The sequence below is a fragment of the Zingiber officinale genome, chromosome 8B (assembly GCF_018446385.1).
Source record: "Zingiber officinale cultivar Zhangliang chromosome 8B, Zo_v1.1, whole genome shotgun sequence".
Taxonomy (NCBI): domain Eukaryota; kingdom Viridiplantae; phylum Streptophyta; class Magnoliopsida; order Zingiberales; family Zingiberaceae; genus Zingiber; species Zingiber officinale.
In genome coordinates this window covers 101,282,811-101,354,899 of record NC_056001.1, presented here as the reverse complement: position 1 = coordinate 101,354,899, position 72,089 = coordinate 101,282,811, and the positions used below count along the sequence as shown (strand labels likewise).

Genomic DNA, 72,089 nt, shown 5'->3' with positions numbered 1-72,089 from the left:
ACATATCCCAAATGAAAAAAATGGGGTATCGAGCTCGGATAGTATCCTCGAGCTCCCAAGTAACCTCCTCGTCCAAATGATACTGTCATCCGACTTTTAACCAGTCGGATAGTCTTGTTCCGCAACTGACGCTCTTCCCGGTCTAGAATCCGTACCGGAACCTCCTCATAGGTGACGTCAGGCTGAATAGGAACTGAGATATCTGCCAACAAATCTGTTTAGTCGGATATATACCACACATGGAATACATCGTGAACACCTGACAGGAACGATGGTAGTATCAAACGATAAGCTACCGCTCCAATCCTCTCCAAGATCTGGAAAGGTCCAATGTATCGCGGAGCTAGCTTACCTCGGGTCAAATCTCTTTACTCCTTTCGTGGGTGAATCTCGCAGAAATACATGATCGCCAATAGAGAACGCTAGGGGTCTGCGTCTCCGATCAACATAACACTTCTGGCGATCCTGCGCCTCTAACATTCTCCGTCTGATAATACAGACCAACTCTTCGTTCTGCTGAGCTCTATGAGGTCCCAACAACTGGGCCTCCCCAACCTCATCCTAGAGGTTGAGTGTCCGACAAGGTCTACCATACAACGCTTCAACGGTGGCATTTGAATAGCCGAATGCAAACCGTTGTTGTAGACGAACTCTACCAATGGCAAATGGTCCTCCCAACTGCCCCTAAAATCCAATACACAAGACTTCAGCAAACCCTCTAGAGTCTGAATGGTCCGCTGTGACTATCCATCTGGCTGAGAATGGAAAACTATACTGAAACAGAGCTGCGTGCCAAGGTCTGCTGCAGACTCTGTAAAAAAACGAGACGTGAATCGGGGTCTCTATCCGAAATAATAATCAACGGGACACCACGTGATCTGATGATCTCCCGGCAAAACAGATCTACCAATCGATCCAGGAAATCTGTTCTTCGATTATCCAAAACGTGCGCGGATTTGGGTAATTGATCAACGATTACCCAAATCGCGTCTTGGTCTCGTCATGTCCTCGATAAACTCACCATAAAATCCATAGTAATATGTTCTCATTTCCACTCAGGAATAGAAAACTGCTGAAATAAGCCGACAGATCTCTAATGCTCGGCCTTCACTTGCTGACAGACAAGACATCTAGCTACAAAATCCGCGATGTCTTCCATCATGTCATTCCACCAATAGAAACTCCTCAAATCTCGGTACATATGGGTACCGCCTGGGTGGATAGCCAATCATGAGTGATGCCTCCTGAAGTAACTCTTATAAAACCGGATGAGACTGAGGTACGGATAATCTACCTCGGAAGTATATAATACTCTCCTCGTCTCGTGTGAACTCGGTCTGCTACCCGGAAGCTATCTGGCTGCAAATAACCCGCAAATACAGCCTAGGGCTCTCGGATCCTCGTCCTGATCGACGACTGAGCAACCATGGTAACCAGTCTGTGACCACAACTCGGTGGCAAGCCAAAGTCACTCTAGACTTCCAGCTAAGTGCGTCGACAACCACATTAGCTTTCTCTAGGTGATAGCTAATGATACAATCAAAATCCTTCAGGAACTCCATCCATCTCCTCTGTCGGAGATTAGGTTCCTTCTAAGTAAAACAGATATTTGAGACTCTTACGGTCAGTGAGAATCTCAAATGTAACGTCATATAAATAATGTCGCCAAATCTTCATGGCAAAAATAATGGCGACTAGCTCCAGATCATGTACAGGGTAGTTCTTCTCATGCTTCTTCAACCGACGAGAAGCATAGGAGACTACTCTATCGTGCTGCATCAGAATAGCGTCCAAACCCGGTAGAGATGCGTCGGTATAGAGCACGAATTCGTCCTCTCTAGAAGGTACAACCAAAAATCGGAGTCAACACTAAACTCCGCTTCAGCTCCTATAAGCTGGTCTTGCCATCCTTAGTCCAAGTGAACTTCACACCTTTCCAGGTCAGGCGTGTCAGTGACATAGCTATCCGAGAGAAACCCTCAACGTATCTCAGGAAATATCGAGCCAAACAAAGAAAGTTGCGAGCCTCTTCTATAGACTCCGTCTACTCCCAACAGTAACATCCTCTATCTCCTGTGTAACCACGGTATACTCCTACTGGTGACCGTGTCTCAAATATCTCACAGAAGACACCCAAAACACGCACTACTGATCTTCGCATATAGATGTTCTCGTCGAAACATCTCTAGATCTATGCAAAGGTGATGCACGTGTCTCACCTCGGATCCGTAATAAATCACAACATCGTCATCAAAGACAATGGGCACAGATCCAAACATCCTGGGAATACTAAAATCATCGAGTCCATGATAACATCTAGGGCTCTGTAAGCTCTAATGGTAAAACCAAGACACATCATGTCTGTATCACAGACATTCCTAACCATAAGATCCTCAACAATAAACAGATCTGATCACCCACTAATAACATAAATCACCAAGGAAAAGATCCTCTAGTGTGAGAGCAACGCTCCATCACACGAAATACCACAAATGTGGGAGCAACGCTCTACCACAAGAAATCCTCCATATATGGGAGTAACACTCCACTACAAATAATCCGAAATATGTATCTATAATCAATACGGGAGAATACTCCGCTACAAGCGATCCGTAATATGTGGAAGCTATAACGATCCATAACATGTGGGAGCTACACTCTACCACAACAATACATAAGTGCCCCAAGCACCTAACTATCTAGCTAGAGACTGCACAAGATCTCTCTACCACAGATCACTGTGGGTACGCCTAGGGTATAACCACCCAGTAAGCAAATCAAATCTATAGTCAACTCTATCATCCTCCTAGTGGGTCGGTCACCCACTAATGAGAGAATTAGTTGACAAGGTAATACAACCAATATCATAATGTAGACATTTAATATTCTACATTTTACATAGGTAGAATCGTCATGATGCTACCAACCATACATCTGACACACGTGCACACACAACATATGTATGATCGACATAATCCTCCAATTAGTGCACACCAAAAATACTCACATCATAGGTATAAATCTCCGTGATACCTCCAACAATGTATACCGAACCCGTGTGCATATATCATCGTAGGTAAAATCAACAATACCCCTCAAACAATACTCACATGACAAATATACACATATGCCAAGAGTATAATCAACATATAGTTCCAATAAGACATACTAAACCCAGGTGCATTCACAAATCACACATAATCAACAAGATACCTCCAATATGTCAATCAGACACGTACAGCTAACTAAGAAGCTATAATCCATAAGGAACATACAATAACCATATCTAGATGTGAATACTCACACTTCCTGCAAATGAACTAACCATCAGAGAACTCCTATAACTCATTACAATCATATGTACACGAAACAAAGCTAGGGATAATCAACATATTTGACCCAATCAACCTGACATTCTGAAACGGTAGGGTCACCTTCTAAGTTATCCCACTAGGTACATACAGTCAAAAATTAAAGTCCACATGGAATAGGATACATCGATCCTCTATAGACTGACACAAATCGACAATGGTATACTACTAATTCAGTCTTTTCCCACGTCAGTAACAGTCATGTACTCCAATGTGCTCATAATATCCAACTAAGTACGAAAAATCAAAAGATTCGAGCCTCTAAAAATAGAGTATCAAACCAACAAAACTAAATCAATCATCTTCTAACTAATCAAGAATACCTTAATCCTCCACAAGCAACTAAGGTATATCAATATACGACTACCCAAATCAATAAGTGTAAATCAGACTCCTACTGACTGATCTAACAAGAGTAAATCAATATTTACTGATGAAATTACTAAGATAACATGATATACTACTGGCTATGTCAACATAAATAGGTAAATACTATCCACTACATAACTAATAAAGAGGCTGGTATTTGCCTCAATCTGCTAACCAAATAGTAGTAACAGAAGCTAAAGCTACTAGGGTATAATATGTAAAATCACCAAAGCCTATAATCCTTAATCTCTATTAAGGTCAATCAAGATCAGTGGATAACCCATCACATATAATATATGCTACAACAACCAGACAAGCACTAGTAAAGAGTGCTAATACATGCCATAGACTGTAATAATGAACAGGGCATAAACTAACCAAAAAGATAGGATAACATATACCAACATACCTCCTACAGCTTGGAGATGTCCTGCCGCTGCCAGGTCCCAAAATCCGAAAAGTCACATCGAGAAGACCAAAACACGAAATCCGAAACACCGGAAATAAAACTCGTAAGTCGATCTCTGATACCAAATAAATTGATATCAGATACATCTCGAAAATCCAAAACATATAGCAAGTATCGTATACATTCCGATACCACTAAATTGTCACGCCCGAGTCTCTGTCCGAAGAAATTTTGGCAACATCTCCTGTGCGGCGGACAATCCGAAACTATTCTACAAGCACTATATACCTCGGCCACATGCGGTGGAATAATAACAATAAAGAAAACAAACACCATGCGGTTAATATCAAATTCACCTCTGGTGACTCAACCTTGATTAAAATAAAGCGACCCACTTGGTGTGCAAAACAAAACATAAAGCGCTGGCTAGGCTTACACAACCAACAACAAATACAAAATACCACATAACAACATCAACACTCCAAAAACAAAATCGGAGTACAGAGCTAAACAAACTGATACATAAACAAACAAAACATACGTGAAACCGATAAGTCTTCTGATGTGACGTAGGGACCAGCAGACAGGCTCCAAGCGACTCCATAAAACCTGGTACCTGAAAAAGATAGTGTCAACGGGGGTGAGTTCAACAACTCAGTGAATACCAATGGACATGAGTAGTTAGATATATCTAACAGCAATAAACATGGTCTACAGCTTCCTAATCATATATAGGGAATATACAAAACTGAAAGATAACTGAGGAAGCTGTACTCACCAGGAACTCCTATCCAGACAAAAGGGTCGTCAAACTGAAAGTGTCAATAATCCTGTATGCAGGTCAAAGGTATGCATCCAACCAAAATGCAGCAACCAAATGCAGCAAACATAATCACAATAATACAAAATACATCAATGCATATGATGCTAATGATGCGTCCTGGTCACCCCTGACGTCAGTCAGTCCTCTCACACACAAATGGCGAGACCGAGTGGGTAGGGCTATGACAACCGTGCACTCTGTTGTCACTGCTTCTGATGAGTGGTGAGTGGACGGGATGCTGTCGGAGTACTCCTGTCCTGTGACCCCAAATCATAAATGGGGGAGCTCAATGCTCTCATCTCCCGGTACACGATGACGGGGAGGAAATCTCTGCCGGCTACCACGCTGAGTCACCTGACCAACGGAGCCAAACAGAGTCCACCGTCTGCCGGCTACTACGCTGCTACACTAAATGCCAGCGGAGCCAAACAGAGCGGAACTGACTGCCGGCTACCACGCTGAGTCCTCAGACCAACGGAGCCAAACAGCAGAACCGCCACACACCTGTCTGATATACCACTAATCCATGAGTGGTGGTGTGTGCAGTACATGTAACTGGCGATGTGCTCAACCATAGTAGAGCCGACAATCGCGCAGCATGCAATCATGATGCATGACACTAAGCATAGTCATAAACTGATCAACATAACCATATCCATATGTATAAAATGAGTACGGTAAAATCAATGGTCACATACCAAGATCTAGAGTACACAGGTCGATAGAATATAAAACCTATGTCCTGAACCTAATAAGTATGGAATATCCTGATCAGCATAGAAAAATCCATATATACATAATATGGGTACCACAGTATCAGTAAGCCAAATCCACGGATCTAGGGTATACAAGTCCTCTAAGGTATAACAACCTAGACCCAAATCATATCCCTCTTCCATAGCATATGAACCAACAATATACACAGATCAAAGAATCAGGGTCTAAACACCCGAATCGGATATGATATACAAATAGAGGTATACAAATCTGATATGGCACAAAAACCTAAGTATCAGATAATCTAGATACACAGGCCAGAAACAACAATCCAAATCCTAGTCCTAACCTCAGTAAGCATGGTATGTCACTCTAGAAACTAAGATACTCATGGTAACAAGATAATCATGGCAACAAATCACGAGATATAAGCATAGATACATCACAAGTGACAAACCTAACATGCTACGGATATCAAACAGTGACATACCAAAGGCAAACATGTTCATTGCATGTAGTTATAAAATACTATGCATATCCAATGACAATATCATAAAAGATAAGTCAAGAGGTACCCGCCTCAAATCGCAGGTCCAATCCAGTCAAATCCAACGTCTCGTCTCAAACCAAAGTCCTGTATCAATCACAGGATTATAATTTAGCTAATTATATATGCAAACAACTAGCTAAATCTCAACTTAACCTAATTAGGAAAAACCCTAATCGATCCATCATTAATTTACACAAATCCACAACTAACCAAGCAATTGCATATTACAACATCTCCAACATAATCCGATACCAATGCATATCCTCCAAATACTCATAGAAATACAACCAAAACCCCTCACATAGCTTTACACCAAAAGCATTTATTTGGAATGAGTGGTTACCTCCAATGATAGTCGGTAGCAGGATACTCCGCTGTTGGAAATTGCTAGCCGAAATTCCTTTCTGTCGTAGATTCTTGACTGAATCTACATTGAAATTGCAACCAGAAGCATCCACCCGGTGAACACAACATCCCATACCAAGTATGAAACCCAGATCCAACAGACTTACAATATCTTAGTGCTGGCAATATCCCTCTCCAACAGAAACCTCAACAACAAGCTGTAGGAACTAGCAAAGAAGGAATCAACATGAGCAACTCGGAATTAGGGCTCGGAAGGTGACCACAGTGAGGAAGAAAGTATAGAGGCAGTAGCGCAAGGGAAGAAAAACTCACCGCTGGATGGCTAGTCGACTGGTGGTGAACCCAACCTAGGGCACGGCTCAATGAAGGAGGTGCTGAAATGGTGCCGGCGTTAGGGATGAGGAGGGGCCGCATCCCGCGATCTACACAGTGGAGGACAGGGTTGCGCGATCCAAGCAAGGGCAGAGGCAAATGGCCGCCCGTCGGTGCTCGGAATAAGAGAGGAAGAGAGGAGAAGAGACGTGGGCGTGAGCGCGATGGAGAGGGGTCGGCGCAGAGGCTCTAGGGCAAAGATCGGAAGAAAGGAAAAACACAAGGCTTCCCCACAGCCACCTACCTTTGTACCGGAGACGAGAGAAACAACCGCTAGGGTGGCGGCGGCACGGCGTGGGTTCGGGGAAGAAGAAGAGAAACGGCACCGAGGGCGCAAGGGTCGGCTCGCGGAAGGAAAAGAAAATGGGAAAAAGAAAAGAAAAATGGGAAAAGGAAATATAAATTAAAACTTTTCCTCATTAAAACAGGGTCGCCTAAACAGGCCTTTCCGGATCCCATTTTTGTCCCTGTTAACTCGTTTATACGAGCTCCGAAAAATTCCCAGAAAATTCCTAAAAATTCCGAAAAATTCCCCTATCGTTGTTCGCCATTTTTAGGTATTTTACATTCTTCCCCACTAATAAAAATTTGGTCCCCAAATTTCGTTATCTACCATCAGCAAATACTAACAACAAGTAACGAGTATAAATGCTGAACGGTAAATAAAATCACATATCCCAAATGAAAAATGGGGTATCGAGCTCGGATAGTATCCTCGAGCTCCCAAGTAACCTCCTCGTCCAAATGATACTGTCATCCGACTTTTAACCAGTCGGATAGTCTTGTTCCGCAACTGACGCTCTTCCCGGTCTAGAATCCGTACCGGAACCTCCTCATAGGTGACGTCAGGCTGAATAGGAACTGAGATATCTGCCAACAAATCTGTTGAGTCGGATATATACCACACATGGAATACATCGTGAACACCTGACAGGAACGATGGTAGTATCAAACGATAAGCTACCGCTCCAATCCTCTCCAAGATCTGGAAAGGTCCAATGTATCGCGGAGCTAGCTTACCTCGGGTCAAATCTCTTTACTCCTTTCGTGGGTGAATCTCGCAGAAATACATGATCGCCAATAGAGAACGCTAGGGGTCTGCGTCTCCGATCAACATAACACTTCTGGCGATCCTGCGCCTTTAACATTCTCCGTCTGATAATACAGACCAACTCTTCGTTCTGCTGAGCTCTATGAGGTCCCAACAACTGGGCCTCCCCAACCTCATCCTAGAGGTTGAGTGTCCGACAAGGTCTACCATACAACGCTTCAACGGTGGCATTTGAATAGCCGAATGCAAACCGTTGTTGTAGACGAACTCTACCAATGGCAAATGGTCCTCCCAACTGCCCCTAAAATCCAATACACAAGACTTCAGCAAACCCTCTAGAGTCTGAATGGTCCGCTGTGACTATCCATCTGGCTGAGAATGGAAAACTATACTGAAACAGAGTTGCGTGCCAAGGTCTGCTGCAGACTCTGTAAAAAAACGAGACGTGAATCGGGGTCTCTATCCGAAATAATAATCAACGGGACACCACGTGATCTGATGATCTCCCGGCAAAACAGATCTACCAATCGATCCAGGAAATCTGTTCTTCGATTATCCAAAACGTGCGTGGATTTGGGTAATTGATCAACGATTACCCAAATCGCGTCTTGGTCTCGTCATGTCCTCGATAAACTCACCATAAAATCCATAGTAATATGTTCTCATTTCCACTCAGGAATAGAAAACTGCTGAAATAAGCCGACAGATCTCTAATGCTCGGCCTTCACTTGCTGACAGACAAGACATCTAGCTACAAAATCCGCGATGTCTTCCATCATGTCATTCCACCAATAGAAACTCCTCAAATCTCGGTACATATGGGTACCGCCTGGGTGGATAGCCAATCATGAGTGATGCCTCCTGAAGTAACTCTTATAAAACCGGATGAGACTGAGGTACGGATAATCTACCTCGGAAGTATATAATACTCTCCTCGTCTCGTGTGAACTCGGTCTGCTACCCGGAAGCTATCTGGCTGCAAATAACCCGCAAATACAGCCTAGGGCTCTCGGATCCTCGTCCTGATCGACGACTGAGCAACCATGGTAACCAGTCTGTGACCACAACTCGGTGGCAAGCCAAAGTCACTCTAGACTTCCAGCTAAGTGCGTCGACAACCACATTAGCTTTCTCTAGGTGATAGCTAATGATACAATCAAAATCCTTCAGGAACTCTATCCATCTCCTCTGTCGGAGATTAGGTTCCTTCTAAGTAAAACAGATATTTGAGACTCTTACGGTCAGTGAGAATCTCAAATGTAACGTCATATAAATAATGTCGCCAAATCTTCATGGCAAAAATAATGGCGACTAGCTCCAGATCATGTACAGGGTAGTTCTTCTCATGCTTCTTCAACCGACGAGAAGCATAGGAGACTACTCTATCGTGCTGCATCAGAATAGCGTCCAAACCCGGTAGAGATGCGTCGGTATAGAGCACGAATTCGTCCTCTCTAGAAGGTACAACCAAAAATCGGAGTCAACACTAAACTCCGCTTCAGCTCCTATGTTGGTCTTGCCATCCTTAGTCCAAGTGAACTTCACACCTTTCCAGGTCAGGCGTGTCAGTGACATAGCTATCCGAGAGAAACCCTCAACGTATCTCAGGAAATATCGAGCCAAACAAAGAAAGTTGCGAGCCTCTTCTATAGACTCCGTCTACTCCCAACAGTAACATCCTCTATCTCCTGTGTAACCACGGTATACTCCTACTGGTGACCGTGTCTCAAATATCTCACAGAAGACACCCAAAACACGCACTACTGATCTTCGCATATAGATGTTCTCGTCGAAACATCTCTAGATCTATGCAAAGGTGATGCACGTGTCTCACCTCGGATCCGTAATAAATCACAACATCGTCATCAAAGACAATGGGCACAGATCCAAACATCCTGGGAATACTAAAATCATCGAGTCCATGATAACATCTAGGGCTCTGTAAGCTCTAATGGTAAAACCAAGACACATCATGTCTGTATCACAGACATTCCTAACCATAAGATCCTCAACAATAAACAGATCTGATCACCCACTAATAACATAAATCACCAAGGAAAAGATCCTCTAGTGTGAGAGCAACGCTCCATCACACGAAATACCACAAATGTGGGAGCAACGCTCTACCACAAGAAATCCTCCATATGTGGGAGTAACACTCCACTACAAATAATCCGAAATATGTATCTATAATCAATACGGGAGAATACTCCGCTACAAGCGATCCGTAATATGTGGAAGCTATAACGATCCATAACATGTGGGAGCTACACTCTACCACAACAATACATAAGTGCCCCAAGCACCTAACTATCTAGCTAGAGACTGCACAAGATCTCTCTACCACAGATCACTGTGGGTAGCCTAGGGTATAACCACCCAGTAAGCAAATCAAATCCATAGTCAACTCTATCATCCTCCTAGTGGGTCGGTCACCCACTAATGAGAGAATTAGTTGACAAGGTAATACAACCAATATCATAATGTAGACATTTAATATTCTACATTTTACATAGGTAGAATCGTCATGATGCTACCAATCATACATCTGACACACGTGCACACACAACATATGTATGATCGACATAATCCTCCAATTAGTGCACACCAAAAATACTCACATCATAGGTATAAATCTCCGTGATACCTCCAACAATGTATACCGAACCCGTGTGCATATATCATCGTAGGTAAAATCAACAATACCCCTCAAACAATACTCACATGACAAATATACACATATGCCAAGAGTATAATCAACATATTGTTCCAATAAGACATACTAAACCCAGGTGCATTCACAAATCACACATAATCAACAAGATACCTCCAATATGTCAATCAGACACGTACAGCTAACTAAGAAGCTATAATCCATAAGGAACATACAATAACCATATCTAGATGTGAATACTCACACTTCCTGTAAATGAACTAACCATCAGAGAACTCCTATAACTCATTACAATCATATGTACACGAAACAAAGCTAGGGATAATCAACATATTTGACCCAATCAACCTGACATTCTGAAACGGTAGGGTCACCTTCTAAGTTATCCCACTAGGTACATACAGTCAAAAATTAAAGTCCACATGGAATAGGATACATCGATCCTCTATAGACTGACACAAATCGACAATGGTATACTACTAATTCAGTCTTTTCCCACGTCAGTAACAGTCATGTACTCCAATGTGCTCATAATATCCAACTAAGTACGAAAAATCAAAAGATTCGAGCCTCTAAAAATAGAGTATAATTGTCCTCTACTGATCAAACCAACAAAACTAAATCAATAATCTTCTAACTAATCAAGAATACCTTAATCCTCCACAAGCAACTAAGGTATATCAATATACGACTACCCAAATCAATAAGTGTAAATCAGACTCCTACTGACTGATCTAACAAGAGTAAATCAATATTTACTGATGAAATTACTAAGATAACATGATATACTACTGGCTATGTCAACATAAATAGGTAAATACTATCCACTACATAACTAATAAAGAGGCTGGTATTTGCCTCAATCTGCTAACCAAATAGTAGTAACAGAAGCTAAAGCTATTAGGGTATAATATGTAAAATCACCAAAGCCTATAATCCTTAATCTCTATTAAGGTCAATCAAGATCAGTGGATAACCCATCACATATAATATATGCTACAACAACCAGACAAGCACTAGTAAAGAGTGCTAATACATGCCATAGACTGTAATAATGAACAGGGCATAAACTAACCAAAAAGATAGGATAACATATACCAACATACCTCCTACAGCTTGGAGATGTCCTGCCGCTGCCAGGTCCCAAAATCCGAAAAGTCACATCGAGAAGACCAAAACACGAAATCCGAAACACCGGAAATAAAACTCGTAAGTCGATCTCTGATACCAAATAAATTGATATCAGATACATCTCGAAAATCCAGAACATATAGCAAGTATCGTATACCTGCTCTGATACCACTAAATTGTCACGCCCCAGAGTAGTCTCTGTCCGAAGAAATTTTGGCAGCATCTCCCCTGTACGGCGGACAATCTGAAACTATTCTACAAGCACTATATACCTCAGCCACATGCGGCTGGAATAATAACAATAAAAGAAAACAAACACCATGCAGTTAATATCAAATTCAGCCTCTGGCTGACTCAACCACGCAGTTAAAAATAAAGCAGCCCACTTGGCTGTACCAAAACCAAAACATAAAACTGCTAGCCGGCTAGGCTTACACAACCAACAACAAATACAAAATACCACATAACGACATCAACACTCCAAAAACAAAACCGGAGTACAGAGCTAAATAAACTGATACATAAACAAACAAAACATACGTGAAATCGATAAGTCCTCTGATGTGACGTGGGGACCAGCAGACAGGATACTCCAAGCGACGCCAAAACCAACCTGGTACCTGAAAAAGATAGTATCAACGGGGGTGAGTTCAACAACTCAGCGAATACCAATGGACATGAGTAGTAAGATATATCTAACAGCAACAAACATGGAATACAGCTTCCTAATCATATATAGGGAATATGCAAAACTGAAAGGTAACTGAGGAAGCTGTACTCACCAGGAACTCCTATCCAGATAAAAGGGTCGTCAAACCGAAAGTGTCAATAATCCTGTATGCAGGTCAAAAGTATGCATCCAACCAAAATGCAGCAACCAAATGCAACAAACACAATCACAATAATACAAAATACATCAATGCATATGATGCTAATGATGCGTCCTGGTCACCCCTGACGTCAGTCAGTCCTCTCACACACAAATGGCGAGACCGAGTGGGTAGGGCTATGACAACCGTGCACTCTGTTGTCACTGCTCCTGATGAGTGACTGAGTGGACGGGATGCTGTCGGAGTACTCCTGTCCTGTGACCCCAAATCATAAATGGGGGAGCTCAATGCTCTCATCTCCCGGTACACGATGACGGGGAGGAAATCTCTGCCGGCTACCACGCTGAGTCACCTGACCAACGGAGCCAAACAGAGTCCACCGTCTGCCAGCTACTACGCTGCTACACTAAATGCCAGCGGAGCCAAACAGAGCGGAACTGTCTGTCGGCTACCACGCTGAGTCCTCAGACCAACGGAGCCAAACAGCAGAACCGCCACACACCTGTCTGATATACCACTAATCCATGAGTGGTGGTGTGTGCAATACATGTAACTGGCGATGTGCTCAACCATAGTAGAGCCGACAATCGCGCAGCATGCAATCATGATGCATGACACTAAGCAGGGTCATAAACTGATCAACATAACCATATCCATATGTATAAAATGAGTACGGTAAAATCAATGGTCACATACCAAGATCTAGAGTACACAGGTCAGATAGAATATCAAAAACCTATGTCCTGAACATAATAAGTATGGAATATCCTTATCAGCATAGAAAAATCCACATATACATAATATGGGTACCACAATATCAGTAAGCCAAATCCACGGATCTAGGGTATACAAGTCCTCTAAGGTATAACAACCTAGACCCAAATCATATCCCTCTTCCATAGCATATGTACCAACAATATACACAGATCAAAGAATCAGGGTCTAAACACCCGAATCAGATATGATATACAAATAGAGGTATACAAATCTGATATGGCACAAAAACCTAAGTATCAGATAATCTAGATACACAGGCCAGAAACAACAATCCAAATCCTAGTCCTAACCTCAGTAAGCATGGTATGTCACTCTAGAAACTAAGATACTCATGGTAACAAGATAATCATGGCAACAAATCACGAGATATAAGCATAGATACATCACAAGTGACAAACCTAACATGCTACGGATATCATTTGAAGATGTGGGGCTCCCACTCTTCTCGGTAGTTGATATTGAGGGTTGAGCTTCCAAGACTTCTTCCTTGCCCGTCTTGGATTTTTCTCCCTCATTTGAAGATGTGGATATTTCCACTTCTTCCTTCTCCGAAGATGTGGCCGATTTCACTTCTTCCTCCTCATCAGATGTTGAACTCGTCTCCACATCCGATTGGTCCTTCTCCTCCTCTTGGACCAATGAGCCCTTCTCCTTAGGTTCCTCCACTTCTTAGACTTGTGTAGGGCCTTTATAAAGTGCAATCACTTTGCTCCATAGCTCATGAGTACACTTGTAGTCATCTACACATGACACAATATTAGAAGTTAATAAATTTAATGCAATTCTAGTTACTTCCTTATCCGTCTCTGATTGCTCCCTTTGCTCCTTAGTCCAATACCGAGATCAGAGATGCTTCCCCTTCTTGTCCATTGAAACTTTGAAAGGAGCTTCCAACACAGTTCAATAGTTCCAATCCATTTGGAACCACATCTCTAACTGCTTCCTCCAATACTCGAAATCATCTCGATCGTATGGAGGTGGGATTTGGATATCCCATCCTAGCGGACCTTCTGACTCCATCTTCTTCCTCTAGCGTTTGCTCCTTCCAGCGATTAGTCCTTCAAGACTACTCTTTGCTCTGATACCACTTGTTGAGACCTTGATGCCCAGACAAAGGGGGATGAATAACCGATCACCCACTTCGTTCGCTTCCTACGTATTCGTTAGCACAGTGGAATATAAAAACAAGCATGAATGCAAAAGCTAATCCTAAAAGACAAGAAAGAATAAGAAGAACAAACTGACACATTGTGTTTAACATGGTTCGGAGATTAGGGCTCTTACTTCACGATTGTCCGTAAGGTGTACGATCCCGATCTGTTAGTGGATGACTCTTCGAAAAACCCTGGTTAGGTCAAGTAGCTCCTTGTTGGTGGAGAAATCTCACCATAACCTGGCACAAGCATGCTTGATCACACAAGAGCTTGGAAGATTCAAATAGACTTTAACCAAGTCTATTTCGTCAAACATGGCCGGCCACCCCGAGCTCTATTAAATAAAGCTCGGGAGAAAACATAAATTGTGTTTCTCGCCACCAGTCGACTGGTGTATGCATCACCCCGACTAGTCCTCTGTGAAATTCAAAAATTACAATCAACGGCTCAATGCCAGTCGACTGGTCTAATTTAGTTAAGAGAACATAAGCATTTTGTTCTCTCCTTGTTCAACCATCAGTCGATTGGTACATATACTAATCGAATGGTAAACCTTAGATCTAAGGTTTTTACCTCGAGTATAATCTTTTAGCACTCATTCTCGCCCGCACAACTTTGACCTTGCCTTCTAGCCTCCTTCATCAGCCTTGCGTCCCTCATATGCTTCCCATCATTCATGCTTTGCCTTCAAGAGCTTCCTTCGGTCTTGTCCTTGTTGTCGGATCTTTTATTGACAAGAGGCTCCTTACCTTCGGAACTTCATCTTTTGTTATATCATACTTAGACTTACGTTGTCAAGATTACATATTTGGACTTAGACGGTCAAGACTCACCCTTAGACTTTCTTCCTTTGCCAAAATCATATTCGGACTTTCTTGTACCTGCACACTCAAAGGCACATCAAATACAATAATAAACCTAACTTAAATCTTTATCCAAACATCAAAACCTAAGCCGCCTAGATTTCTCCAACAGAAGTTGCTTGTAAACCTGTCTTTGTGATTGTGGTTTTCGAGAGCTCTTCTGCGTAGTGATTTTATTTTGGATTTACATTATGGTATTACTCTATTCTTCTTCTTTATGAATAAAAATGTGTTTTATGCTATCATCCACCTCGGATTATTTATTTCTAAATTGAGCTTATAAGACATATATCAATCTGACTAAAAATCCAAAGCTAATATTCAGCTCAGAGTGAACAATCAAATCGATTTTATCCAATCAGTATCTGAAATTATTATTTATGAGAAAAATATTGTAAGTACAGATTTTGGATTGACTTAGATAAAAAATAAGAGCAAGAGTATGGAAACGATGGAGGTGGCCCTATCAAATGCTCAAATTATAATAAATCTAATACGACAGAACATTAAGGATTAGAGTATTGAGATAATAGACTTTTTAGAATCGTTGCACCCAAGATGAGTTTCTTAATCATAGCATGATCTCCCGTATCTTTTGGTTTGCAATTGCAAACCATGTAGAAGAGCAATCGAGACTCTTCATCTTCAGTCTATTAAGAGTAGAGCATGTGATATAGAAAAGAACACGGTTCATATTCTTGAGAAATCTTTACAATCGAAAATGAATATATAAGGGTACAGATTTAATTATATATTCATAAAAGATTTAATCAATGCATGTCTCTTAAAAATACATGTCATATTAGAAATATAATTAATCATTAATATAGAGAGATAATTTTAAAAATTAAATATTAAAATAAGTGAAAAAAGATATAATTGGCTTATAAAATAATTAATTATTGTTACAATGATTTTTATAGTGAATTTGGTCATATTAAAAATGATTCCAATCAAATAATTTAAGTAATGTAATTAAGATAATAAAATATATATAATATTTTATGTATAATTTTTTTAGCAAATTAAATTAATTTATTTCTATACTTTATAGCTACAGGGTAGTTATAATAGTATCAAAATAACAATAGTTTGGGTATAAGAAATATAATAGATTTTTTTAAAACTTTATTTGAAAAAAAGGATTGTCCTTTATGCCTTTTTTTTTAAATGTAAATTGTGGTGCCACCGAAACATGTGGACAAACTGAGTCATGCACCATGCTATGATACTTAGATTTGTAATCAAGCCGAGCTAAGTGATTCAAATTTTAGTTCAGGTTTATTTAATAAGATTATTGAGTAAGCTAAATTAAATCTAAAATAAATTAAATCATTACAATGATTATTAAGTTTGATTTAATTCCTATTTTATGAGTTTGAATTTAAGGATGGTTCAAGTTTAATTGGAACTTGATTTGTTTAAGTGTTATAGAGCCGCTCTTAAATTAAATTTGTTTGATTATTTAAAATGTTTTGATTCGTTTGATTATTGAGTTTAATCCTATAAATTTATTTATTAATTTTAATAATTTTTGAATATTTAACACATTGATAATCAAAATTCATGAATATATATATATATATAGAGTGAGCGATGCATCGGTAACTCAGGACATCCAAGAGTAGGTTGGACGTTCAAGAATAGTCTAGATATCCGAAATTACTGTGAGTCACCTAGTGTTGCTCATCGAATAAATATGCAGGGTATATATATATATATATATATCTCGAGAGAGAATTTGTTATCTTGTACATCCGATACATACACATAGGGTGTATCGCTCGAAATTATGAGAGTCACCTAGTCTAGACATATAGATCGGATGGAGAGTCCCACAGTTACTGCCGAAAATTCACCCAGTGGCGATTTCATATAGGAACAGGTCCAAGAGGCCAAGAGTACAAATTGATAGAAACCTTGATAAGCCTGCATATTTCTGAGATAAAACAAACAGCCAAACGACACAAAAGTGTTTTTGTGTAGCCCGAAACATAAACACTGAGTAGGAACAACGGAGTCACGTCATCGCAAGGGAACTGACGGATAGGAAGCATTTGGAGCGATCGCTGGAAACGCAAATGATATCATGAGCTCTCGGACAAAAGGGGGAAGTGCGGTGTAGGACAGTGGGACCCTCAGAGAGGAGGTTCATGGCAGCAACTGCTCCCGTAAGACTCTGAGCATGTCGGAGAAGTTCACGATGCCGATGAGATCGTAGTTTTCTTCGTCGACGACCCACAGATAGCTCACCCGGTGGGCCAGCGCCTGCGCCATTACAGCCACCAGGGAGCTTCCCGAGTGGCAGACTTCCGGCTCCTCGGATCTCCTCACCGAGGACAAGCTCCTTGATTTTGTCCTCCTCGGCCGCTTCCCCCCGAAAGACTCCTCGTCGGAGGACGAGGAGGTCGTCGACGGCGAGGAGGATGACGTGGAGAAGGAGGACAACTCATCTTCCACTAGTTCGAGCATCTCCGGCAGGCCCTGCTCCTTTAGGCTGGCCTTAATTGTGCGGACAAGGTACTCCGGTGGAGCGCCGTAGTAGTCGATAAACGCCATGAGGTCGTTCGCGGTGAGGGTGGCGATGGCCGCGGCCAGCGTGAGGGACTCGTCGCAGGCGGAGAGAGCGGAGGGGGAGATCTCGCCCACAAGGCGACCATCGTCGGCGACGACCGCGACGGCGGCCTGGTCTGAGAGGGCGCGGTCGAGGAGGGGGAGGAGGGAGAGACCAGGCTCATTGCTGCGGATGGAGAGCGTGTCGGCCGGACGGACAAGGCCGAGCGAGTCGATGGAGAGAGCGGCGATGTGTGAGAAGAGGGCGATTGAATTGAGGAAGTATCGAACGAAATCCTCGTGCGTCAGCCAGCAAAACTCAGGGGCGCCGCCACCGCCACAGCCAGATTGGATCTTCCGCCTCCCGGCGACGGAGCGGATAGGGACTACGAGGTTCTGCGCTCCGTCAAGTATCAGATCGACAGCTTCCAATAATCTGATCAAACAAAAAACAAGAAGAAAAAAAAGAGTGACAACTTGCACTTAAATTCTTTCTCTAATCGCAGAGATCCGACCAAATCAGATCGAAAGAGCTACAAACAAGAACATAAATTCAAACTTTAGCATCTGCGCAAGAACGAAAGCAACAATTTCGATGATCAACCAAAAGCCACATTGTAAACGAAAGCATTTTTGGCATTCCGCACGATCGCATTAGTTTTCTAATCGATCAATTTGCGCAAAAAAAACAAAAAATTAAAGAAAAGAACGCGTTTTGACCAAATCATGGACGGGGCAAAAGAGAATACCCAAAATGAGGCTCGACGCGCCGAACGATGCCGGCTTCTTCAGGAAGGGCGGCGGCGACGGGCCGCTCGAGAGCGGCTGCCGGCGAGGCGAGGTTGCCGTCCGAGCAGAGGTAGCAGATGATGTCCGCGACGGAGATCTTCCCAGAAACGGCCTTCTTAACGTCGCCTATCACGCCCAATTGGGGCTCGCCAGATCTCCTTAGCGCGATTAGGGCTTCGCCGACGGCGACCGCGGAGAGCGGCAGCGTTCTCAGCGCTGGCTTCCCGATGCAGAGGTCCGACACCTCATTCGACACCAATCTCACTGCCATGCACCGGAAAAACTCGAACCCTAACCCTCCTCGGCTAACCCTAAATTCTCAGAGCAGGAGGAAGGCGAGCGAGAGAGAAAGAGAGAGGAAGAGCTCGGAGAGGCAGAGGATCGACGAGGTCGCGAGTCGGAATAAATAGGCGAACGGTGAAGCCACCTGTCGATCTAGACAACGCAGAACACATTTCAATTTACCAGAAAAAGTTTTAGAAATTATAATTTCACCCTTCATGGTGTTTAACGATTTCAAAATGACAATTTCAACAAAATTTAGGGCCGCAATAAACTTTTCCCATGCATCCAAAGGTAAACAGGTCGATGGTTCCTTTTTGGCGGAATCTTTATTTAGATTCGCCAACAAAAATAGCTCCAATAAAATTTTGACCATTTCTTTTTTGTTTATTAAATTTAATTCTTTAAAATAAAATAACAAATTATATTAATTGTTATATGTAAACTGATTTATCATATTCTATTTTTGAAATATTAAAAAAAAGAAAAAGATCAATAACAATATACTTTAAGGACGATTATATAATGAAATATTTAAATGATGCTTTTAATTCGATTAAATGATAGTGAACTAATGTATTAATTTTAAGGCAATGGATCCAAGTAGGTATTTAAAATTATGAAAATTTTAGAAGGCGCACCTAGGTTTTAGATTTTTTTAAAGGGTACATTTATTTTTCATTTTACCTCTCCGGTCAACCTTGCATTCAAAGAACAACATCATCTTAGTTTTAGATTTCAAAAAATAATACAAACATGATGTTTTTTTTTTAAATAATAATAATACCATTTTAATACGGTATAAATCCTAAAACCATCATAGTGGTGTTATATTTTGAAAATCAATGTTATTATAATACTAATTTTTAAAATACAGCACCATAATTGTGATGTTCTTTGAAATCTAGTATCATAGTGGTATTATACTTTGAATGCAACACTATAGTGGTTAACGGTAAAAATAAAATGGATAAACAAGCATATCCTTTTTGAGAAATTTAAAAGTTAGAGGCACCTTTTAGGAATCCTAAAATTTTAAATGTGTTCATTGATTAATTGCCGTTAATTTTATACATCAAAAATAGCATAAATGATCTGTATTCTTATTTTACTAATTAGTTAAAAAATGAATATCTTTTATGTAAAAAAAATCATCATCTTGACGCCCCCTCCACGCCTGTCCTATGTCATTCGAAAGCCCCCTTACTCTATTCTATAAATTTATTACATGATTATCGATTCGGCTACGCTATGTGAGCGTTACAAAATTGAATATCGAACAACTTTTTGGTAGTTGAACACAATTCGGGTTTAGCATTTCCATGTTGGGTGAGAAAGTTTTCATTGATAAACTTGCCACTTTTTGTGAGTAGATGAATAAGTAGACTTGCCATTTCAATGAATGAAGACACGATCCATCAACTGAACAAAGTAGAAGTGATCATTTATCATACTAGGCCTCAAACTAAAAAAAGAAAAAATCAAAAGTAAAACGCTACTAAAATTCTAAAGGAATATTAAGATAAATTTTAAAACTACATGGGTGATTTTGAAAAGAGAGATAAAGGGTAAAGGAAAACAATAATTCCCTTCTATCTTTTATTTTATATGTAGTTATATTTAGGATGCTTACTTCAACTACGTTTACTATGTAATATCCTTGTAATTCAACTTGTGAATTTGTTTTAAATTGTTTATGTTACAGCGAAATTTGAAGGGAAAAAAATTTGTGTTTTGTTTATATGGATATCCTTAAAAAAATAAATCAAATGAGCTTCCTTCTTCTGTGCCTATTTTAAAGTGACCTATTTAAAATATTTTTATATTATTTGATCATTTAGCTGTATAGAAGATAGCAAATAGCTTCTACAATCATAGAATATACCATCTAGTTTTTACACCATGTAAAAAATTAACAACTAGCTTTTACAAATATATTATCTGATCATTAGGTCATGTAAAAGTTAAATGTTAACTTCTATAATTGTAAAAGCTAGTTACTAGCTTCTACCATGTGCATAAGCTAACAAGTAACTTCTATAAGGGTAATTTTATATCATTTTGATTTTAATTTTGATTTTTGAGTAATAACCTGATTAAAACAACATTTTAACAAGCAAATCAAACAATGAGGACTTAATAACATTCATTACATTTCAAATGAACATATTCTAATCATGTTTGAGTGTGTAGAAACTAGCATGTAATTTTTATAACGTGTAGCAATTATAGGCTAGCTTCTACATATTATATAAGTTAATCCATAGTTTCTATACGTTGTAGATGCTAGCCGGTATCTTCTGCACATTGTAGAAGCTAGCTGATAGCTTCTACAATATCAATATCATTGAATCTAGGGGTATTTTTGGTAATGAACGTTTATTTTTTGCCTAATGAAAATGAAAACGAAAATGATGAACACCCTTTTAATTTTTGCCTAAATTTGAATGCTCATGGTCGAGTTCTCCTCATTGCTAGCTTTGTCCTAGCATGACTCCTCCGAAGCTTAAGTGAAAATTCGTGAAAAAGAAAAGTAGAAGTATTGTGAAATCATAATAATCCTTTGCAACAACCATCTATCTCCATTAACGACCACAACCCCAATATTCACCCCCTCCATATATCGACTAATGTTTGTCATTATTGATTACCTTCATTACTAATCACTCCTTCATAAAATGCACTACTACCTTCCGGGTAAGTCCCTATCCATGGATATTCCAAATTCTCCCGAGCTCGAGCCTTATGTACTGAGCGCCAAAAGATCCAATCTACACACCCATGTCTCAAGCATCGAACGCAATACGATCCCGACCTTTCACGCACCCGAGACCTAAATGTCCAGCACCATATATTCCTTCTCTCTAGGTCCGACCTGACCGGATCCATCCTTCAACCACCTAGCCAAACTTTTCGGATTTCTCGACTTCTTAATCTGAATTAATATGGGATATCAATTTAATATTTCAGATGTAAATAAAGTTACACATGCTTTATCTGAGTATATTATTCTAAAATAATATAAAACCGATTACATTTTTTTATAAAAAGGAAAGATTAATTATTGAACTTTTAAAAGTTATGTTATAAAAAAAACTAGTCTTCTATACATTGGTTATATTATACCATTTTTAAATTTTATCTATATTGATTGTGTTTTGGATTGTGTTATTTAATTATATTATCTAGTCGTGTCTAATAAACAGTCGTTTTTAAGATAATAGTGGTAGCAATAGAAATATCTAAAATCAATTTTTAATAAGCACATTTGCCCACGTGATCAATTCTAGGAAATCCGATTGTCAAACCATTGGATACTTTTTGAATTTATGACCCATGAAAAATCTTCATAAGTCAAATTGGTCATCTAGTTTAGTATCATCCGATTCGTAGCAAGGTACCGGTAAATAAATTAAGGAGATCATTTTATCTTTTATCTTAATATAAAAAAAATCTGACATTAGATATTTTACGTCCGCTAAAAATTCATTCATCTATTTGATGTAGGACGATAAATGAATCAAATATTCATGAACAAATTTAGTGTTCGACTTGGTAAGAATTTATTTATATTCGTTTAATATACACAAGATTAATTAAATAAATAAACTTGAACAACTCGTTAAACTAAACAAACAAGTTTGAACACATATGTATTCAGTTCGTTAACGTTCGTGAATAATGTTCACGAACCATATTTATTAATAAAACTCTTTTCAATATACTAAATAAATAATAAAATAAAATAAACAGATAAGTTTAAATTATGAAGCTCAATAACCAATCAAACAACTAAAATTTTCAAACAATCAAACAAGCTTGAATTGAGAGTTTGATAACATCTAAACAAACCAAACTTGAACTAAGCTCAAGCCAAGCTCGAATTGAGAGCTCGATAACATCTAAACAAGTCAAGCTCAAGTTTCAAACAAGCTCAAGCTTATAAAAAATAAACCAATCCCAGCTTGAACAATCATTTCAAAAGTATGGTTCATTTTAAGTTTGGCTTGACTTGACTTGGCGTGACTCGATTATCTTATCAAACTAACTTAAACACCCCAAAACTTGATTCAGCTCAACTCGTTTACCATCCTAATTTGGAGCAAATACTGAGTAAGCTAGATTCAGGCATGCATGCAAATTTAAAATACTCAACTTAAGTACTATCACATTATATCTAATTTGATCCACAACGTGATTAATAATGATAAAAATCCAAAAGCCTCATCACATTATGAATTGAGTAAATAAATGGATTCATATAAATTGAAAGATATTCATTTATATATATATATTAATAATTTAAGAATTTAACCTTATAAATTATAAAAATATTTTTAAAAATTACATGATTAATTTTTTATTATATCATATAATTTTTTATTGACCTTAATGACCTAACTAGCTTATATTATTAACATAATACAATAAGAATTGCCATGCTACCATCTTGAATTATTCTATGTCATTGATGTCATCAAATTAAGTGAAGATGGCTAAACATATATTTTTTTTTTAAACAAAGAATTAGTAATTCTTTAACATTTACCTCCTTGAAAATTTAATTGTTAGCTGTTCCCTTAAAGTTTGAATCATGCGTCAGCTACCAGCTTCTTCTGAATTATATTAATACAAGCACTAATAAATTAAAAGGGTAAAAGTCATATATATATATAGGGGGGCATCGCCGGTCGTCCCTCCTTGTCGACGGTGGAACCCCTAGTACTATGGGGTTTCACTGATGAAGATAAAGGATACCGTCTCTTGTTCCGTATAAAAATCACTCCTCCATATTTAAATTCTTGGATCCGTCACTATATATATATATATATATATATATATATATATATATATATATATATATATATATATATATATATATATATATATATATATATTCAAAAGCACCCTATCCCATCAGCCCCCCAAATGCATTGTTAGATAGATTTTGAATTTTGATAAGCCTATTTTAAATTTAAATCTTGAATCGGTTGATTGTGAATATGACAATTTTGTGTATTAGTATAATATAAATGTTGAACAAATAATACAAGCACTAATAAATTAAAGGGTAAAAGTCATATATAAGGGAACAGCTAACAATTAAATTTTCAAGGAGGTATATGTTAAAGAATTACTAATTCTTTGTTTAAAAAAATATATATGTTTAGCCATCTTCACTTAATTTGATGGCATCAATAACATAGAATATTCAAGATGGTAGCATGGCAATTCTTATTGTATTATGTTAATAATATAAGCTAGTTAGGTGGTCAATAAAAAATTATATGATATAATAAAAAATTATATGATATTCAAAAGCACCATATCCCATCAGCCCCCAAATGCATTGTTAGATAGATTTTGAATTTTAATAAGTCTATTTTAAATTTAAATCTTGAATCGATCTATTAGTTGTGTGAACATGACAATTTTGCATTGGTACAATATAAATGTTGAACAAAATAAATCTATATTCTAACAATTATAATATTTTCATAACTATTATTATAACGTGAATAATAACTGAACAAGTTAAATTTATATTATAATTGTTATAATTTTATAGTTATCGTAACGTGAATTAGCATAACAATTATAATTTAGTAATTATGACCACGTGAATCGTAATAACAATTATTGAATAGTGGTGGGTGTACTTTTGAAAAAAAAATTAAAAAACAAAAGGCGACTCTTCAATTTTTTTATCCTAAATGAAATTAATAAATAAAAATAATAATTTAAGAGTCCTCTGTCAATACAATATTATCCGTTTTATAATATTAAATTTCGGGCGTTCCTAGAAACCACTTGGCCTTTGGAACCGAAGAGTCGAAATAATCAACACGCCAAACGTGCAGCAGCTGTTTTTTGACCGTACCTATAACTTATAAAAACAAAACAACTCAAAAGTAGATTCTTTTTCCTTTTTATATATATATATATATATATATATATATATAGAACTGCTATGCTGCGAATAAAGTTTGTGCGAACCGCTGCAGACATGCTTTCTGATCGGTCTGGTGACCGATCAGGGAACGTCCTTAAAATTTAAAATTTTAAATATATATAATATATCCATGAGTATTTAAAATTTTTAATTTTAAATATTATAACTAAAGAGGAAAATCTGAATCTTAGAAAAAAAATATTATTGATTCAAACACATTATAACCCAGTTCTTAAATATTAAAATTTTGAATCTTAAATATATATAATATAACTAATTTTTTTTAAAAAAAATATTTTTTGTTTGAATTCATGTGCTTGGGTTGAATTCAAGCGCGGACCTGAATTCAACCTTGGGCGCTTGGATTCAATCTAGGCACCCAGGGTCCGTATGGTCGTGCAACGATGAGTCCGTAGCAGAGTATTTCTATATATAATATTATAACAAAAGTGAGATAAAAGATAATAACACTATCCTTTTAGAGTCTGTTTTATGTGGCAAAAGGTGATTCGTTTGCTTCTAGCATCTTCGTCAACCCGTCCCTAGGTCAACACGGAAGAGGTAAATCACAGATGACTACTAACCATTAGTTCAAATGGTAAAGACATGAGGAAAGACATGTTTAAATGTACCGAGTTTCTTCAGAGTCCATTTGAAGACCTACGGAAGGGTAGTAAATTATGATACTGAATGATCTATTAGATGGAAGAAACTTAGGTGACATTTGATTTAGGAGTATCAGAATGGAAAATTGGAATGATTCCTTTTTGTTATGTATGGTTAATGGGAATGAGAATGAGAATAAAATCTAAATTTTTGTGAATAAATGAAATTCATCCCTCTCCTCATGTTTGATATCTCATTCCAAAAGTAGAGTTCTTTCAAGTTCCAACCAATTTCAATTACCAACCAATCAAATTTGTCAATATATTCGTCATGTTAATGATGGTCTTCAAGGTCACAACTTGACTGAGATTTGATTATTCAGGCTAAATTTTTTTGCTCCGTCGTGGCGACAACAAGTTGTTACTGATCTAAATAACCGAAATGTTCCTCCACGAATCTAACAAACATGGCATCAATGGTGTTGCCGCCGTTGTCAATGGCAGCGAACCCCACTTTGCCCCCTTTGAATTTGATGACGTTGACGAAGCCAGAGTAGCTGGCACGGTTCCGGTGGCTTAGTATATGGTGGCGATTAAGGTCATGACATTGGTAATCTTGTGAAGCTTCTTGGCGCCGAAATAGTCGAGGATGATGTGGACGGAGAGGACATTTTTTGAGAGGGCATTTTTGAGAGAGGAGGATGTGGACGGATGATGGTCTTCAAGGGTATTTTTGGAATTCAATTGATTTCCATTCCTGAATATCAAAATAACCAAACACTAAATTGAAATAATAATACCTATTGTCATTCCAGTCTACTATCAAATCCATTTTGATTCCTATTCCTGTAGCTCAAACCAAACACCACCTTAAATGCTTTGTTTACTTTGGAGCGCAGATCATATAAAGGATATATTTCTCATGAATTGATCCACCCACTTCCGTTACTTCGAAAAAAATACAGACACATGGATTTTAAATTAATCCGTTGTTCAAATTTACCCCATTTTCTTATCCTCCCAAATTAGACGAAACTAACTTTTCATCTGTCGTCCTGTCTTCATCTCGACCTTGCCATAACAACATTTTGACGACGGGGCCGCAAACCAGCCATGGCCTTGCCCGCCACAAGTTCGTGGGCGAGGTGCGACCTCAATGGCATGATGTCTCACGAAGAAGTTGATAGGGCCGATCTCCAAGTCTTCGTCAAACTCCATTGGAAACAAACTTCTCTCTACTCCATGAAAGCCCCCCAAACTGGTATGGTGAAGCAGGGAAACTGCTCCTCCACAAGCTCAAAGGAAGGCACAATTTGCACCACAAACTCCTCCCCTCCTTCAAGTTTCAGTGCTGCCGCACTCTGTTCGCAGTCGTGCTGCATTGCACCATGAGCGTCGCCTTGCTCCTCCTCCCTTGGCTACTCAAGACAAGTGTAGGGCATCGTGGTAAGTGACGTCGTAGACCAATGGGTGCTTCTTAGTAGGGCAGCTGTGCGAGGTCCAAGCATCGAAAATAGGCCGCAAGCAGAAAGCTCATCAGAATGCATAGTTTTGGCCCTTCATTGCGGTCGACGTGCAACATCGCGACATGGCTGCAAGTTCACAGGCTACATACTACAAGGAGACATGGTCATAAGGTCACGGGTTATAGCGACATCGCTCCTTTCCTTTTTCTTCCTCAAGTTTACTTTATTTATTTCCTTCATCTTTGCATTCTCTTTCCCTAAGGCAATATTTTTGATCCTGTCTGAAAGCTGGAGAGATGACGTGCTGGGTCGGTAGCAGGAATGTCGATTGAGAGAAGACTTTTAATCAACGAAAAGACCACAAACTAGAGCGAAAATTCTCCTTGCACACACTTAAATGAGCAGATAGAACGTCAGTGCACAAAAATGAGGGAAGGAGTCCCTGATAAAGGCCCTCCAATACTCAAGTTAGTGTAGTGATCGAGTGGAAAAATGGAGAGATGAACAGAAAAGGCTTGCGCGTAAATAAGACTACTATAAAAACGTACCTTACTAACAGAGATGCCCCCTTTTATATATCACATCTAATAATCTCCACAATCATGAGGTGGTAAAGAATGTCGAGTATTAGAAGTTGTCGAGTAAGAGAATATGTATAGCTTGGGAGGCCTATAATCACTGGCCGAGAAATCTTCCGTCACTCGTGTGCATCCTTTTTGTAACTTACACCATTAAGACGGTTGTTAAAGGAATATACTGTCACAATGTGCTGGTTGATAGAAAGTGTAGAGTCACCTTTGAGAAAGGTTCCATTGAATGCTCATGTAATAATAAAAGAATATTATCTAACAAACGGTTGTTATTCTCTGACAAACTATTGCGATTCTCTGATAATGTGGTCCCCCAAAGATATCCCAGCCAGATATTTAGCAGACCGGGTGTATATATAAAAGTAGAGTACTGAATATGGTAAGACGTTCGACCAGAGACGAATCCAGGAATTAGAGTTAGGGGGGGCTAAATTTAAGTCATTTACTGAATATGTGTGCCCTACAAGATTTTGAAATATAAAATTCATCTATAATAGAATCTATATTTATATCCTAAAGGTTATAGAACTGAAAAAATAACATAATCTACCAAGAGAGCAACTTTAAAATAATAATTTATTACAACTCATACTAGAAAATAACAAAATTACAAATAATGAATGAAAAAGATAAAAGAACTTACTTTCTTGAGATTAAAATCCAAAGTAAGAATACTTCGATGCCAAATTAAGATCACACGCCAGTGTTCACAATTTTAAATCTACAATGTAAGAAACAAAAATGTGTACAAGAAATAAAAATTCAAGTGAACAATAATGTATACTAATAATTTCAATTCAGCTTCTTTGGCAACAACTCCACCAAATACAGTAAAAAAAAGTGACAGCATCTCCTATTCGTTTAATAGATTACCCAATGATGAGAGTAGGATTTTAGAGTTTAATTGGTAAAACAAACTCTACAATAATCATGTTCTTTAATAATATGTTTTAGGAATTAACAATTGATTAGTTAATTGGTCCACAGTGAATAGAAGCAAACATACAGAAATAAAAGACAGACAATTTAGCATCAAATAGAAAATGTGAAGCTTTTTTGCATAAATAAAAAACTAAAAGGTGAAGCTTTCTGAGTTCTATTTCTTGTCTGGAAAAATAACAAACAAAGCAGCAAATCGAAATTTGAAACCATCATTAAAATGATACTAGTTCGGCCCTTTAGCAATTTCGTAGTTTGGCAATTGATAGCTAACTATTCTCTTCGCAAGAGTCGTCCGTCCGTGAGAGAGGCTCAGAGGACAGAGGTGAATGGAGATCTATTGATCCGTGATTTTAAGTCTTAACAAAACAACTAAGAAGATAAGAGAACTAGAGTTTAGAGAGAACCAAACCTGAGATCTAGATTCGTTGTTGTCGACTTGCCGTGGAGATCGTTGTCGTTGCTCTCTTGTTGTCGCCCATCATCACCATCACACCGTGGAGAGAAAGCAGCAAAGGGAAAAAAACCTAAAACCTTATTAAGAAAATGGATTGGGTAATAGAGTTGGTTAGGCAATTGGGCTGTGCTACATCCTAGTACAACCCCTATGATGATCCGTCTATACGTTTGACCCTTAAGATTTCTCGGATATATATTGTGTAATGTTAGGATCTGATTATGAAGTAATAGAAAATCAAGTCTCCTAGGTCCATATAACTTTATGACCGACCGACCATATGCAGAGATACTTGTTTATTGAAAATGGGGAACTAAGCCCCGAGAGGCCCGACCGGTACTTTCTGTCGATCGTCTTTGTACCAAGAGGCTTGTCCCTAAAGTGATATTTGAACTTTAGAAATTAGGTCGGATTTCTTCTGAGATTTATCTTGTATGTTTGCTCGACGAAAATAAGGATACCGAGTCTTGTAATTCTAGTCAGTTGTATATTCGGCCGCCCATAACAGGAGGACGGGAGAATGAATAATGAAGGCCTATATATTTAACCGACTGTCAAATCGACCCATTGTATACTAGATACTTAGAGCGGAAGGCTAGGTCCCGGGACCAGTCCGAATGTTACTTTCGACCAACCTTGTGACTGGTCGGGCATCTCTTGAACCCGAACGGATGATGGCCAGTCAAATATATACTAGGGTGGTGTTTGGTTTAGAGGTTTGAGAATGAGGGAATGGATTCATTCCCAAACCTTGTGTTTGGTTGATGAGAAGGAATCAAAATTTTAGAATGAAACCCAAAAACTTGGATATGGATGAAACATACCCCCTCCCTTGGGTTTTGATTGAATGAGAATGAGAATTAAATTTTGGACGAAAATATCCTTAGTATTTCTCTCTCAACATACTTTCTCTCTCCTTACTCTCTCTCATCACACATTATTTATCATTTTTTCTCTGTATTCTATCTCATCACACATTCTCTCTCACATCATTTTCTCTCTCTTCATTCTCTTCTCATTTTCACCAAACTTTCTCTCTCATCATAATTTCTCTTTTCTCAATCTCTTACCATACTCTCTCTCCACATTTTCTCTCATCACACTTTATCTCTCTTCATTCTCTTCAATCACACTCTCTGTTCTCATTTTCTCTCATCATATTTTCTCTCTCTTTATTTTTTTAATCACACTCTCTCATCACATTTTCTCATCATACTTTCTCTCCTCAATCTCTCATCACATTTTCTCTCTCTTCAATTTTTTCCCATCACTTTTCTCTCTCAACATACTTTCTCTCTCATCATACTTTTTCTCTTCTCAATCTCTCCTATCACGCTCTCTTCTCATTTTCTCTCATCACACTTTCTCTCTCTTAATTTTTCCCATCACACTTTCTCTCTCATCATATGTTTATTTCACATTCAACTTCTCTTCCATCTAATTTTTTCTCTTATTTTCCTTTAAGGGTAAAAAAAATAAATTTAGGTTCATTCCGATTGAAAATATTTAACTAACCAAGCATTATTTTTAAGAATGATACCCAAGCTCATACTCATTTTCATTCCACAATGCTATATGATATCAATTCCTATTCCGATTCCTAGGAAAGAACCAAACACCACCTAGATGTCTTAATACAAGCGGAGAACACTAGGCCCTTTTGGTATGACCAGCCTCTAAGTCGCCCGTCCTTATGTTGAGAGTCTTAGCGCTAGACGAGGAACTAAGTACATTGTTGAAACTGACCTCCTGACTACCACCTCCATTAACTTTAATTACCATATCATACTTGAGTCAGTTTGTAACATTCCGTATCAATTTTCACTGTGAATTCCTTTCTCTACCTGATCCGCAGTCCGAATAGATCGCGCATAAGAGAACGAACCCAACAGATTCTAGATTTTGTTCCTGTGTAATAATTCTACTATCCAACTGGGCTATGCGGACAGGGACAAATATTATAACGAAAGTGACCTTACAGATGATGGCCGAGTCGTCCATGTGCTTATCGACGTTTCACATGTCCACGTTTGATAAGATAAGAACTCTGTGCGTATCGATCCACACCTACAAAGAAACAACAAGATCCAGACAAAAAACAAGCATTGATAATTAAGGGCAAGAGACAAGTTGGAAATTAATTAGAGGAAAAAAAAGAATAGATTAACGAGGCTAATTGCTGTTTAATTAAGATAGTATTTATCAGAATCACGTGCATGCTGCGCAGTTGGATCTCTTTGACTCGATGATGATGCGGATTGAGGACATTTAACCACGTGGAATTTGACTTCTAGCGAAAGGTTAGTTGGCTTTTAATATAGCGTATTTCATGAAATATATTAGACAATTGACGGGCAATTAAAATTAACTTTTAGATTTTTTTTAATGATGCACTTGTTTTTTTTTAAGTGCAGCGGTTAAGGCGTAGCGAAAGTTAAGAGAGTGACATCACATCAGACATGTGTTGTCATTTAATTTGACGGAAAAACTTTGGATTGGACGGCCGGGGAACGAACTATCGACGGTGTAAAAAGTACATAAATTTATGGTGAAGTAATGATTCGGTGGTGTATAATCTTATTTGAGACGGTAAAAGCTCCCGTTACGGTGCAGCAGTAGAGTATTCATATTATCATTCAGATATTTAATCTTAATTATGATAAATTTATAAAAAAAAATTCTCCAAATGAAACACACAACTAAAGAATACTGAATTCCTAGACTGCCCGCTATGAGTACTTCCCAATTTATTGGGATAGTCAGTGGAAAATTTCCGTGGAGCCGAGCCAATCGTCCCAGGTTTGACGTTACCCAACCTGATTAATCATTTAATACCCCGAGATTATGATATAACGACATCCAGACATCCATGGTTCGAGTTCCAATCATAGTAAATTTACAAAAACTTTTTCTTCAAATAGAGCATGTAACTAAATGATGTTGGACACTGGCTTGATCTCCTTTTTTAAGTCCCAAATTCCCATCAAAATATTTTAGCTACAATTGTTATGGTAAAAAGAATGAACAAATTCTTAAAGTAAGACTGATGCGGACAGAGAGTTTTGACATTTTGAGATCATTTTAATTGTTACTTATGGACGGATAAATTTTATAAGATCCTAATTTTTTATTCAAGTAGAAATATATCACCTTCAATCTATCAAATCAAAACTCATTCAAAAATTCATAATAGACTATTAGATGAAACTTTAAACTATCCAAAAGTTAATTTTAAGAGGATATCAAGTACGTAAACGATTACTAAATATTTTGATTAGACAATGTAAAATTATGACAAATAAATACATTAAATAAGATCAAAAAGTCAAGTAAAACTTAATTAATAATGATAAAATTTGATTGTTGTTATTACATGTACATTGTTTTCTTAGATACGCAATAGGTACTAGGCAAAGAGTATTTGAGAAGATAGATATAAGCTAAATATCATTTACATAAGATTAAATATAGGTTCAATAAATAATTCATGCATATTAATTTCATTTCTGTTACATCTTGTAGGGGTTACATAGACAGTAGATATTGCTCAGTAAGAATTTTTGTTTCAGTACTCACAAACTATACATAAGCAGATCATATCTTGAAAAAAATAGCTTATTCTATACTAGAATAACTTTTGTATCGATCGTGATACTTGGAATATCTTCTATTCGCTTTCTAGACTCTAAGCTGATCTAAACTCTAAGCTGGATAACTCTACTTACCTCGCAACTAGAAAAACTCCCTCCGAAGAATAAGTTACTTGACTAGACTACTCGAACCCATGCGCCACCGCACATCGGGCAGCCTTGAACCCACCGACCGATCCACCATGCTTCACGTTCATTCGGAGGATTAGAATTGTGGGGTTGTGCAAATGCGCAAGTCTGGCGTAAGCATCTAATACACTGCAATGAAGGATCAAAATTTAAGATAAGTTTCAACCTAAAGCATGAAATAGAACATTGCAATATTGGCAATGACAGTAAACAATGACAAATTATAAGAAAGAGTTATGTCTTCCATCAGCCGTATTTTTTTATCAAGATGATAGGTAACAAATTAATGAATGTAAACACCTATAGAAATGCACACTTAATATTTTTCTTTAATCTCGGTTGATGAACATCAAGAACAGAATGGTGTACCTGTTCTTTTTTTACCTAAAATAGGGCAACAAAAATTGCCAACTCGAAGAAAAAGAGTTGAGCATAGCAGAGGTGACAAAAAATCAGAGATAGATGGATTTGAAAATCCAACCTTGTACCAGACTCCTTCGGCACCAGTTCTCCAAACGGATGCAATGACATCCCTGCGAGATCCCATAATGCCAAGATAGGGTCCTAAACCCAACGAAGTCTTCAATCCAAATGCTGCATCCCTCTCAGAGAATCTACGCTTCCTTGGCCAGAGGAGTTGAGCTCCAGAGTAGTCATTGTAGCGTTCTACCAAATTAGGTGTAGAAGAAATCAAAGATTCACTCAGGTTAGACTTGTCTTTGTTATCCAAAGGACCGAGATCGTCTGGATCTGACCAAGGACAACCAAACATATTTCGTTTGTGCCAGTCTTCGGATGGGGGATGCAACTCTAGTTCACGTAGTAGAAGTCCAGCAGGATCAGTTCCTCTAGGACGAGGCATATTCTGCAAGAAATGGGTCATAAGCATTCTAAACATGCAGTTGTGTCACTATAGTTAGAAAACACCAAATAGTTTATATTGTTGAATTCCTGCAGCTATCAAATCTGGTTCGCAGCAAGTCAGAAGCTTAAATTAAGAAGACAGGTCGAGCCTTGAAAATGAAGCATTAATATGCATCCCCCAGTTAGTGTATGAATAGTATGGGGAAAAAGAAAAAAAAAACTAATTTTCAAATCTTGCATCATACCTGCATGTGCGAACTAAGTGATGCTTCCACAACTTCAGGTAGCACAGTGTAGCTGCCGTCAATATAGTGCAACTGTATTATTATATTGCCGGAACCAACCTGAGAAGCAGGCAAAGGGTGCTGCAGAGTAGCTGTCTTTCGACAAAGATCTACTAGAATGAGGAAGAGAGCCTTAACCTGCAGTGAATAACATTATTAAGAAAGCTTGAAAGAACTTTGTCTACTTGGAAATGACAGCAAGAGTTTGTTAAAAATATTAGATTAATCGAGTTATTTGTCTGGGATTAGAGATAAGAGATTTATCACGAATCTATGTATTTATTTACTCATGCAACATTTATCCAATTGTAATGAAGCAATAGAAATTTTTTTCCTTTTCCAAATACTATATGGTACCAGAGCCACTTTTCCTAGGGAAATGGTTTTTGAGAAAAAATGTATTCCTCTAATGGCAGCCTACCCTTGTCTCTTGACCCTCTCTTATCTCCTCTCTGCCCCAGCCAAAGCCTTCCAGGTCATGACTCTCTACTTGTGACTTGTTGATCAAATACATCACTTGTTGTGACCACCCTTTGCAGGTCGTGCATTCTTCCTAGTCACTCCAACCCACTTTGCCCAATCTACCACCTGGACTAAGCATTCCTTGTCAGATCTAGCAATGTTCTAAAGCCATGTTGACCTTCAAAGCTCCTCTACTAGGCTTTTGTTAGGCAAGATCATAACACTTGTGACTCCCTCCCCCAACTGCTGTTTGATTGTAACATGCTGATATTTAGCTGCAAGCTTCACATCCATTTCCACTGTGAGCCATGCAATGACCAACCATTGTAGCATCTTCTTCTGATGCCATATCCAGAGTTAGGTTTCCTTGTTTGCAATTTCACTTTGGAGTGCCTGTCGTTGTCTGATTCCTCCTAGCACTAGAGCTTGCACATTACTGTGGACACCTATCAAGGATATCCTCTTCTCCTTTCAAGAGGATGAGCTTCGGTTGCTTGCCAAGCAAGTCCGAGAGACCTACAGATGTTTGAGCCGGCTGTTGAAGATATGGACATATAAGGGATGTGAGCACCACCAATACTAAACTTACGTGATACCGCATTTCACATGGATCAGACCATTGTCATTACCGGTCTCTGCTCACAATCTAATAGTTTAACAAAGACCACGCTTCATGTTGAGGCAAGCATCATACTACCAGCCTCTGCTCGTACCCAACTTAACACCCTGTCGATGAGTACGCCTCACCCAGACACGAGCATGGCTACTATAAATTTTTGCCCGCAATCCAATTGTGTGATGCTCCATCATTAATGAGAATTTATTCACAAGTAGTATGTTTTGCATTAATGAGAATTTCTCTAATATATGTAACAAGCTGAACATTAGATAATATCTTGAGGGGAGTGTTAGAGGTAGTAGGTTATTATTAGGCTAGTTAGTGTAATTCCACATTAGTAATACAACATTTAACAAGCTTAGCCTCATGCTGAAAAAATTAATTCTGCAGCTTAACGATAAGAAAAATAATAGATGTATCTCAACTATACTCATGAACATTCAAACAAGAAAGTACAATTCAATGATGGTCACAACTAGAGTCACACAAGAATATGTGAAAATCATTAACATGTTTAAAAAAAAATCAAAAGAATCACATATATGCAGAATTTGTTGGTACCCCATAATAGTTTTGATGTGATCAATCAAGTCAGGTTAGGTCCTATTGGTTTTTAACCCTGTGTCTAAGTGTGCAGGAGCTTAGGAGCACAAAAAGTCGAGCGGAAGATGCAGCTAGCAATAAGGATGACACAGGAAGGCACAGGAAGGGAGCCGACGGGCTCGATGCATCCGAGGGACGAGGTGCTGCGGAAGAGTACACCGACGGACAAGAAGGACGTGCGCGACGTTCCGAGGGAATAGAAGCCAGAGCGGAAATCTGCTCGAGGAGAAGGCCGGAAATTGGGTTCGGATGAGCCCTATTTCGGTTGACCGACATAACCTAGGAGATCAAAGCAGCAGGAGAGCAAAAGAAGGCTGAAAATGCTGTTGGAGGCGCCTTTAAAAGGAGTTGAAGGTGCCTCCGAGGCACCTCCGCACCTTCACTGTGGAAGGCGCCTTCAATGAACAGTACGAAGGCGCCTTCCAACCTCATAGAAGGGGCCTTCAACCAGGTAGATTTTACTGTTGGCAGTGAATAAACTCTTATCCACTGGCGCCTTGCTGGAGGCGCCTTCCAGCCCTATGGAAAGCACCTTCTAGCCCAGGATAAGATTTTTCAGAGGCTATAAAATGACCCCTGGACCTAGGAAATAGATACAACACTTGTAATTGATCCATCTTGAGTTCTGAGTTGTAATTGAGTGCTTCAACTACTGTAAGAGACTTCTCCGCCTGAAGGAGAGTTTACTGAGCTTTTATCTTTCTTGGATTAACAACCTCCCCGGTTGTAACCAAGTAATTCATTGTGTCTCTTCCTTTTAGTTTATTTATTTCGTTTATGCAAGTGTTCGATTTAATTACGCTATAAAGAACGAGGAAGGTTCATTTTTTATTGCAGGGCTATTCTCCCCCCTCTAGTCGGCCGCTACCGGTTTCCAACAAGTGGTATCAGAGCCAAGTTCTCTTCAGGAGAACTAACCGCCGAACGAAGCATACGAGATGGCCGGATCAAGCATCTACCCACTGAAGTTCGAAGGGGATTTCGCCAACTGGAAGAAGAAGATGGAGGTATTTTTCAAAACTGATTTCGATTTGCTTTTAATAATGGAGTTTGGTTTTGTAGCGCACTCGAATGTAAAGAAAAATACCACTCGACCAAAAAGGAGTAGGCCGATTTCGTGGCAAACGGCAAAGCAGAGTTCCATATGCTGAGCGTACCGCCACATGAAGTCAACCGGATCGGAGCCTACGAATCTGCGAAGGAGCTCTGGGAGAAATTTCTGGAACTACATGAAGGAACCTCGGAGGCGAAACTCGCGAGACGGAATCTGCTCAAAAACCAGATCAGCAGCATCAAACTGGAAGAAGGCGAAGCCGTTGCACACCTTCACTCAAGGATCAAGGAGCTCATCACTGGACTCATGAATCTCGAAGAAAAGGTAAGAAACCGAGATTCGTTAAGGTACGCTCTTAACGCATTCCCTAGAAATGCTGAATGAGCATCATTAGTAGATGCTTATTATATATCTAAGGATCTAGACTCAACTACTTTAGAAGAATTATTTTCAACTTTTGAAGTCCATGAAACGAGATGTTCAGGTCCGAAAAAGGAGCATAACATTGCCTTAAAGGCAAAAGCGGACAAACAAGATTCAGAATCTTCTCTCGATGATAATGAAACAGCGCTGATGGTACGTAAATTTAAAAAGTTATTTAAAATAAAAGATTTAATCAAGTGCAGGGTAGAAAAAGAAGGATAAGATGCTACCACTACAATGAAGAAGGGTATGTGAAAGATAACTGCCTTAAATTAAAAGACAAGGATAAGAGCAAGAACAAGAAGCCGACCCAAGCGAACAAGTACAAGAATATGAAGGCGACATGGGACGAAACGTCGTCGGAATCAGGAATTAAAGCCATCGTCGGACTTGCGCTAGTGGCAAGTCACCAAGAAGGAGACGAAGCAAGCTCATCTAAAATGACCATCGAAAGCATCGATAAAGGGGGAGCGATATTGGAAGAAAACAGTACTTCAGGGAGAGCTTCAGATCACGGGATCAACAAAGGTAAGTCAGGTACGGTCTCTTCCTCCTGATAAATTATTTCAGTTTATTAAATTATTAACAAAAAATTGTTGTAAATTAGAAAAAGAAGTTAAAAAATTAAAGTCAACTCTAGCTAAATCTTGTCTATTAGAAGAGTATGATAAAATAAAAAATGAAAATGAAAGCTTGAAAAATGAAATAGAAAATTTAAAAAATCGTGCATATTCAAATATTCAATATATTAGAAAATATAGTGGATTGAATTGGTACCTTAAATACCATAAGGATCAGATTAGGAAAATTTTATAGAAATACATACCTAAGAAATTTTTAATTAACCCAATAGGAAGGAACCTATATTGGGTTCAAAAATCATATTTGGATTAAATGTTTTTAAATTATGGCTTCCAGAGTAAATTAAATATTAAATTTCTTTAAGAGGTTTTGTCTAGAAAGTGATTGTTGTTACAATATCTAAGAAGGTATAGTGCCTCGCCACAGTCTGGAAGTTAATTATTGAAATAAGTATTTAATTGACTAACTGTTAAGCATTTAGAAGTTATAAAAATGCCTTAATTTTCTGTTAAAATTTAATTAAATATTTTTTTAATTAATTCTTATCTTTTTAAACAGTTAGAATTTTTTTTTACTGATTTTATTATTTTTACTCTTAGACTTTTAAACGAACCCCATTTTTAATGTGATCAAAAGGGGGAGTAGGGAAGAAACAAGTCTAGAAGGGTACTTGCAATTTTTTTTAAGTTGAAATTTTTTTTGAAGAACAAGTCTAGTTAAAAAAAATTTTCTTGAATTTTTTTTTAGCAAATTTTACTTAGAAAATTTTTTTACTTGAAATTTTTTTTTGTAAACTTTTTCTAGCAAATTTTACTTAGAAAAATGTTCTTACTTGCAAATTTTTTTTACTTGCAAAAATTAGAAATTTTTTTAATTACCCTAACTTAATTTGGATTTGATCACATCAAAAAGAGAGAGATTGTTGGTCCCCCTGATAGTTTTGATGTGATCAACCAAGTCATGTTAGGTCCTGTTGGTGTTTCACCCTGTGTCTAAGTGTGCAGGAGCTTAGGAGCACAGAAAGTCGAGTGGAAGACGTAGCTAGCGAGAAGGATGGCACGGCAAGGGAGCCGACGGGCTCGGTGCATCCGAGGGACGAGGTGCTACGGAAGAGTACATCAGCGGACGAGAAGGACGTGCGCAACGTTCCGAGGGATGAGAAGCCGGAGCGGATGTCTGCTCGAGGAGAAGGCAGGAAATTAAATTCGGGTGAGCCCTATTTCGGTTGGCCGACATCACCCAGGCGATCAGAGCAGCAAGAAAGCAAAAGAAGGCTGAAAATATTGCTGGAGGCGCCTTCACTGTGGAAGGCGCCTTCCATGGATGGAAGGGGCCTTCGATAAACAGTACGAAGGCGCCTTCCAGCCTTATAGAAGGGGCCTTCAACCAGGCAGATTTTGCCGTTGGCGGTGGATAAACTCTTATCCACTGGCGCCTTGCTGGAGGCGCCTTCCAGCCCTATGGAAGGTGCCTTCCAGCCCAGGATAAGATTTTTCAAGGGCTATAAAATGACCCCTGGACCTAGGAAATAGATACAACACTTGTAATTGATCCATCTTGAGTTCTGAGTTGTAATTGAGTGCATCAACTGCTGTAAGAGGCTTTTTCGCCTGAAGGAGAGTTTACTGAGCTTTTATCTTTCTTGGATTAACAACCTCCCCGGTTGTAATCAAGTAATTCATTGTGTCTCTTCCTTTTAGTTTATTTACTTCGTTTATGCAAGTGTTCGATTTAATTACGCTATAAAAAATGAGGAAGGTTCGTTTTTGATTGCAAGGCTATTCTCCCTCCTCTAGCCGGCCGCTACCGGTTTCCAACAGAATTGACTGATTCATTGAAAAACTCTTAGACTATTCAATTTAATAGTTATTATAGCATTTTGAATTCTTTTCATCAACTAACATTTACACTAACTCTATATTTATTTAGCTTATTCTATTTATTAACTATTGAAGTTTCTGCAATAAACAACACCTATTAATAGATTTAGATTCATAGTAAAAGAACTTATACAGCAGAATATTCAAGCTTTGCCATGTCCTTGTACCTAAGTTCAAAATTCAAACCTTTTCTGTTAAGGTCCCTTCCCAGTTATCCCTACTTCTAGAAAACGATGACAGATATCTATATCCATACACATGGCAGGCATAGGAATCATGTTAGACTTTGGTGATCAATGAAGTACTGGCTACATGATTGATAATTGTGGTTCAAACGGCAAAAATGTTCACAATATTTGTTCTTATTTTTTACCACCCGTAAAACATGCCTTTGATATGAAATAAAACCACATGATGCAATATAGAGCTACCTCTTCTAATGTGTATCCTTGTCCTGCATTGCCAGAACCATATCTAATAGACTTGCTCGTAGAAGCTTCAACCCTTTTGGGTCCAATCAACGTCTCTCCAGACCTATATGCCTGGACTTCATCAGTTTTTGCAACACCCATAGTTGATCTGCTAACTGCACTGTTTTCTTCAACTTTTCTATTGGAAATAGTTTGAACTTTCTGGAGGCTAGAGGCTGGATTCTTCTGAATATTTCCAATAGAATGTCGCAACTGTCTTTGCCAGAAGATCAAACAAAAGAGCAACAATTGGCAAAGCCGATGAAGAAAATGGCAATCTCCAAAAAGCCTGACAGCAGGTGCTCCAGGAAAAGCCCCCGTATTGATGTTAATCGGCATGAAGGGAGATTGCTCACTAGCTGGATTTTGTGCCATTGAGGAACCCAACAGTAAATGCAGAAATACGCCCACAAAAATCAGCTTGGCATAAAAGCAAAGAGTAGCAAAATAAATTCCCATTTGCTAGTGTATCATTGACTAGAAAAAAATTATCAGGAATTACAAACTATGTATCATATATCAGAACTACAAACATTGATTGGGGATTTAAGTATTTTCATTAGCTCAATGAACTTTAATACCATGACTTGCAGCATAATCCACGCATACACTTGACTAAGGCAAGGATCCTTAGGAATATCTTCAAATCTCCTAAGGCATACCGAAGTTTTAATCTGACAGGAATATTACAGTTTTAATAGTGTCTCATACCAATATAATTTTAAGACTTAATTACTTCCAAAGAAATCTATGTTAGTTAAAAAGTCATTTGCATTAACATTTAAAAACAATAGGTTGCAAAAATATTGCAATCATCCTTTATAAAAATTAGTAACTTAAATATTTATATTAATTTTATTAAACCTACTAAACTTATACAACATAATTAATTATTATTTATAATTATTTACTTGTAATTATGGTTAACCACCTATTGATATAAATGATTAAATATACTATATAAATTAAAATTAATTAATATACTGTGTAAATTAATTAGTATATGCATTAATATAAAACATAATATCAATTAATTATACTATATATATATATATATATAGACCATGATGATATGCTGCACGCTCGCATATGTGCCTAAGGGGTGGCGTTGATGTGGCAGGGCCCCCTATTGCCACGTCAGTGGGCCCTCTCAAATGCGCACACGAGTGCACAACATATTGGAGCTCTCTCTATATAATATATCTTACGTAGAAATAATTAATATTAATTAATTATATATATCAATTATACATGTGTTAATTAATTAAATATATGTATGTATAATATATGGATCAATTAAATATACTATAATGATTAAAGCTGTATAGTATTAATTTAGGATAAGGGAGAAAACAACAAGTAATAGCGGGAAAAAAAACAAGTAATATCTTTTATTGACTATCTCAATTGCAACTCCACTACAACTAGTGGCTTGCAATCACTCAATTGTAGTCCCCTCAAGGTGGTGCGGTGGTTGAGGTATGAGGTGTTGCCACATTAGGTCATGGGGTCAAAACTCGGCGTGTCCGAGCATGCCTTCCCCCATGCCCTAGTCACAACACTAATGGCTAGTAACCATCTATAATTTACCTCCTCCGTGTTGGACTAGGGACGGGTTGACGGAAACACTGGGGGCGAGCGAATTGACTTTTTGCCACATTGCAATCGCTCAATTGTGGATCCACAAAGGTCCAAGATCTGAAGAACTACCTTTACTGACCTTATGATTTTGCCTCTGCCAATGACCTGAGCACCTCCCTTCATTGTGTCTGCCTATGTCGATTCTTCATCAATTGATGTCTAATATGCAATCTCTAATTTTAAGTCACATGAAATTTCATTCAGTGGTGCTGCCATGTTCTGTATTTCGGTCACATAACGAAATGAGAAATTTTAACTGTGTTGATGGTACGGCTAAAAATATCAAACCATGATCTGGATACAGAATGCAATTGCTATTAAAAACTCTGAAATGTGCCGAGTCAAACAATTTAGAGCAAAATGTGTTTGATGTGCAGATCTAAAAAAGTCCTCTAGACCAGTGGATGCACAACTTGCAATTTGCAGATGCAAATAAGTTAATGACTAGGTTAAAAAAACAGCTATTATCAACAAAAGACCATGTTCAACATATGCATGACTATATCCAAGATAGCATGACTAATACTGACCCTCACTTGTTGCAGACACAGAACTGTGAGTTGGACTTGTCACCATATGCCGTGCACCATTTGCACCAGAAGAAGCTCCAACAGTTTGACTTGACAAAGAACGACAAAATCTAGCATAACGGCGCAAGTGCACAATGAAATATGAGGCGAGATCAAGGATGGCATCAACATATGCCTAGAAAAAAAAAGATATACATTAAAAATAATTTGAAAAAAAAAAAGAATTATGAAACAACATCCCAGATTCAGAGAATTCTAGTCAAGATCAGAAGATCTTTGTCTGCCATAACCAATATAGGCCATCTAACAGCAGTTATAGAATAATAACTTAAACATAGAAGATATATTGCAGGGGGCTGTGATGAGATTAATTGGATATAATATCAAATAAACTAATATCTCATCCTGTTATGGGAAAAAAAAATCAAAAGGCAACTAGCAGGCGAAAATATTTATCTTTAGAAAATGCTCAAAGTGAACAGAACGCTAACCTGTATGCTTGGAACCAAATCCTGCTCCACAACCATTTTGTCAGCATCAATGCTAGATGATGTCTCACTAGTTACTTGCCAAGGCTCAGGTAATAAAGTTGCAGGATTCACAACGGCTGACTCAATTCCCTTACCCAACATGTCTAGTAATAACCTAACTTGCATATCCAGTACAAGTGCTCTGACATCTTGAGCATTTGTACCTTCTAAAAGCCTGCACTTTATCCTATCAAGGTTCTGCATAAGAACAAAGGGAATTAGTTAAGAAGCAAAGAACATTACGTATCTTGAAATAAAGATCATAGTTGCAACAAAAATAAAGTATTAACAATTTGGAAGCATTGTTAATCTGTACACAGCAGCAAAAACATACAAGATGAGGAGAAGAATAGCTACAAGTTTAGATGGCATTTACAAATTGACATGCCAGCTCCTCACATTCGAGAAGAGCTGTTCAGGTATATCTGTATGCCTAGATAAACAAAAGAGAAAATTCTAAATTTTAATTGTCTTTAAGTTAATAGGGAAGTAAGAAAAAAAAATTGGCACAATAATAGGAACAAGTTCGCACACACTTGAAATCTTATTTTTCTCTATTTAATTCCTCAATCAGATAGCAACTAGGAATCTCTAAGGAACCCATCTAGGCTATGGAACTTAATTGGTATAAATTTCTAATACTACAGATTTGCATGCAGAATATTATACCCCTATTTACCCGGATTGAAAATAGAAAGACCATATTTTATTATCTTTGAACTTCTGAGAAATTATAATTTTGAACCTTTTCTGCCCCTCCACCCATCCTAACTTTCCACACATGTAAACCCAGCGTAAGCAATCTAAATAGCACAATAATAGGGAAGTAAGAAAAAAAAATTGGCACAATAATAGGAACAAGTTCGCACACACTTGAAATCTTATTTTTCTCTATTTAATTCCTCAATCAGATAGCAACTAGGAATCTCTAAGGAACCCATCTAGGCTATGGAACTTAATTGGTATAAATTTCTAATACTACAGATTTGCATGCAGAATATTATACCCCTATTTACCCGGATTGAAAATAGAAAGACCATATTTTATTATCTTTGAACTTCTGAGAAATTATAATTTTGAACCTTTTCTGCCCCTCCACCCATCCTAACTTTCCACACATGTAAACCCAGCGTAAGCAATCTAAATAGCTAAGTAATCAATTTTGATTCAACAATATGTTTCCTAAAGCTATAGATTTGCAGGCAGATTGGAGTTCAGGCACAGGCATGATGAACCAATTCATCCAGAACACGTTCTCAGTGTTTGCTGAAAGATGACAAGAAGAAAATTCTACAAATTCAGGAAATAATTAGAGACAAATATATCAGCTAGTAATTCCATCAGCAAAACATTAAAATTGAAAAATGAAAAAAGGTTCTAAAAGAAAAGAATGCATACAGGACTAAGTTGCTGCCTGTGTTGAACAGATAGAAGAGAATGGAAGTCCGCATCCAATACAGCGATCACACCATTAAGAGACACTAAAACACAGGACACATTGTAATATTAAAAAAATAACAATACTCCATGAAAGAAATAAAATCTGCTTACCTATACCATCCTCAGAAGCACTTTGACTACAACCGATAGCATCCCACCAATCAACCCCAACTAAAAGGCTCCACCAAAACCTGCATAAGAGTTTAATGATCAAACATAAAAAATGTAAGATAGAAACCATACAACTTGGTCGGAAGTAACTGGCTACCTATTCGCAATAGCTCGTTCCCAAGTAGCTGAATTGATTTTTGTTTGTGGGCTAGCAATAGCAGGAGGTAAAACACGAATAATCTTAAGTATTGTTCTGTCCTTGAATGTGTCATGCCAAACACAGGCCAGACAACAGCTAGTAGATGAGAAGGCAGGTGCAGCAATAGTTGAATCAACATTCATATGATAACTATCAACAGGATCAAAGTTTGCACCAGAAAATATGTGCACTCCACCCCCATGAAAGGCAACGGCAATCTCTCCACCGTGAGCAGAATAAACGATTTGAGCTAGTTGTCTAACATCAATTGGTACATCATATGGATCAAAAATGAGCCTACTTGTTCCATCAACACTACGATCTGAGGAGTTCAATTCATCAGATACTGTTGGCTTGGATGAACAAGCATGAGGATTTACTAAATCATCTTTCGGTGGAAAATTCATATTTACTCTAGTTAGCCATACTGTCTGCACAGGTGGTTGCCCACCAGAGCTGGTAGGATTTCCAAAGATTGGATGAAGAAGAACTGGTTGGAGAGAAGATTCCCAACATTGGACTCTCCACCCTGTAATTGAGGGCCCTTCATCTGGATCATAAGGAGACATGTATTGCCCTACAACAAAATATATTGTTGAATGGACTCATTCATTGAAGAGAAATATAAAAGAAAAGAACAGTCATCCAAACAAGTACAAATAAGAAACCTAAACATTTAAGAAACCAAAAGTTTGTCTTATGCCTGCTTACCTTGATGGAACTTAGAGAGTGCAAAGGATAGGAAAAATAGAGAATTTTTTCACTCGTTAATTGGGAGCAAAACAAGAAATGGAAGGGGAAAATTTAGGTTAGTTGTCCTCCAAAAACATTACTACCCCAAGCTGGACAGAAAGGGGAAGGAACAAAAAAAACAAAAGGCACTCTTTACTCTTTGACTGAAATCTACCTGCTTACCACAATAGAAATGCTACCATCCTTGCCATTATCAGCTGCCAATAACGTTGATGTCTCCTCAACAATATAACCCCCAGCAATTGAGCTACGGAGAAACCATGTACACCAAAAAAAACATTGAAAAAACTAAGATGGCTGTCATCTAGCAAGCCCCAAGGAACCATCAACGAAACCACATAACAACCACATGTTGGACATCATCCAAATGAAGGCCCACATACCTGACATTCTCAGCCATTGGATAAAATACATGCAAAACTAACTCGTGGGATAGCAATCAATTATATTGACAACTCTGCCATCAACGACCATACAGTTAAATTCAAGGAGAACCACAAATTCCACAATCTCGTAACAAAGGTGAAATCAAGATCTTGAAATGTGAACAATAGAGAAGAATGGTAAAAAAAAGGGCATGAATGGGAAAGGAAGAAGAGGAAGCAGGTGGAAGAATGGTAAAAAAAGAGGGCATGAATTGAAATGGCAGAAGAATTAAATAGGAGAGGACATACTGGTATAGTTATCTATTCCCCCTTTAATTTCTTTCACCTCTCATTTTCCTCCAAGTATACAAAGGAGAAAATCAAGAAACATTTTCCTTTTTCCTCCAAGCATCTCTGCTGCCTCTCTTCTTTTCCTGCCTAGATCCCCATCTCACCAAGTAACAAGGGGTATCATGGGTCGTTCTTGTACAAGCACAAAACAAGCCCATTTCAACCTGCCTTTATCATGCCCAACCTGAATTAACTTCGAAAGGTCAAGCCAAGAATATCCCCACCGACCAAACCGCAAGAATCAAGCCAAACATGAACTCAAGCACTAGTCGTGCCTAGGCAGACACATTAGACCTAATTCAGCAATAAAAAATGAAAAATTAAAATTAGACAAAAAATGGAAAATCATATTTGAAATTTCAAGTTTTTCTAAAATCTGAAGACGAATAAATTAGACTACCATTTGGAAAATCATTTGTTTCCTTCAGAGAAAGTACATGAGTTACATGTTGGATATAAATTACATGATTTAAATGGAGTAAATTACTTGATGTTGGAAAGTTGGTAAAGATCCAAGATGACTTGGAAAGTCTGTATGAGATCCCAAATTTATGGGACTGTAATTCTTGTTGTTTATTACCTATTGTATTCACTCATAGTTATGTGATTTGTGTATGGCCTAGGAATTCATTCTGTTTCTTATTTTACAACAATTATCTTGTATTTATTCAATGTAGAATGATAGAATAGATGTACATATCATTTCCAGGATCCATTTTTTATTCCACATAACCAAATGCAATGGCCAATTCTTCTTCTACCTTCATCACTTCATTGGCAAGCCTCCTACCTAATCCTCTACCTTATCTATCCTTTGATAATTATTCTGTGTAATAGCCTTAGGAGCAATCGACTAGTGGAGCAATAGACTAGTGAGCTGACTGATGCCGAGGAGGCAACTATCAGAAGGTTATTCAAGTGATCAGTTGGGTGAGTAGTCGACTAGTGGCACATTAGTCTCCTAATGGTAAGTTTCAAGTCGATTGATGCCAGGGATGGAAAATAGAAAATAGTTGTTGAAGCTCGACAACGAATCGAGTAAAGCAGCCGATTGATCAGCAACAGACCATATTAGAGCAATAGGATTTGAAGGATGGCTTCAAGGAGGCTTTTTGACTGCAAAATAGAGTCGGACAAACTCTATCAAAAGCCTTGTTCCTCTTGTCTAAAGCTTTCTTAAAATCCTTGTAATCCTTTGAGCTTGTAAAAGATTTCTCCACCTTCAGTAATTGACCGAGAAGGAGAAAGATAGTGGCTTTTGAGATTAATTCACCGACGGATCCTAGGTTGTGGAGTAGGAGCCCGAAAACTGTCAAGGCAAGTAAAAGGCATGCATTGTGATCAATTTGTTGTAGTTGTTGTAGTTGTTAGTGAAGCCGGGCCGGCAAGACGGGGGGTGAATTGCCTGTAAAATAAAAACAACTCCTTTCTTCTTCTTTTGACTTAGATTAGTAGCATAAGTTAATTAATAAAAAAAACAATTGACATAAAGAAATAACAACTTAAAAGAGTAGGTAAAAGATCAGGATTTACTCAGTTACAACCTAGATGGTTGTTAATCCAAGGCAGATGAAAGCTCACTAAAATTTTCCTTCGTTGAAGGCAAAGAAGCCTTTTACACACATTAAGCTTAGATATGACTAGGAAAGTTAATACAAAAGTTGTTGTTCAGTTGTACATTCTTTCCTAGGTCCAGGGGTCTTTTTATAGCCCCTGAAAAATCTTATCCGAGGCTGAAAGGCGCCTCCAACAAGGTGGAAGGTGCCTCTAATAATTCAAGCGAAGATAAAATTTTATCTTCGCTAACGGTTAATTCTGCCCAGTCTAAGGCACCTTCAAAGGATTGAAGGAGCCTTCCATGGGTGGTTGAAGGCGCCTTCCCACATAAAGGCGCAAAGGAGCCTCCAACCACATTGAGGGCACCTCCAGCAGCTCCGCAGCTCCCCGTTGACTCTTCCGCTACTCTGATCGCCTGGGTGATTTCCTCCATCCGGAATTGGGCTCACCCGGACCCATCTTCCGGCCTTTTCCTCGAGCAGGCTTCCTCCCCGGCTTCTCTCCCTTGAACGTCGCGCACGTCCTTCTCGTCCACTAGTGTACTCTTCCGCAGCACCTCGTCCCTCGGATGCACCGAGCCCGCTGGCTCCTTTCTCGTGTCATCCTTCTCGCTAGCTGCATCTTCCGCTCGACTTGTGTTCCTAAGCTCATGCACACTTAGACACAAGAATCAAAACACACAGGACCTAACTGAACTTGGTTGACTATATCAAAACAACCACGGGGTACTAACAGTAGCCACTACATTTCTTTATTTATCTTTCTGTTGTAGAACAAGTGTTGTAGAAACAAGAACGAATCGAGAAAAACACTAATCACCCCTCCTCTCTAGTGTATCCATCACCCCTCCTATCTAATATTGTGAAGGAGAAGATTGAAGGAGGAAGAAAGCTTATTTATATTCCTAGAGCTAGTCAAGAGGCACAAATGTTTACCAAATTCTTGGCAAGACCAAGATTTAAATCACTTATCAATAAGATAGTAATCATAGTATGTGTTCAACAGCTAAGGGGAGCTTTGGAAAGTCAAGAAGAGATCCCAGATGAATTGGAAAGTTGGTAGGAGATAGGATTTATTGGAATGTAATTTGTTGTTTTTTAGGGTTTATGTTTTACCTATTGCATTCTCTCATAATTAAGGAATTCACCACTACTTTAGCAATTCTTACTATTTTTATTTTTAAATTTTAGAACAATCGTCTTTTATTTATTCCTCATAGAATGATGGTATAGTTCTAACTATTATTTTCAAAGCCCAATTCTTGTTTGACCTAATTTACAAGGTTAGAGTTAAAAAAAAAAAAAGATATTTGGAGGAAAGTCTTGCTTATTAAGATTTTTTAATCTATGGAGTATTTAGTAACTGTCTGATGATCATCATGCTCTCATGATTTTAAATTTTGTTTTAGTATTTTTAGGGTAGAGTGGTAATCTTTTAAGGTTCAAATTTCAGAGAGCAAGAGAAGCCATGCTAGGCCTATACCAAGTCGTGCTAGGCATCGAGCATGGCACAACCCTATATATTTCATGTCTTAAGCGGCAGGTGGCTAATTGAGAGCTTGACACTGACCCTTTATTTAAGAGCGCCAGACAAAATGCAATTGTCGGTGAATTTCACTAGCTCATCTCAGGCCTATCATGTGACAAGTGTTCAGTTCAATTGGCACCTCAAGTAAATATAGCCTTAAATTGGGCTATCTGATCAGTGAGTGAAAATTATACTTCAACTCAGTCTAGCCATGAATATATATATAAAAAGGTAGATCCGCTACCTTAGCGACCCCCCTAGTGCCGGCCCCACGGATATGGAGGGAGGTTCAGCCATGAATATATATATAGAATTGATATGATGTGGACCGCCTCTTACGGACTCGTGCACGCCTCGACTCGAGGTGCCTTCAATGCATTGGAGGCACCTTCGTTAATTTTTTTTTATAGCATTGATCAAATCCAAGCGCCCCAGTTTTTTTTTTTTAATATTTTTTAAATCTTAAACCCTAAATACATATATTATACCCCGTGAGTACCTAATTTTTTTAATTTTATATTTTTTAGCTTGAACACTATAACTCAACCCCTAAACCCTAGAGGTAAAATCTAATTAGCTTAATCTCAGAATTAAAAAAATAAAAAATATTATTAGGCACCCTAAATATATACCTCGTGAGCACCTAAAATTTTTTTGTTTAATTTTTCTTTAGCTTGAAAACTATAACCCAACCCCTAAACCCCAAAGACAAAATCTAATTGACTTAACCTCAAAGCTTAAAAAAATTTAAAAAAAGATTGAATTGATGCGCTTGGATTTGATCAGGACGCCTCAACACCATAAAAAAAATTGGCGTAGGCGCCTCCAATGCATTGGAGGCATATGTCGCACACCTTATGGTGACCCCATGAGCACTTAATGTATTTTTTTTATTTCTTTAGCTTAAATATTAAATCCTAATCCCTAAACCCTATATAGATATATATACATACAATATGTAGCCAAGATGCTCTACATTGGTATAGTGCAATAGTGAGTTAGTGACATTGCTAACTGCAGGCCATATAGTACCTTAAGATAAAAGAATGAGATCATTATGCTCAATCTTTAGTTGAAACATTTAACTCGATGAGAGAATAGGAAAGCACCTTCAGCTATTACTACAGTGATGACAGACCCCCCTTGGGTGGGATCAAAAGCAACTGCATTAACTCCAGAACCCCATGTAGTAGTTGCAGCAGACTGAGCTGCAGCCTCAGGACTGACGTATGCAGAAAAGTTTGAAACAGGTGAACAATGAAGTGATGCAACCTCATGGATCTCATTATCTGCCAAATTTTTACCTTGCTTTTCCTGAGAAATTAAATACTCCTGCACACTAAACAAATATGCAGCCAAAGGTGCAAAACCTGCCCAAGAAGGGGGATTCAAAGATGATGGAATAGTAGACCCCATAGTCAATTTTGCTGAAGATTGAAAACCATTTCCAGGGCCTGGCATAACCTCCCAAACAACAACTGTAGAAGAATTTACAAGGGGAACTCCAGCCACATGCATGACTCCTGATTCTGTGATGATAACATCAGCAGCCAATAACCCACTGGGTCCTGCTCCTAATAGCCCATTGCTGGTATATAACCATTTTGGTGCTGGTTCATTTTGTGCAGATGGCCACTGTTCCCAATGAAGTTGGACAGCGCCAGATGAAAAAACTGAGCAAACACAGAGAAAATCTGGCCATCTAACTGGAAGACAGAATGAAAGTGAGATACATATCATATAGAAAGTAAAACTAAATAATGCACTTAACTTAAGTAGTAACCTGAAGCTTGAGACTGTCTAGATAAAAACTTCTCCACAGAGGTTGACATCATTGTAGCCAAGGTGTTTGAATTTGAAGGAAGGGACCGATACTAAAATCAAGGACAGGATTCTCAAGTCAAACTAAGCAAATAAAATAGGTACATTCTAGCAATTAATCATTTTTTTTTTTTTTTTTTTTTGAGTAATCAAGCAAAACAAGTCAGAAAAAGATCAAATTCTGTAATACAGGATCTCTTCAACAAAAACCCCTAGTAAACCTTATGAAGAAAAACACAAGCCAAGAACCAATGATGATAACTTGATCCACCTAGACTTGACCACGATTCGGAACCGACAGTTCAACGGTTCGGAACCACCGGCTCACAGTTAGTGCACGGTTCGCCACATGGTTCAAAATTATTATATTAAAATTTAAAATTATAAATTCATATAAAAAAACTTGCCCACTTATTTAAATTACTTATGTATCTTTAGGATATAGGGGAATCAAAACTCATATAATTTTCTTATTTTTTTATCCTTTCATGGCATTGTTACTCATTTTCATTTTTCATTCCCGTAGTATTTGTTCGTTCGGTATTAAATTTATAAAGAAAACTATTAGTTAGATATTAATAAACTAACTGACATATGATAACAATAATAATTATAGCCTTGATGGTTAAGTTGTTTGGCTTTCATATAGGAGATGTGGGTTCGAATCCTACCCCCAATAAAATATTTTTAACAAAAAACAATTTCCCCGAACCGCCGGTCGGCCTGTGACCCAGCCCATGTTCAGGTCTAGATCCATCGTGACAAGCTTTAGTAGGGTCTATAGCATGGTTGTAAAAGAATCTATAGCATGGTTGTAAAAGAAAGCAAAACTTATATGTTCAATATGAATAGGGCTATCTTTGTACAAACTGCTTAGACTAGGAGTTATATAAAATATTAAGCTTCTTGTTGACACAGTCATTCATCTATGTATTGACTGCTTAGATTGGGAATTATATAAAATATTAAGCTTCTCCTTCACACTGTCCCTCATCTATGTTACTTGTTGATCTTGTCCGAAAGTCGATGAGATGGAAAGCTGGGGATGTGAAGGTCCCGCTGACTGCCTGTAAACTCCACTCCGCTCTGCAAAACAGATAACGTCAGTACCAAGCCAGGAAAGGGGTCCCGACGTTGACCCTCCGACGCTCAAGTCAGTCACCGGCGATGATGTAGAAGGCAGAGCAACAAGAATGAACTCTGTAGCACAAATAGTGTATATCGCATACCTCCGTCGATGCTTGGACCCCCTTTATATAAAGTTCCTGTAGCGCGCGTGCACGCTTCCCTAGACAAGCACGCTTCTCGAAATTTTCCCTAAAAAGACTTGTCAGTAAAGTGTCTCTGACACAACACCTTAACAAGCCGAGCATATCTTTGTTGTGACAGTGGAAGCTTCCGTTGTACGTGTTGGTCCAGGTTGCACTAACGGTCGAACTCAATTTTTGATGAATGACAAAATAAGTTAAGTTAGGTTTATTATGATCTAACGATTTAACTAAGTATGCAAGAGAAGTCCAAATAGGTCGACGGGCTGACCGGATATCTGGCAAAAATCCAGCTAAGTCAACGGCTTGACCGGATAGCAAGTACGAAATCCAGATAAGTCGACGGGCAGACCAGATATCTGGCACGAAGTCCAGTTAGGTCAACGGGCCGACCGAATAGCTGGCAAGAAGCCCAGATAGGTCGACGGGCTGACCGGATGTCTAGCAAAATGATAAGTTAAGGTAAGTCACTAGAGGGGAGTGACTAGGTGAGGACGCATTCTCCGTTTGAGCGAACATAGGCGTCGATCCAACTTAGATCCATTTCGGAAATCTAAGTTGAGATCTTGACTAGATTCTGATCTCGAGGAGACAGAATCTAATTACTACTCTATTTTTTATAAATTGTGCTAACTTTTGTTTTACAAGGTAGTATAATGTTTATTGTCTCGGACTAATCTTTTTCTTGCATGAAAAAGCTTTGCTATAGAAAGGGGTATGAGTGCCCGGAAGGGATCCGGGCGCCCGGAATGCAAAACTCTATCTCGTCGCAAACGTGGAGCGCGTTGATTGGCTGAGCCGACGCCACAGTCCAGGCGCCTGGAAGGGATCCAGGCACCCGGAACCGCTTATATAAGCAGTCTTCCACCAAGAGCCAAACACAACTTCTTCTACGATTGCTCTCTTGCGCGCTGCTCCAAAGACGCTCCTGCGACGAAGCTCCTCCGACAACCTGGGACTCAATTTCATTTTCTTTGTTGTCGGTATTTTGTATAATTCTTGTACTAAAATTGTGTAATACTTTTGCGAATTATTAGTGATTGCCCAACGAAAGCACTCTCACGTGCGGGCCTTGGAGTAGGAGTCGAGGAAGGCTCCGAACCAAGTAAAATTAGTTTGTTAGCGTTGCTTCAATTTTTTTATTTCCGCTGCTTACTCGATTAAGTTTTAACGATCGCTATTCACCACCCCCTCTAGCGAACTTTACAATCCAACAGTATGATCTTCTTGTCAACCATGCCTGGTGTCAGCGGCACTAACTCCCAAAAGGATGTCGAGAGATAACATAGTGGGTTTGTTGCTAGGCCAAGAGGGTTAGCCGCTCGGCCAGAACTTCGCTGCGCTTGTACCACGTCTGCTTGGCCGGAACTCCACTACGCAATGCCGAGTCCTGTCGCCGGGCCGAGTGGGGTAGTTGCTCGGCCAGGATTCTGTATATCGTCTCCTCCTCCTTTTGGCGTCCAACAACACCCCATTAAGCGTCAGCTATTTGACACACCTCCCCGAGTCAAAGGTGGGGTCAGACCGAAACCTTCTCCCAATCAAGGGTCTGATCGCCCGACCGGCCAATACAATTATCATTCGTTTGGCCATATGATACCTGAACATTGGCTGCCCTAACTTTGACCTCATCGAGGCAACTAACCCCTGCAGGGTGGGCCCCTCCTTATCGCCGCATCACATGTCTCCCTCAAGTCTAATCGAAGGAGGCAGCAAGTCTGACTGACTGCACAAATTGTCAATGACGCTTTTCACCCAATCGGCTTATGACACTCCTTAGCTTCTGATCGGACCGACGTAGTCCAACGGTTGGCTATATAACCGCTCCCTTGTAACTGAGTGAATGTGTTAGCCAGTTTCTTTGTCGATCGACCTGTTGAAGACTGTCATTCGGCGATACTTTTACTTCCTTACATTGATCAGCACAAGCAAGATCCATCCTCGATACCTTCTCTTGTGCTTCCTTGGGTGGGTGCGATCTGGGTTTACGTCATCCATATTTCTGGGAGATCGTGCAAATCCCTGCTCATTATAGCTAAGTGCACCTCCATGCCTCTTAATTGCTTTCATTAAATGTCATCCCATGGCCCAGCGCCACGTGCCCCTCCTGCTACCGCCGCATGCTTGATGTGATAGGCGAATATCCTCTGGTGCTCTGACTTTTAGCGCTTTGAATTCAACGGCCAGATTTCTGCCTAGGTCTCCGCGACCCTAGATCGGACGACCTCGATCGACCGGCCCTGGGGTTTATAAACCCGTGCCCGCCGCCTTCTCCTTCTGCATATTTTCGTCTTTGAGCTCTTTGGCGATACTCCACCTTTGTTTCTCGGCGATATCCTTCCTCTCCTGCTCCTCCGGCGATATTCCAGTAAGCTTTCCTTCCCTCTAATCGTATCTTTTCGCTGCCTTCTTTGTTTTTTGTGATGGCTAGTTCTTCACAGCCTCCCGTCGCCGTCCCTGGGCCTTGGTACACCTCTACTGAGTCCAGGTTTGACGCCAGCAACGCTGAGAGCCTGACAGCCGCCTATGAGTTTCCTTCCGATTACCAAGTTCTTCTTCCTTCTCCTTCCGATCGATCAAATGCTCCGCCGTCCGTCTGTCTTTGTTTCTTTAGGGATCAATTTGCCGTCGGTCTGCGATTTCCAATCCACCCCTTCTTTCCTGCCGTATGTAAATATTTTCACATCTCTCTTCATCAACTAGTGCCGAACTCCATTCGGCTGCTGTGCGGGGTGATGGTTCTGTTCCGCCTGCATGGCATTCCTCTCACTCCCCGACTTTTTCATTATTTTTATTATCCCAAATTATCCAAGCCGGGGACTTTTCTTTTCCAAGCCCGAGTGGACTTAGTTTTCTTCGATAAAATGCCGACCTCCAATAAGTATTGGAAAGAGTACTTTTTTGTGCGTCTTCCCAAGCGACCAGACTTCCTAACCGACTGGCAACTCGAAGTGGTTAGTCAGCCTCCACTAAAAGTACAAGAGCCGATCGAACTACGTCAATACAGCTTCAATGCTAGTCAATCAGAAATATGACATCCACAAGTTGTTGCTAGAGGATGTCCTCTACGTTTTTGGCTTAAGTCCAATCCGCACAAGGCTTCCATCCAGCCTAGGTATGCAGCTTCTTCACTTGTTCCTTTGATTCTAACTGATTTCTCTTCTTCTTTTACAACTGACATCATGCTGCGTGCCCGTCTGACCGGAAAGGCCAAGCTTACGGATGCTGAGATCAATGCGGCGGTCGTGGCCGAGCTGGAGAGCTGCAGTCTGCAGTCGATCGCCTCACAAGAAGACCCGCATGGCGAGAGCAAGGGGGCTCCAGCCTTAGTGAGCGAAGGGATAGCCAGTCAGACGCCCAGCAGTGGAGCAGTTGGTGCATCGCACCCTCCCTCCGAGCGGCTGCCGGTGATTCCGGTTGAGAGGGCATCGGATTCAGCCTCATCTGGGGTGATAAGGCGCAAGAGGCGTCGGACGAAGACTTCATCGCGATCCACTTCCTCGGTGGTGCAGACCCCCACCAGAACTAGCCTGCGCCCTTCCGCCAAGCCAGACTGTTCCCCCTACGTCGTCTGATCGGACACCATCCTTATCCGGTCTGCCACAGGGAACCATCTGCGCGCCTCTAGTTGCCTTCATACCGCTGCCATCAAAGATTCGAAAGTCTGGCATCCATCTGGCGTCATCGTCTTGACCGTCCGGAAGAGCAACCTCAGCCCAATCAGCCCCGAACGGCCAGCGCCACATAACGACGGTTCTCCATCTTCCGATTGAGGAATGGCGTGAGTCGGATGACGTTGAATCCTGAACCCCCAAGCATCGATAATCATTCAGGGGCCGCTTGCACAGATATGGGCCGACGCCCGAGCCCATGCAACGGTCATGCCTCCGAGGGCGCTCGCGGACAGCCACACTCAGATGTCCACTGGGGTAAGTGTTGTATTTTATTAATTTATCTCCGATCGATGCTTATGTTTTCTTGGTTATTCGCAGTATTGGATAGAGAGTCCAGGAAGCTTGCTTTTTAGAGCGAGAGGTTAAGCAACTGCAGGCGCCGGGCGGTCAATCATCTGCTTCTTAAGAGAGGCTGGAGCAGATAAATACTAAGATAGCTCAGCTAAGAGCTGATATGGCTAAGAGCACCGAACTGCTGGAGGTGGAGAAAGGAAAAAACGCCAAGCAGGCCAAATAGCTCGGCTTAATAAACAAACCAACACCTTTGAAGCCAAAATCCATTCGGCCAACACCAAGAAACTCCGGGCTATTGAAAACCTGGAGATCAAGAATAAAGAGTTTCAGGTGCTGGCTCAAAACTTAAAGGATGCTGAGGTTGCGCTGAAGGCCGCGCTGAAGGCCGAGAGGGATGGATAGTTAGCCGAGCAGACTTCAACCAAGACCCAGCTCAACGCCAAGGACAAAGAGTTGGCCCGGTTGAAGGAAGAACTTGAGGCCTCCCGAGCAGCCCTAGAGACATATCAGAGAGCCGAGTCGAGTAGATTCGAACTCATGAAGCAAGCCTACATCTGCTCGGATGTTTTTAATGACAAGGTCGCCGACTGGGCACCTCGTCTGTTTGACCTGGCGATCGAAGGGACGTTCGGCCAACTCAAGGAAGGCAACTGCCTTCCTACTGCTCTATCGAGTAAGGCCATCAGTCGGAACAAGCTAACTGAATTGCTGCCTGATGATGTCTTGGATTATCTGGAGTAATCTTTGCTCGAGTGATTTTGTATTCATCCTTCTGTTTGTAATCCTCATGCAAGATGTTTGTAATTCTCATTCCAAGTATTAATGAATGATCGCCCGCCCGGCGATCTTCTCCTATTCGTTTGTCCCCTTGCTGTCATTCGGCATCTTACGATTTGACTCGCATTTTAGTTGTTCACGTGTTACCACGTAAAACCCTGAATGAGATTGCGAGTTGCATATTGTGGCTTTGTGACCTTCCGATCGGTGACGAGAAGTCATAGCAGACTAATCCCAAACGATCATCGTATTTTGAAAACTTGGAGCTTTTGAGTAGCGCGTATTCACGGTCGGTCGTTCATCGTTCTTGAGTTATAAGATCAACGCTTGACCACTTATCGAGATAAGAGTTTAAGGTCGCCGCTTGACCACTGATGATGACAGGCGTTTAAGGTCGCCACTAGATCGTTGATGACGACAGGGGTTTAAGGTCGCCGCTTGACCGTTGGTGAAGACGAGGGTTTAAGGTCACCACTCGACCGTTGGTGAAGACGAGAGTTTAAGGTCGCCGCTCAACCGTTGATGACGATAGGGGTTTAAGGTCGTCACTCGACCGTTGGTGAAGACGAGGGTTTAAGGTCGTCGCCCGACCGTTGGTGAAGACAAAGGTTTAAGGTCGTCGCTCGACTGTTGACTCAGCTCAAAAGTGGTGTACTTCACTTTTATTCATATTTGTCCTGCATCCATGAAGCAATATACAAATACATCTGTGTTCACTTACGCACCTCTCATCCGACCCTGTTGGGTTGGAGATGATTCGCACTCCACGACCGCTCAAGTTGCCTTCCATTCTCATCCTCCAAGTAGTAGGCGCTTGAGCGAAGCCTCTGCACGACCTTAAAAGGTCCCACCCATGGGGCTTCAAGCTTGGCGACGTCGTCGACTAGCTTTACTTTCTTCCACACGAGATCGCCGACCTGGAAAGACCTCGGGATCACCCTCCGGTTATAATTCTGCTTCATCCATTGTCGGTGCGCCATTTGCCGAATGGCTGCTTTAGCCCGCATCTCGTCCACCAAGTTGAGCTCTATGAATCTCCATCCAGCATTTCCTTCGTCGTAAAACCGCACCCGATCAGATTCCACTCTATAACCTCTACAGGGACGACTGCTTCGCCGCCGTATACTAAGTGGAAAGGAGTTACGTCGGCCCCCTCCTTTGGGGTTATACGAAGGCCCACAACACACTGGGTTGATTGTTAACCCAGTTGCCTCCGATGTGGTCGAGCCGAGCTCGTAGCCCTATGAGGATTTCCCTATTGGCAACTTCCGCTTGCTCGTTGCTCTCTGGATAGGCCACAGAGGTGAAGGTCTGCTGGATGTCATAGCCCTCGCACCACTTTCTAAGATTCTGACCGGCGAATTGTCTCCCATTATATGATACGAGCCGACGTGGGATGCCGAACCGGCATATGATGTTCTGCCAAACAAACTTAATGATCATATGCTCGGTTATTCTTGCGAACGGCTCAACTTCCACCCAATTCGAGAAGTAGTCCACCGCGACGATCAGGAATCTCCGCTGACTTGTTACCATGGGGAATGGCCCAACGATGTCCATGCCCCATTGGTCGAACGGGCAAGACACCGTTGACGTCTTTATCTCCTCGGTCGGATGGTGTGGAATATTTTGATATTTTTGGCAGGACAGGCAAGTGCCTACTGTCCGAGCGGAGTCCTCTTGAAGAGTGGGCCAAAAATATCCAGTCAGGAGTATCTTCCGGGCCAACGAACAACCACCCGGGTGACCTCCACAAGAGCCCTGATGTACTTCCTTCAAGATGTACTCGGCATCTTCCGGCTCGATGCATTTGAGCAGGGGCCTAAAGAAGGCTCTTTTATACAACTAATCTCTGACAAGAGTGAACCGTCCGACTCTCTTTTTCAGTAGACGGGCTTCCTCCTGATCAGCCAGTGTGATCAGTGTCGTTCTCCAGTCACTCGGGAGGGTTATCCCTTCAGTCCTGTTGATATGCGCCACTAATGAGACTTGTTCGATCGGATGCTCTATGGCGATAGACGTCAAGGAGCTGGCTAATCTTGCCAACTCATCTGTTGCTTGGTTCTCCGATCGAGGGATCTTCTGTATGACGACCTCCTTAAAGTTGGCTTTCAGCTTCTCGAAGGCTTTCGCGTAGAGCTTAAGTCGAGCATTGTTTATCTCGAACGTCCCTGATAGATGCTGAGCAGCCAGCTGAGAGTCCGAATGGATGAAGACTTTAACGACTCCCACATGTCGGGCTGCCTGTAAGCCGGCTATCAATGCTTCATACTCAATTTCATTATTGGTGGCTCTGTAGTCCAGCCGTACGGACAGGTGCATACGGTCTTCCTGTGGTGAGCTTAATGTTATGTCAATCCCGCTACCTTGCCGAGTGGACGAACCATCCATATATATCCTCAAGTTACCTCCGGCTCGACATTCTGGACCTCTGTGATGAAATCAGCCAAGGCTTGGGCCTTGATTGCCATTCGGGGTTGATATTCTATGCCGAATTCGCTTAACTCGGTCGTCAATTTGATTAGCCTCCCAAATGCCTCGGGGTTGAGAAGGACCCGCCCCAAGGCATTGTTAGTCAGCAGGATGATTGAGTGTGCTAGAAAGTATGGACGAAGCCTCCGAGCGACGAGTATCAATGCATAAGCTAATTTTTCCAGACCGGTGTAGCGAGACTCTGCATCCTTCAATATATGACTTAAAAAGTATACAGGCTATTGTTCCTGACCGTTCTGCCTTACTAAAGCCGATCCAACCGCATGTTCGTTGGATGATAGATAGAAACAGAGCGGCTCACCAACAATCGGCTTGACTAATACAGGTAAGGAATTAAGATACTTCTTGAGTTCTTCTAACGCCCGATCACACTCGGCGTCCCACTGGAATTTTGTAGCTCGGCGATGCCCCGCTCAGTGACGATGTAACCTAGGAAACGACCACTCTTCGCGCCAAACAGACATTTATTCGGGTTCAATTTTATCCCATGAGCCCTAAGAGTTTGGCAGGTCTCGTCAATATCTGCGCATAGGTCAATAGCACGAAGAGATTTTATCAATAAGTCGTCCACATATACCTTCATGTTACGCCCAATCCGCCTCTGGAACACCTTGTTCATAAGCCGCTGGTAGGTAGCGTCCGCGTTCTTGAGTCCAAACGGCATGATGTTGTAGTAGAACGTTCCGTCGGCAGTGATAAAGCAACCTTCTCCTGGTCCTCTCGGGCGAGCGACACTTGATGATAACCTTGATAAGCATCAAGCATACAGATCAACTCACAGCTCGCAGTAGAGTCCACCATTTGGTCTATCCGAGGCAGCGAATAAAAATCCTTTGGGCATGCCTTATTCAGGTTACGGAAATCGATGCAGACCCGCCACTTATTTCCCGGCTTGGAGACAAGCACGACGTTAGCGAGCCAGCTTGGGAATTGGACTTCTCTTATATAGCAGGCCTCTAACAGTTTTTTTATTTCCGCCCGGATGATCAAGTTTTGCTCCGTGCTGAAATCTCTTTTCCTTTGCTTTATCGGCCGAGCGTTTGGTCGAACGTGAAGCTCATGCTAAGCGACGCTCGGTGAGATTCCAAGAAGCTCGTGTGTCGACCATGCGAACACATCGTGATTTTGTCTGAGGCAGGCGACTAATTCCGCCTTCTTCTCCCCCTCCAGGTCGACGGCGATAAAGGTAGTTGCTTCCATCCAGTTTGGGTGGATCCGAACCTCCTCCTTTTCTTCGTATACCAATGTAGGAGGTTTTTCGGTGATTGTGTTCACCTCCAGGCGTGGATTCTTCAGAGCGTTCCTAGCTTCCGACTTGACCATTTCGCGCAAGCTGGTCACCTTTGACTTCTCCCACCCGACCATCCACTTGGAATTTAATCTTTTGGTAGTATGTAGACACCACTGTCCGAAATTCGTTGAGGGTCGGTCGGCCCAAGATGACGTTGTAGGCCGATGGTGCATCCACCACGATGAAGTTTAAGGTCCTGATTCTCCTCAGCGGCTCTTCTCTGAGCGAGATGGCCAGCCTGGCCTGTCCAAGCGGTAATACCTCATTGCCTGTGAAATCGTAGAGCGGGGTTGTCATAAACAGCAACTCACTTCGATCGATTTGCAACTGATCGAACGCCTTCTTGAAGATGATGTTCACTTAACTTCCTGTGTCAACAAAAGTTCGGTGAATAGTATAATTGGCAATTACCGCTCGGATGATCAACGCGCCGTCGTGAGGGATCACCACTCCCTCCAAATCTCTGGGACCGAAGCTGATCTCGGACCCTTCGGCCCTCTCCTTGCTACATCCCATAGCGTGGATTTCCAATCGATGAGCGTGCGACTTCCTGGCTCTATTGGAGTCGCCGTCGGTCGGCCCTCCGGCGATCATGCCTATTTCTCCTCGGGCGGCATTGCTTCTATTTTCTTCTTCCCGAGCTGAGGGTATATTCTGCTCGGCAGGGAGTTGAGAGGGACCCGTGTTATCCCTCTGCTGGTGTTGTTGATCGCATCACTCGGGCGCCCTTCTTTCTCCTCACACCGCCCCGTGGATCTTTGCCTATGGCGTCGATCGGGCGACCGAGATCGGCGGCGATATCCTCTCGGCGTCGGTCGACTAATGATCGGTGTCAGATCATAGCAGTCGCGCGTGTTGTGCGTCGCAGACTAATGAAAAAAGCAGAACATTGGCGTTCATACCTTGCCTTTTGCAGCCTTATGACGACCGGAGGCCACATGCTGCACGGCATGTGTCCTGGCCTCCTGGTGTAACCGCGCTCCCTCTGCCCTTGGCCCTTTGGGCGGTTGGTGGTTGTTCGACGGTCGACGCTCGGACACTGTCGAGGGTTCGGTCAGTGTTTCCTTTTTCCTTGCCGCTTGGGCTTCTTCCATATTTATGTATTCAGTGGCCTTCTTGAGCAAGTGGTTGAAGTCCCTGGGCGGCTTTCTGATGAATGACCGGAAGAACTCTCCTTCGACGAGCCCCTGGATGAAGACGTTCATTAGCATCTCGGAAGAGACCGATGGAATGTCCATGGCTACTTGGTTAAAGCGCCTAATGTACGCTCTGAGCGCTTCCTTGGGCCCTTGCTTTAGGGCAAAGAGGCTGATGCTCGTCTTTTGATAACGTCGGCTGCTGGCAAAATGGTGCAGGAATACAGCTCGGAAGTCCTTGAAGCTGCGTATTGATCCGTCCTGCAATCTTCTGAACCAGCGCTGCGCTAATCCGGAGAGCGTAACGAGAAAGACTCCACACTTCACCCCATCTGTGTACTGGTGTAGCGTGGCTGCATTATCAAACTTTTCCAGATAATCATCTGGATCAGTCGCTCCGTTGTATTCCCCGATTGCCAGCAGGGTATAATGCCTGGGCAAAGGGTCACGCAAGATCTCTTGAGAGAACTGCAGATTGATCCGTTCGGGCGAAGCGTGACTTCCGGGCGCCTTGCCTTTTCGTGTATCTCGAACAGGAGCATCATCAGAAGATGATCCCCGTTCCTGGTTCGCCTGGACTATTTCTGAGAGGGTTTGGAACAAGGCACGATGGAAGGGGATTAGCGCGTGCGACACTTCCCCCTGTGTGCCGGTCGGCCTCCTATTCTACCCCCATACGGAAACTTGTTCCGCTTGGTCTTCTAGCCCCGCTCGTCTTCCGGCTGCCAACGTTGCAGGTTGTGGTGCTTGTCAATCGACTAACGCTTGTTGTTACCGGTGCTCGACCATCTTTGCCGCTCGAGCTTGCACGAGCATGTCGAGCTCCTCCTTGGTGAGTGTCACGGTAGTGAGTCGCCCAGCGTCCTCCATCTTCTCAACTCGGATGCAGGTTAAGTTCCCACAGACGGCACCAATATGATCTTGTCCGAAAGTTGATGAGATAGAAAGCTGGAGATGTGGAGGTCTCGCTGCATAGACTCTGCTCCGCCTTGCAAAACAAATGACGTCAATGCCGAGCCAGGAAAGGGGTCTCGGCGTTGACCCTCTGACCCTCAAGTCAGTCATCGGCGATGATATAGAAGGCAGAGCAACAAGAATGAACTCTATAGCGCAAATAGTGTATATCGCGTACCTCCATCGATGCTTGGACCCCCTATATAGATATCCTGTAGCGCGCGTGCACGCTTCCCCAAGCGAGCACGCTTCTCAAAGTTTCTCCTGAAAAGACTTGTCAGTAAAGTGTCTCTGACACAATACCTTAACAAGCCGAGCATATCTCTGATGTGATAGTGGAAGCTTCCGTCATACGATCTTCTTGTCAACCATGCTTGGTGTTAGAGGTACTAACTCCCAAAAAGATGTTGAGAGATAACACAGTGGGTCCGTTGCTAGGCCAAGCGGGTTAGCCGCTCGGCCAGAACTTCACTGCGCTTGTACCGCGTCCGCTCGGCCGAAACTCCACTGCGCATGTGCCGAGTCCTGTTACCGGGCCAAGCGGGTAGCTGCTCGACCAGGATTCTACATATCGTCTCCTCCTCTTTTGGCATCCAACAACACCCCATTGAGCATTGGTTGTTTGACACACCTTCCCAAGTCAAAAGTGGGGTCAGACCAGAACCTTCTCCTCCCGGTTAGGGGCTAATCGCCCGACCGGCCAATACGATTATCATCCGTTTAGTCATATGATATCTGAACGTTGACCACCCTAACTTTAACCTCCATCGTGGCAACCAACCCCTGCAGGGTGGGCCCCTCCTTATCGCCGCATCACTTGCATTTAGACAAATATCCAATGCAAGTATGGATTTGGGCATCCAACCCATAATTTTATACAATTGGAGACAATAGAAATTTGGACATTATACAGGGGTTCAACAAAGTTTAAATTCTATTATAGTCTTTTAGTATGATATGAATGTTAAATCTACATTATTGATGCTGATATGACATAAAATAGCACCAAATATTAGTGCTGTCAAATTAATATATCTACAAGTATTAGATTATTAATAAGTAATTTAGAAAACATATTACAGAATTAACAAATATCAAGTTATTTCAAATTATTGATCTCATACAGTAATATGATTAATAAAATAATACATAGATAACTAATATACAAGTACTGGTTTAATTTGTACTTAAATGTATTGTAGTAATTACCTAAACTTAGGGGTTAAATTACGTTGCTTCTTGAGAACAGGTGGTGGAGTTGGCTTAATTGGTTTGGACCATTTTTAATTCAACCAGGTTAAAATTTGGACCTTAATCAATTTGTGCATCCTTCCTCTGTCTCATGGTTCTCAATGCCTGACTCTTCCTTAACAATGATTGCTCATAGGCAAGGGTCAGCAAGTCATCACCATCGATTGAGAATCTTCACTATAGCTGCTTTCACTTGCACCTTCTATCAGTTAAATTCCAAAACACTGGTGTCAGTCTTCTTAGTCCGTACACATACTAATGTCATGTCGCATTGAAACCAATGTGAGGGAGCGGGAGAGATTCTACCAAGTTCGAGAAACAAAGTACATGTTACCTTGCATATTGGGTTTCATAATAATGAAACTTGTGATCCACAATAAAAATCACAATCAAAATATCAAGATTGGAAAGTGAAAAGGGGAAGGGCCAACATAAGTGGAAAACAAATATAGAATGAGTTGCACACCAAATTCATCCCTGATAGCCATTTCGTTGCAACAGCATGATCTTGTTTCCATTCATATTCACAAAGCCAGCAACTAGCATCCCGTACAAGATTCACTCGACCCTGCAATTAACATCAGGAAGAGAAAATGAGGAAAAATCAAATAAATGAGTGGACCAAAATATCATATGTTTCCTTGCTTTTTTTCCCTTGCAAATAGTACTTATAAGAGGCAGAAAGAGTTTATTGGTTCAGTACCATTGTCCTGAGTAGATTAGAACAGTCACAGTTATTGCCAACTAGACCGAACTAATGTTATGCCTCTAATCAATCCCACAAAGTCTCATTTACATGAAAAATTGTAAAATTCCTTATACTAGGCCTGAGTTTAGGTCAATCAGAGGATACATAATCAAGTTTTAGTAAGATCTTTAGGTGCCAAAATGGACTAGAAAGTCATTCTAGGTTAATCTTGATGAAATCAAAGACAGTTGAGTAGAAAAGCCTGTGTGAATGATTCATGAATAGTTTCTTTTATTTTGTTTTTCTTATTTGTCATAGAAATGATCTATTACTCAAGGAATGAATTGCCAAGCCATGTTTATCAGGTGTGCATGTTGCTTGGTCCAGAGCTTATATAATAACCAGAATCATCTATTTAAACTATCTCCTAACTTGTTGATAAAATTGTTAATATTTTGTCATAGAAATGATATATTAATCAAAGAATGTTTCTCAGGTGTGTATCAAGGCTAGATCCAGAGCCTAGAAATAAATCTTCTATTTAAACAACCACAACCACCAAGTCTTATCTCATTAGGTGGGGTCGGCATTTACTAATTTTAACACTTAGTATAATTAATATTCTCAATCTAGTCTCAAATTTGATTAACTCAAACCAAAGAAGTAATCACATTAGATTAATGACTCTCCGCTTAAATGAAAATCAGCAGTTGAAATTTGAAAATGGATCTACCCAAGTATGTACTTAATTATTAGCGAGTTGAGAGTTGAGATAATTTTGACTTATGAAAACAATTGAGAGGCAAGATGAGATGGCTAAAAACAGTCATTTCAATCTCGAATCCAAACAGTCAAAAACTAATTGCTAGAACCACTAAAATCTGGCACTGGAGGGCTTCCTGCAACTGAAGGATAGACCCAAATATTGCACTATGCACATAATCAACTGATCTGATCAATACATTACGATTCCAAATGTCAACTGCAACCATGATCATAGTGATCTTAACTTTAATTACAAAACGAGAGTACTAAGGATGAAACACTTTAAATTTTTGCACAAAAAATAATTCAATTCTAGAAAGGGAAGACAGGAAACAGTATATAATTGGTTAAAATCGATGCTCTTTCATATTAAAAATTATCAAAGATGGAGTCTCATCCTTATTAATCTAGATTCTTACTTGACAGGGCTGAGTCCATATTGTGATCCTTCCCTGTAAATTTCCCACCAATAAGGCACAACGGCAGGACCTAGGAGACCATTCAATAAACCGGACAGAATCACCTGGAGAATCTGGAAAAAGGATGCACAATTATCATACATTGTGTTAAAGATAAAATACAGAGGATCATGTTATGAGTTAACAACCAGGGTTATTTACAAGTAAACTAATTCTTTTATTCTAAAAAATCAGTCATTAACTCAACATGCATATGCTATATAGGACATACATCTCCTCTTTCAAGGTGTTTATGAGTTTATCTTATTATTCATTGATCAAAAGCATGGCATGAAGAGAAAAAGATTTCTAATGAATCATTTTCCAATCAGGTAAATGAAAGAAACAACAATTGAGTGGATATATTCATATTTATGAATTTAAGGTAAAGTTTTCTGTCTAAAAGAGAAGAATTAGACAAATAACTAGCAAAGTCCTTACCAAAATGGAAAGAAAAAAAAAACAGCAATAAGATAAGTCTAGGTTAAAGATGACTCCATGTTGATAAATTAAATAGTCAAAGTAAGAAACACTACAGAGTACAGGAACACTCCTTCCAAGTTTAAAAAGAGGGCACAATGCAAGTGCCAAAGGAAAGAATAAGTTTATGTTAACTAATGACTCTACTCTTCAAAAACTAGGAGAAGCTTCACAGCATTCGTATAGTTATGAATGAAGACCAGTTAAAGCCACCACCTAGATTACACAGACTCAGATACGGAAATCCCACATGGGTATGGATTCAAATGAAGTGACATTTGATTTTTTTTTTTTCCCAAAGGGAGCATAGGAAGTCGTCAAAAAAAGGTCCTAACTTAGGACATAGGTAAGAGGACACAATGGACCTTGAAGATATAAATATAATGTATGTAATATAGTATATATAATATAAAATACTAAATGTATATAGTATATAAGGCATATAATGTTTATATCTTAAGGACCATTGTGAAAATGCCTAACAATTTAAGGGTATTTTGAAATTCTTAAAAAATTGGGTGGTTTTTTAAAATCACATAACCTAAATCAGTTGTTGCACTCCTCCATTTGCCACCTCCATTTCCCCACAATTGCAAGGACTCCTTCCTCTTCATTTCCTAATACGTGAGCAAGACACCTCCCCATGCGATTGTTAAACCCCCCTCCCTCCCACATGTGAGTTCGTCAAACTTCCTTTCCACCCCACATGACACAAGCATCCTACAAAGCCCTAGATAGGCTTCCCCTAGGTAGTTATCTTCTTCCTTTTCCTCTTGCAGACAATTTGCTTGAACTCTTTGTTCATATCCATACCCAAGTTGGCGTCATGTCAACATATGTAGGGAAGTGTGTATGTCAAGTTTGAGAAATAGAGGCCACCAATACAAATTGGTGAAACGATTTTGGTGAGTTAGCCATCAAGCTAGTACAAAAGTCATTGAAGATTGAGCAAGTGGAACTTACGAGTATAATTGTATTTACAATAAGCATTGTGATGAGACTAGAAAAGCTTCCAATAAATGGTGTTAAAGCAGCCATTTAGAGAAGAGAATTTCAACAAAAAAATCATCAAATCCCTGAAGATAAGCAATGAAGACTTTAGATAAATATGTAAATGATATTCAATCAAAGCATGTAAGTCTACCAAGAAAGTTTAGTAGACCTATATATGCTTACATAAGGATACCAAGTAAGAAGCCATCACCAATGGAGCAGAATCCCTCCAAATATTTAACACTGATTGTACCTTTAGATAAACATTGTTATGAAATCAACTGCTATTGAAGGTTTGTTTCTCTGCACTCATCTTTACCGTCTTCAAGTTTGTGAAATTTCATGTAACAAATCAGTAATTATATAACTTCACATGTATTCATTCCTCTATTTTGTGATTCTGGAACATAAAAAAAACATTGCAAATGTATAAAAAAAAAATTGTAGTTGATATTTGATAACACAAATTACCAGCTTTGACATTGAAGACAGCACATTCCGTAGGTCGTTCAGGGTTGACAATGTGTATCGGAATCCAAAATGGAGGATTGGTGGTTGAACTGAAACAAAACCAGTAAGATGATAGCAAACACCACATGACTTGAACAAAAATATGGCATTTCCAAAATTCTCAGACACAGAAAGCTATATCAAAACATGTTAATGGCTTAGTGAAAGAACTTGAAAGTAATGACAACTAAATACTGGCCTACTTAACATGAACGTGGAAAATGTCATTGAATTAAGCTTACAATTAGGGAGATATGTCAGATATGAATTAATAAGTAAAATAACAAAGAAACAATCTATTTTTACATTAATTTTTTGTTAAGTTACACCAATTTATATGTGCATTCTGTCAGCCACCTACTTTTAACCATTTTTATAGGTGTTATCTAGCTTGTCCCACTTTAAAACTAAAGGTGACAGCTATAGAAGTTTTAGACAACTTACAATTGATACCAAGATGTTTATTGTCAAATAGTTTTAAATATACCTATCCAGGATTTTTTTTCATGAACAACAGTAGCCAAAAGAGAAAAAAATATGTAAAGTCCGTTAAAGAAAGGAATAGCATAAGATCTTACTAAGATAATAGTGGTAAGGACTATGTATTAACTACCAGCTGAGCAGTATAATGGAAAGAACCCATTCCAAGGGGTGTGCATACATGCTAGGATACAATGAGAGTAGGTATATTCACCATTCTATCAATGACAAATATCATGACCAGATGAAAGCTTGATCAGCTATTATATGTAACTGGAATCGCCATAGCCTTAATGGAAATCCACAAAAATAAGAATGAAAAAATTTTCTATGCTCTTCAACCAATTAGTACAGAATCTAGAAACTCAATGCATAAACTTCATTCTAAAGAGTGTTACAGAGGATAGATAACAATCATAACCATTTGCCTAAACTAGTAGGAAAAAAGTTAGTTTGCTGCCTAAGCTAGTTGATCAAATTTTGTAAGGAAGCACTAACCATAACAAGTTTTTTTTCCTAGTACCACCTTTGCAAATGATGTGCCAATTGATGAATATGCAAAAAAGTTTAAACTCAGCTGGATTATGAAAAGAAAATTTAGAAAATAAAGATTTAAAACTAAAAATGAATATTCAAAATGTAACTTTAATAAAAAAAAAAAGAGGATCATTAACATGGATGGATATTTCAGTTTTGTTTTTCAGCAAAAAGATGCTGATGAGATATCATTAGTAGGATAAAATGCTGGACTCTTGTAATCGTTGGGTAACCTTATGGCTAACACTTTAATAAGATTATGGTTCAACCTGTCAAATTTTCAGTCAGTGTATCCAGTAATTAGGTAAATTGTACAAAAAAACTAATTAAATATAAAAAGAATACTAAAATAGATGTGGGTGTCTCAAAAGTTGAAGTCAAACATACAATTGTCTAGGAGAAATTAGGTGTAGCTCTAATAGTTAACAAAAAAGATTCTATAGTTCGAAAGAAAAACTATAGTTGAAAATACTGGCAAACTTCACCATCGCTAGCTTTACTCGATGATCAGTATCTAGGATAGCAAATCTTCCGTAGGTGATTTCTATGCTAAAGTCCACCGTCTTGAAAAGAAAGCAATTCAAACAAGTTCATAATGGGAAAAATAACAAACTTGGAATCTAAATTGTAAAAAAAGAAAGAAAGATAATAGCTTCTTTGAGATATGCTGACCTTGGTATTCTAGCGCATGTCTCTGATGCGCATGCAATAGCATTCAACTTACCGCACCAAGCAACTGCACTGCCCAACAAAATGAGTAGAAACGTTAAAACTTCAGGCGTTTGGTACGGCTGTCATGACAGAACTCAATAGATTAAAAAAAAAAAAAAAAAGGGTTCGACCATCATAGAAAAGCCAGAAAATACTCGATAGAAGTCATATTAAGAATAAAAGCAGAAACTTTCTAGCGGGGAATCGTTTTTTTTTTTAAAAAAAAAAATCCAATATCGACACATATACATTGAGAATCATTCTACCCCCCGAATCAAGAGAGGAGAACCTGAAGTTGCGGCAGAGATCAGGGACGTTCTTCTTATGCCGAAGGCTGGACGATGGCTGCTTGAGCCGAATTCGGAAAACAGTTGCGAGCGCCGGCGTGGGTGCGTCTCCGACATCCATGGGGCGATCTCCTTCCTCGGCCTTCTTGTCTACTCCTCCCCCGGCCTCGACGACCGCGTCTCCCTTCGGGGCCCTACCCTCTCGAGATGCGCCATCGTTGGCGGCGGTCAGGTCGGAATCCGGCGAGGCGTCCTTCGGGGAAGGGGTTGGAGCGGGGATGGTCATGCGGGATTACCTGAGCAATTAAGTCAATTGCTACAGCGACGGGTGGGATAAAAAGGAGAAAGTCTGGGGCACGAGGTGTACGGTGATGACCGGCGGCCGGGAATGTGGCAATGCCTCAAATTCCGCACAATTTCTGCTGCGAGTCGCATTTTATACTAAAAAAAACTCCTACTTTTCATAAATTTCAACTTCACATCTTTGTCTTTGTTCCAAAGTCCGAAAAGTCTCTAATTTTCGTAAATGACCCGTTAGCCGTTAGACTCTCTTTACGACTCTATTCAAAAAATAAATATATAAATCTTTCTATTTTTGAAATTTCAAGAAAATAATGGGCGATTTACCAAAAAGCACAAGTAGTTTTGCGTTTTCTCCCAATTGCGTAGGCATTTTGGTAATGTCTTAAATTTCTATTTTATCCTTTTGAAGACATTTTCAAACTGTGAAGGTGTCTTCCTGAAGAAAACAATCTGCGTCCGAACCGAACCAAAGGTGATAGGCAATGAATGATGCAGATAAATTTCTATGGAACGGTCTAGGTAAATTTTTGAAGAACGATGCAGGTAATTTTTTAAGGAACGGTGATCCTCTGCTATGCAAAAAAGTTGAACGAAGAGGAGATGACAAATGTCGGGCTGGTGGAGAATATATTCCGACGAACCGTGCAACTGCTTATCATAAAAAATGTGGAATAGAGCATAGGAAAAAATTGTTGTTCCAATGGAGTATCATTTTCGTCGAACTTTGTAAGTTATTATATACGGAAAAGAAAAGTTGATCGGAGAAAACCTAACAAATGAGCTTTGGTGCAGGTTCTTCTCCAGTGAATAATACAGTGTATAACTTTGGCAGTCTTCATGAGGCAGCTTCTCAACATGGCTCCCTTGTAATCATGAAGTTGAAAGAAATCTAGCTCCAAGCAGTGGTTTTGGCCTCTCTCTATTCCTTTTTAATAAAAAATTAAATATATATTATCAAAATGTATACAATCATACAAAAATAATCATAGAATCTATTATATTATGTCTGACAAACTATCATATATGAAAGAAAAATCATGAAAACGTACATATGCTCACTTCCTCACTCGGACTAAGCATTGATCCAGTCCTTTTTGAGTTATTCCTTGATCCCCCTTCCTCAAGCTCTGGTACTTCTGGTCTGAGCTGTTCTTGGTATTGCTTTTGTTGAACTGATCTGTGCTTGTGCGTTAGTACCATTTTCCTTTTCTGTACTATAGATCTTGTTTGGATCTTATATGGGCTGCTCACATCAGTTTGATCGCCTTTCTGGATAGTTTGTTACTGTGTGAACACGATCAGTGTTGATAATGGGCAGGGTATATATATATATATATATATTCAATATGGTTAAAAATTCATGTTGTAGTTACGATTTCGTAATTATTACCATATGAATTTAACTTACTCATTTAATATTCATATTGTAATAGTTACAATTTCGTAATTGCTACAACACGTCAATTGACTTAAAATTTAAATGAAAAATTTAGATAGGATAAGAGTACTAGAAAATAGTTAGATAATTTTATATTTTAAAAAAAGAATTTAAGATAATATTGTTGAATTTCATATTGCAGGTACTTTTATAAAATGTAATATAGGGACTCAATAACGTTGTACCCTCGGGCGTCCATGCCTTGGTGCACGACTGAGTGAGCGGGGCAACGCCCCACGACATGGGCACTGCCCACTCAGTCACGTACATTTGAGGTGCAACATAATAGTCCCGGGTGGTGTATAAAGCCATCATAATCTATCTCGTCAAGCTTCATTACTTCTATAATCTATTGAAAAACGGGT

The 72,089-nt window shown here is 39.8% G+C and overlaps 2 protein-coding genes across 3 annotated transcripts; both read right to left on the bottom strand.

Annotated features, from left to right (window-relative positions):
* Nucleotides 1-17,298: 17,298 nt before the first annotated feature.
* On the bottom strand, nucleotides 17,299-19,184 carry LOC122017852 (CBS domain-containing protein CBSX5-like). Its single transcript, XM_042575561.1, has 2 exons — nucleotides 18,760-19,184; nucleotides 17,299-18,446 (listed from the first exon to the last, which is right to left on the bottom strand). The coding sequence occupies exons 1-2, from the start codon at nucleotides 19,068-19,070 to the stop codon at nucleotides 17,609-17,611; spliced, it is 1,149 nt and encodes a 382-aa protein (XP_042431495.1). The 5' UTR covers nucleotides 19,071-19,184; the 3' UTR covers nucleotides 17,299-17,608.
* A 13,375-nt stretch (nucleotides 19,185-32,559) lies between these two features.
* Nucleotides 32,560-70,392, bottom strand: LOC122016038 (mediator of RNA polymerase II transcription subunit 16-like). 2 transcript variants are annotated; one of them, XM_042573183.1, is made up of 16 exons: nucleotides 69,986-70,392; nucleotides 69,658-69,726; nucleotides 67,930-68,018; nucleotides 65,947-66,059; nucleotides 64,541-64,642; nucleotides 50,899-50,989; nucleotides 50,225-50,821; nucleotides 44,521-45,139; nucleotides 44,364-44,443; nucleotides 44,211-44,293; nucleotides 42,774-43,010; nucleotides 42,283-42,457; nucleotides 40,073-40,470; nucleotides 33,980-34,156; nucleotides 33,352-33,735; nucleotides 32,560-32,999 (listed from the first exon to the last, which is right to left on the bottom strand). In XM_042573183.1, exons 1-16 carry the CDS (start codon nucleotides 70,267-70,269, stop codon nucleotides 32,859-32,861), a joined length of 3,639 nt encoding a protein of 1,212 aa, XP_042429117.1. In that variant the 5' UTR covers nucleotides 70,270-70,392; the 3' UTR covers nucleotides 32,560-32,858. The 2 variants fall into 2 exon arrangements, with proteins under 2 accessions (XP_042429117.1, XP_042429118.1); XM_042573184.1 differs by having other exon boundaries at nucleotides 69,658-69,721; nucleotides 69,986-70,372.
* Nucleotides 70,393-72,089: the final 1,697 nt, after the last annotated feature.

Excerpts from the sequence above, each read along its gene's own strand:
- LOC122016038 (XM_042573183.1), bottom strand. The coding sequence starts at position 70,269 with ATGACCATCCCCGCTCCAACCCCTTCCCCGAAGGACGCCTCGCCGGAT. Across the intron at positions 68,019-69,657 it reads ACATGCGCTAGAATACCAAG|TTCAACCACCAATCCTCCAT; the intron begins GTCAGCATATCT and ends GTTTTGTTTCAG. Across the intron at positions 42,458-42,773 it reads ATTTGGTTCCAAGCATACAG|GCATATGTTGATGCCATCCT; the intron begins GTTAGCGTTCTG and ends TTTTTTTTCTAG.
- LOC122017852 (XM_042575561.1), bottom strand. The coding sequence starts at position 19,070 with ATGGCAGTGAGATTGGTGTCGAATGAGGTGTCGGACCTCTGCATCGGG. Across the intron at positions 18,447-18,759 it reads CGCGTCGAGCCTCATTTTGG|ATTATTGGAAGCTGTCGATC; the intron begins GTATTCTCTTTT and ends TTGTTTGATCAG.